The sequence below is a fragment of the Condylura cristata genome, unplaced genomic scaffold (genome assembly GCF_000260355.1).
Source record: "Condylura cristata isolate star-nosed mole 26May11 unplaced genomic scaffold, ConCri1.0 scaffold00029, whole genome shotgun sequence".
In the NCBI taxonomy this organism is placed as follows: Eukaryota; Metazoa; Chordata; class Mammalia; order Eulipotyphla; family Talpidae; genus Condylura; species Condylura cristata.
In genome coordinates, this window is record NW_004567130.1 from 110287 (window position 1) to 171292 (window position 61006).

The 61006-nt window shown below is 41.0% G+C and overlaps 5 protein-coding genes across 8 annotated transcripts in view; 3 read left to right on the forward strand and 2 right to left on the reverse strand.

Moving 5' to 3' along the window:
• The window catches only part of LOC105854198 (endogenous retrovirus group K member 11 Pol protein-like), a 9938-nt gene extending 8607 nt beyond the window's left edge, over positions 1-1331 (forward strand). Inside the window, 1 exon segment of the mRNA XM_012730820.1 lies at positions 1185-1331. Coding sequence (XP_012586274.1) covers positions 1185-1331 — 147 coding nt within the window.
• A 5018-nt stretch (positions 1332-6349) lies between these two features.
• LOC101628030 (zinc finger protein 280B-like) lies at positions 6350-8953 on the forward strand. Its single transcript, XM_012730821.1, is given in 5 exon segments — positions 6350-6643; positions 7257-7389; positions 8041-8204; positions 8206-8564; positions 8566-8953. Coding segments are annotated over 5 exon segments (1338 nt in total).
• Positions 8954-13488: 4535 nt separating this feature from the next.
• On the reverse strand, positions 13489-36203 carry ZCCHC8 (zinc finger, CCHC domain containing 8). 2 transcript variants are annotated; one of them, XM_004690801.2, is made up of 14 exons: positions 35513-36203; positions 34373-34415; positions 31577-31651; positions 29412-29517; positions 28465-28542; positions 25159-25262; positions 24977-25042; positions 24311-24371; positions 23744-23886; positions 23350-23492; positions 20282-20403; positions 19968-20054; positions 19063-19183; positions 13489-15210 (listed from the first exon to the last, which is right to left on the reverse strand). In XM_004690801.2, the coding sequence occupies exons 1-14, from the start codon at positions 35715-35717 to the stop codon at positions 14453-14455; spliced, it is 2112 nt and encodes a 703-aa protein (XP_004690858.1). In that variant the 5' UTR covers positions 35718-36203; the 3' UTR covers positions 13489-14452. The 2 variants fall into 2 exon arrangements, with proteins under 2 accessions (XP_004690858.1, XP_012586647.1); XM_012731193.1 differs by lacking the exons at positions 24311-24371; positions 24977-25042; positions 25159-25262 and having other exon boundaries at positions 13490-15210.
• Positions 36204-39228: 3025 nt separating this feature from the next.
• Positions 39229-56480, reverse strand: RSRC2 (arginine/serine-rich coiled-coil 2). 3 transcript variants are annotated; one of them, XM_004690805.2, is made up of 11 exons: positions 56315-56480; positions 51493-51649; positions 50942-50985; positions 50058-50135; positions 48358-48570; positions 47698-47901; positions 45706-45828; positions 43298-43377; positions 41871-42100; positions 41028-41117; positions 39229-40246 (listed from the first exon to the last, which is right to left on the reverse strand). In XM_004690805.2, the coding sequence occupies exons 4-11, from the start codon at positions 50063-50065 to the stop codon at positions 40067-40069; spliced, it is 1128 nt and encodes a 375-aa protein (XP_004690862.1). In that variant the 5' UTR covers positions 50066-50135; positions 50942-50985; positions 51493-51649; positions 56315-56480; the 3' UTR covers positions 39229-40066. The 3 variants fall into 3 exon arrangements, with proteins under 3 accessions (XP_004690862.1, XP_004690860.1, XP_004690859.1); XM_004690803.2 differs by lacking the exon at positions 50058-50135 and having other exon boundaries at positions 39266-40246; positions 48358-48548; XM_004690802.2 differs by lacking the exon at positions 50058-50135 and having other exon boundaries at positions 39288-40246; positions 41871-42103; positions 48358-48548; positions 56315-56448.
• A 3670-nt stretch (positions 56481-60150) lies between these two features.
• Positions 60151-61006, forward strand: part of KNTC1 (kinetochore associated 1) — a 77392-nt gene continuing 76536 nt past the window's right edge. Inside the window, exon 1 of the mRNA XM_012730918.1 lies at positions 60151-60312. Within this exon, the coding sequence (XP_012586372.1) occupies positions 60184-60312 (129 nt within the window). The 5' untranslated portion in view covers positions 60151-60183. The remainder of the gene's footprint in view (positions 60313-61006) is intronic.

Here is a 61006-nt window from a genome sequence, read left to right on the forward strand (position 1 = left end):
ACAATTCAGTCATATTTCCAAAAGTAACTAGGAGCGCTCCTATAACTAACTGTAAAACGGTTTTTACCGATGGATCAAAAAATGGGATTGGCTCTGTAGTAGTAGATGGAAAAACGTACACCACTGCTGTACAGGCCTCAGCTGCACAGGTCACCGAGCTATCTGCAGTAATTCTGGCTTTCAAGTTGATGGAAAAAAGTTCCTTTAATCTGCTTACTGATAGTTTATACCTTGTCAATTCGGTATCAGTTTTGGAGATTGTACCCTTTACTTCCCCAGATTCTACGGTGGCACCCTATTTTGTTACATTGCAAAATTTGATATTACAGCGTCACCATCCCTTTTTTTTGGACACATTAGAGCTCATACCGCTCTCCCTGGACCATTGACAGAGGGCAACACCTTGGCAGACCTTGCCACCCGTTCTACGCTCATCCTTTCTAATCAAGAACAGGCCCAGGCTTTTCATGATAAATTCCATGTCAATTCGACCACCCTAAGCAGACTCTTTCAAATACCCAAAATCATATCTCGACAAATAGTCAAGGCCTGCCAACATTGTGCACCTCTTATCCCCGTTCCATCACTACGAGTAAACCCCAGAGGATTGTTACCCAACCACGTGTGGCAAATGGATGTCACCCACATCCCAGAATTCGGAAACCTTAAATATGTACATGTTTCAATCGATACCTTTTCTGGAGTCATTATGGCCACTCCACATGCAGGTGAAAAGATTACTCATGTGATTCAACATTGCCTCCACACCTTTGCCTGCTGGGGGCCCCCAAAACTGATCAAAAGTGATAATGGCCCTGCATATATGTCCAAGGGCTTTCAAACCTTTGCCCATGTCTTTGGAATTCAATTGGTTACTGGGATTGCATATAACCCCCAAGATCAGGGTATCATGGAACGAGCTCACCTTACCCTAAAAACTTGTTTACAAAACAAAGGGGGGGTGGGGTATTCTATAGAACCCCTGAGAGAAAATGAATCTTGCCCTCTTCATTTTAAATTTTCTAACATTAGATAACAGCGGCCAGTCAGCAGCTGAGCGTCATTACTCTCCAGCCCCGCTTCCAGAGCACTTTGTATTATGGAAAGAAATCTTGACAGGTGTATGGCGAGGCCCGGACCCCGTTCTACACTGGGTCCAAGGATCGGTTTGTGTTTTCCCGCAGGACCAGACTGGCCTGGTGTGGGTACCCGAACGTCTGATCCGTACTGCTGCAGCACCTGCAGGAACACAGAAATATGACTCCACTCCTCGTTCTCCTGACACTCCTGCCCTGGACGACAACTCTGCCCCTCCTGTGGACGCCGACTGAGGTCACCTTGTGGGCCACCGTCTGGGCCTGGCCGTTTCCCCTTCCGGACACTGTACCAAGTTTGCCACCTTTGAAAATGCGACATTTCCTGTGCCGCCACACTCAACAATTTGACTGCACTCACAGCACAGGCTTTGGACACCCATTCTCAAATTAATGAACATATCCATATGGGGTTGATGCTGCTAAATCAGCATATGGACTTACTCCAGGAACAGATGGACATTGTGGCTCAAGTCATGATGACTGGCTGTATCCTCACCCACCAAGGATTTTGTGTCACTGCGGTTCAATATTCCAATTATACTATTGCAGCCAATATGTCTAAACAAATTTCCGCAATGTTAACGGGTCCATGGTCCTCCCAATTTCAAAACCTCACCAGAGACTTGCGAACTCAGATTTTGCAACTCAATGCTATGCGTGTCACCCCTTTAACTGCCAACCAACTGTCTTTCCTCATGCAATCCTTTCTTGACTTTGGAAAGACTTGGTTTGGGTTCATAGCCTTAGGCATTGTACTCTTCCTGATTAGTGTGCTCTGTATTCGCTGCCTTTACAATTTGCAACAACAAATGTCATGCAATCGTGCGTTGGTCCATCAGGCTTTTGCTGCCATGGAGGCAGGCGGCTCCCCTGGTATAAGGCTCACTATGCTGGACCGGTAGTCAAAGACAGGTAATGTAGAAGGCAGCCACAGATCAACCTAAGACAGACGCCGTAGCATGCTCTACGGTTGTTGATGATGGGTAAGACTGTGGTTAGGCCGCTCAACCTAAGACAGGCACGGTCCCTTGCCATTTATAATTAAACAAAGGGGGAGCTGTCGGGGTTCCTGGGACCCTAGCCCCATGATTCAGCAGCCAAGATGGCGCCTGGCCTTTAGCCAGTGCGGTTAAGCTGGTGAAAAACAAAATACGTCAACACCCGCCTGTATAAGGAAGTTAAATCTTATTGGACATGCTTTTGCATGATCAATGTATGCTCGTTGTGTGTCCTGCCTAAATATGGTTGTTATACACGTGAGCAGTGCTCTAATTGGCCAATGAATGCTATTTAAGCAATGCGCTTCCCCTGAGAGGGAAAGCAAGCAAGAGCGAGAGCAAGAGCAAGCGAGGAGGAGGGCGCGCGTGTGCGAGGGAGAAGAATAAAGGATCCAGAAGAAGATATATCGTGGCGTCTTTCTGCTGGCAGAGAGTGCGTCGCACATTGTCATTTATTTTTAACAGTAGTATTATTTGATCAAAAGAGAGGGTTTTCACTTTTTTTTTTTTAAAGATTTATTTATTTGTACATACAGAACTGGGGTACAGGCCAGAGGCTCAGAGGCAGTGAGAGACTTCACCAGAGACAGAGTGGGGAGCAGAACAGGCAGATCAACGAAGTACACTGCTGAGGGGAGCAGCGGGCAGGTCAGGAGAGGTCTGCCACGCCATGTGGTCTCCTCCGGGGGCAGGCGGGGATCGAACTCATGCGGAAGTGGCTTTAGCTTCTCAGTGCAATGCTTTAACCCGCTGCGCCACCAGGGAGGGCCGGGTTTTCACTTTTTATGTTACTAAGTTGAATTTCAAAATTGTTCATCCTTAAAAAAATAAATATCATCCTTTGGAAGGCATCCTTAAAAAAATAAATATCAACATCAAAAACATAGTAGAAGGTCTGGTAATGAACACACACACACAACACAGGGTTTAAGAAGTGCTAGGAAATAAACAAAAAACCACAGAATGCACATCTATCTCCTGAGGCTGTCTCAGAGTGAGGGCAGGGGCTGTGTAAAAGAACCGCACCTGTTAGGACAGGGTGCTCACCACCACCCTGCCTCTCAGAGTGAGGAGCAAGTTAACAGTGCCACCGCTGCCACTCCGCAGCCTTCGCTGTGGGAAGCGCATTTCATTCCTGTTTCTTCAATTCCTCTTCCTACCTGGGGCCCTAACTGTTTCCACTACTCACTGATATGTCCAAAAGGGACTTAGTTACATTTCTGTTGATTTACAACCCATTCTCTGGAAGATGAAGCTGTGTTCCTGTGACAAAGATGAAATAAAACACCAGTGTAACTCAACATTTCAAGGTTTTACACTTTGGTTGGTTTTGCAAAACTGATGAGTCTACAACAGTTTCCATTTTTGAGAAAGTGACTCTTCCTGTTTGAGAACCCATCTCCCTCCTCCAAAGTGTCCTTCTCAGGTTGCTCAGGAAAGGCCACAGGGAGGAGGCAGTGACCCGTGCAGAGGCGCTCAGGCATTTCTGCCTGACATTTCGTCCAGGCAGCGGGTCACCACGGAGCTGCTGTCTCCTCCTGCACTTTGCTACAGCATGGAGCTGTCGGGCACCCAGAGTGTACGGGCAACCGATAGTGCGGGCACCCTAGAGTGCGGGCACCCGAGAGAGTTCGGGCACACGGTGAGTGCACACTACTCTGGAAGATGCTCTGCACACTCTACTTTGTTTCTTGTCTCACTCCTACCTTAGTTACATCTTTTCGCGCTGCCAGTAACGCCACCCACAGCTCACTTGGCATGATCCCAAGAGTCTGCTGTCGGGTATCTGCCCAAGCCTGGCTCCAGCCCCAGAGGCCACGACCGTGGCCAGGGGCACAGCCCAGGGCTTGTGCCCCGTGGCAAGACTCAGGCCCCCAGCAGGCTGCACCCAAAAAGCCTGTGTTCTCCCAGGACTCCTGCCTCCTCCCTTCTGCCTCGATGCCCCATACCTCAACTGCTGGTCCAGGTCATTCAAGCCACTTATCTGCAGCCTGAACCTTAAACACATCGCCACTGAGGGCAGCTCTGTGGGCCTTCCTAAGGCCCAGTCTTCTCTTGCAGACTGCCATACATATGCTTCGATAAGTTGAGATTGCAGTTGGCAATAGGGTCTGTGAAGACTTTCTTCTCTGGGATGGCGGGCCGCCGGGGTTTCCAGCGGAAAAATTTCCACATTGTGGAACACAGGCCTCCAGGGGCCTCCCCGGAGGCCTGCCTCTAGCATCCAACACTGGTCCTTAGGGATGAGTCCAACCAGCCAAGCGCTGCTAGTGGACACGCCACAGGTCCGGGAGCCGGGTGGTCACAGCAGCTACCAAGCTCCAGGAGGGTTGGGAACCTTTGAGTTGGCAGAATCAACGGTTGCCAAGCAACACCCATACACAGCAATGCGCACATCACAGGGGCAGGTGCCCCATGTTCATGGAGTGTAGGTGCAACGTTGAAACCTATGCTTTCTTTTCTTTTCTTTTCTTTTTTTTTGACAACTATTGGTGCTGGCTTTTATATTCCTGATAAGGGCAACAGACATAACAAACCATAAAACAATAAATGAACACTATTAGAGAAAAAATTAAAATGAAAATCTCTTCTAACCTAATATACTCTCTATAAAATGGAGACAGGGATGAAACAATTCTATTACTGAATAATCACGGTGCCTGTGTACATAAGCACCATACCTGAGATCATATACAAAGACATCACATCCAATCTTAACTCCAGACCCCAAATGCACTACATTTAGCTTTCGGTAAATCATAAACTTGTCCAGGCTTTCAAGCCCATTCTCAGATAACCATATTAATTTTCAAATCACCCTGGGATTTTTGTGCTTTATAATTTTATCTTGAGAGGGTGATAGAGTACACACACAGAATTACCTAGAGAATTGCGTCAGTGATTCTGAGAGAGCTGTGGGTCAGCACACGTTTGTCTATAGAACCTTCTCAGTTGCCGAACAAGGGGTTGCTGGTGGTGGTTTTGTGCATAGAGGCTCTGAGCTGCATCTGACATACCCCGCAAAAAATGACACAGCCCGGAATGTCAGCAGCTCATGTTGACCAACTGGGCTGTGGCCTCCTCCCGGAGGGAGGTGAGGCAGCTGCATGTTGGTAGACTGAGCCCGTTTCCACTGGTTCCAAAGAGCAGCGCCTACGGAAACCATGTTTTTCTGCGCTGCACAGCTCCTGCTTGTCTCCTTCATCTTAGTTTTGAAAGTTGTAAATCAGCACTCCTGACAAACTGGCGATTGGCCACTGACACACTGACCACCTCCTACTGGGTACTTGGCAAACAAAGTAAGGGTGCAGTAAGTGGGGAGAGTGCAGATAACTTTTATTGAGTTTGATATTGGTGTTTCACTTCCAAATTGGTTACGTTTTCAACATTAAACAGCTCTTTGCTCTGTAGTTATACGCCAGCACGCTGATTACTGAGAAGTATGTCCGATGCCAGCCTGACTTATAAATTGGGTTGCACTGACTCAGGGTCCCATGCTGGGTGACTGTGACATTATGTCTGTGAGGAATGGCTGCGTTTTGAACTGTGGTTTTGTTAACATTTTGTTAGTTTTAAGCCAGTGTTTTTTCAAACACTTATCTATTGATGAGTCATAATTGATTTTGTGGATGATAATTTAAGAAAAGTAAAACAAAATATTAAAATAAATGCCCTGTGTAGTAAGGGCAGTTATTTTCATGGTCTTCAGAAAAATTAATATCATTTTTACTTTGAAGTTGTGATCCTAAATTTTTGGGGAAAAGTTTAATTTATAATACTGGCCTACAGAATTTCTGGCAAGGTTCTGACAAGGTCAAATTAACAGGTCACCATCTGCTCTGTAAATACAGGTTCTTCAACAAATTGTGTATTTCAAGCATGCCTGTGCCAGGCATTGGGCTTTGTTCTGGGGATGTGACAGTCAGTAACAGTCGGCCCCTGCTTTTGGAGTTAACATTTTTAGGGTAAATAAAAGAAAATGATGAAGACAAAGTGGACAGTATGGTAGGTGGGGGATAAGGGATGAAAATGAAACAGAAGTGAAGAGAAGCTGGGAATGTGAGGGAGTGGTTGTTTGAAATATTTAAGAGCCTCTCTGAGAAGGAGGCTTGGAAAAGAATAAGACAGTAAGAGGAGCAGAAAATACAAAGGCCCTGAGCGAGACGCATAGTTTCGTGTGTTCAAGAAACAGCACGGAGGTTCACGTGGCCAGAAGCAAGCGCGTGGGGAGAGGAAGGAGAAGGTCCATAGCCCATGGGCCGAGGACGGATCCGCAGCCGGGAAGGGCTTCACCGGGGAGCCACACAGTCCCGCGTGGCTTGGGCTGACCCATACATCCTCAGGCTTGCTTCGGCCAAATACCTTTGCCTGCCATGTGGAGAAGAGACAGGTGGGATGAAGAATAAGCACTACTGGGCTTCAGTTCACTGGGGCAGCCAGGAAGGCTGGATAGGTTCAGCAAATACTGGCGAATGGATGATGGGAGGCCTGGCTTGGGCTGAGGTTACCGCGAGAGTCCATGCCCAACGTAGCCTGGGCACATGCCAAGTACGTGTCATTGAATGACACTCTTTGTTGACTCTGTATAGATTCTCATGCTGCTAATTAAATTTGATACTTTTCCATATTAATACTTACCAATTAGGATGTATGGATCAGGTAAGAAATGTACATTTTTTATAGTTTCTTCTAGTTCTGTGCAATAAGCTGCTGTTAAATAGTGGTGCTTTTAGAAAGAGCTGTTACCTCAAGCTTACAAAGTAAGAACATCTGCCATTAAGATACAGAAGCGCATAAAAGAAAGTCCTGCCAAAGAAGATGCAGCTGGCAGGTGGCTAGCTGCACCTTAGCCTTCACCTAGAGCCTGTTTCTGAGCAGCGTGCAGGCTGCACCTTCAGTGGGACGCATTTGTCTTTTATATATGAGTTTACCTAGTGACTGGGATTTTTTTTTTTTTAATAATAGAGACTTAGTCAGTGTAGGACAAAACTCTGATTCTAGATGATTGTAAGCTGGGTGTTGAGCTGGCATTTACCTCTGGGCGTCTCTGCGTTCTCTGCAGAGGGTGGGGCCTCTCTGCGGCCTGAGCGTTTGGAGAACACTGAATAAGATCATACGTTTTCTGTACTTATTGATGTGCCGTGTGCTTGTGCTTACTTAGGACGCGGCTTGGATAAGGGAAGCACTGGGAGTCGCGGCTGCACCGCTCGAGAAGGAAAGCACTGGAAGATGGAGTGACCGCGTCTGCTACCTGGAGAAGATGCGCCCGAGCCGCAGACTGCCCGGGAAGCCAAGTGAGCCAAGAGTGACGACGCCGAGCTGATCTTCGTGGGGGTAGAACACAGAAATGAAGACGCCGAGCTGATCTTTGTGAGGGTGACTTCACGTTCAAAGCCAGTTGTTTCAAACATTTTAAACAGAGTCACCCCAGGTTCATGTTTGAGGAGAAAAACGTATGGTCACCTCAGAAGAGACGCCACCCCAAACTGCCGCCTGTGGGCCATAGAAGCACAGTCCCAGAAGCAGGCACGGGAGCGCCACCGTCGGGGTCCAGATGGGGTCAGCAGACAGCCCTGTCTTTGTGGAGCCATTGCCAAAACCTGGCCATAAGAACAGCTCGCACGTCTCATGCCTACCAGCTCCACAGATGTTTGCTCTCCTTTGGTTTTTCTCCCACGTTCATTGCTGCCCCCTGGAGCAGCACTCCTGCCGGTGGGGAGAGGGAGAGTCACACGCCTGCCCAAGCAGCCCAAGAGAGGTAGGAGAATGGGGAACACCCCAAGAGAGCCAAGCTCAGTGGTGAAGCCACAGAGGAGCGGTCTTCAGCGCTGTCCCGGTTGGGGTCGGTGCAGACCATGGCAGCCCAGCACAGCGCACCCTCAGCTGGCCTCCGGGCCTCCGATAGCCTGGCTCAGACCGGGGCCCCCGTCAAAGCCTCTCGCCAGAGTTCAGGGGCCACGCAAAGCCCGTGAACCCTGCGAGGGAAGGCGTATCGGTGGAGCCAGACACCCATGGCCTAGCCAGTGCGAACAGCACTGCTGAGCCCAAGAGAGAGAGCCTGGTCGTGCTGCTCAGCGACTTCTACTATGGGCAGCAGGGGGCGGCACGTGCCACCGGAGCAGAAGACTCACACCGTCTTTAAGTGCCTCGGCTGCGCCAAGGTCCTCAAAAACGTGAAGTTCATGAATCACATGAAGCACCACCTGGACCTGGAGAAGCAGAGGAGCGACGGCTGGGAGAGCCACGCTGTCTGCCCGCACTGCCACCGGCCGTTCCCCTTGCCCTCCCAGCAGCAGCGGCACGTGGAGAGCGTGCACACAGCCCCCGGGCCCGCGGCCGTCTGCCGCATCTGCAAGCTGGCCTTCCAAACCGACCGCGCCCTCCTGGAGCACATGCGGACCAGCCACAAGCCCGGCGAGATGCCCTACATGTGCCAGGCCTGGGGCTACTGCTCGTTGGTCTTCGCGACGTAGACATACACTCCGAGCGTGCCACGAGAATACCAAGAACCTGCTCTGCCCTTTCTGCCTCAAAATTTTCAAGACTGCACCTACATGTGCCTACATGTGCCACTACCGCGGGCACTGGGAAAGGAGCGTCCACCACTGCTCCAAGTGCCACCTCCAGTTCCTGACCTTCAAGGAGAAGATGGATTACAAGACTCAGCACCACCAGACAGTCAGGCAGCCCGGGCAGCTGAAGGGGCTTCCCCCCCCCCCTGCCCCCGGACGAGGGTCTGATCCAGGTAGCCCTGGGGCCCAGGGTACGACTGACAAGGAGCCTTCGCCCCGCCCCACCCCCCCACCCCAGCCTAAGGGCAGAAGCTCAAAACACCTGCCCCGATTCCAGGTCCAGTAAGTCTCGAGTGTCTCACACCCAATGAGCAGCACCCCAACACAAAACCGTGCTTTGCGTCAGTCAGCAGCTTTATGTACCATGAGCTCTGGGGCTCACTCAGGAGGCCTCCTTTTAACATCCGTGAGACACAGTATTACCTGGTGCGAATTTTGAGATTCCGTTTTAAGATGTTTTCCCTGGTTTTTGTGTATTCTGTCTGTCTGAGCGCAGAGAAGGGGTTTGTGTGTGTGTGAGGCAGAAAAGTGAGGAGCTGTTCATTGTGTTGGAGTTTTAATGTCTCTCCCCAGCTTGAATGCTCTCCTGTCAGGGTGCAGATAGTGTCTTCGGTATCTGATTTTACCAGCACTTCGCCCAGGCCTGGCAGTGTTGACTGTTCACTTGGAAGGGCTTGGCCTGAGCGGCCCTGTTGGCTGTGGAGCCCCAGAGGTGCCTCTGTGTGCTGGCCTGTGTTGCCCTGGCCCTGAAAGTGCAGGTGTGGGGCAGCTCAAGGGAAGCCAGGGTGCGTGTGGGCACCTGGAAGTGGCCAGGCAGTCCATCGACAGAACCGTGGCCCTCACCTCATTGCAGCTGAGGGGGACACTCACTGTGGCCACAGAGCCATGGTCAAAAACAGCTGCCTTGAAGTGTCTTTCCCCAGCCCAAGAGTATCCGAGCCCAAATGTCTAAGCACCACGCCAGCGTTTGGCCAGAGCCTGTGGACACTAGGGTTGCTGCGTGTGCTGGGCCCAGGCCAGCCTGCTGAGTGAGCCCTATGAAGTTTCCTCCCTCCCCACTGGGGCCCTCAGTCAGGAAAGACTCACTATGTCCCTTTTAACCACACAGGCAGGCAGGTGAGCTTCCCTCAGGGGCGACCCCATGCCCACATTTTGAACTGTGTGAGATTTCTGGCTTTGCCCCCGCAGGGCGGGAGAGGGGTGTCCCCTGTGTGGGCTCACCCCAGTTTTGTTCTCTTGCTGTTAAGCTGGAGTGGGGGCTAATCTGACATCACACAGAAAAGAATAACCCGTGGCTACTGGCAGAAACTCACTGCAGGGGATCCCCTGACTGTTCCTGAGTACTTGCAGCTTAATCTTAAGAGAAAATGTAGACTTTGCGGTTTTATATCTTGCCTTGGTATTAGCGACTGAGTGGCGGTATGTGTGATCTTCCTTTCTAGCACATGAATGTGAAGTTTGGGTACTGACAGACTCCAGTGTGCAATAAATGCCCTGTTTCTGTCACCAAGTATTAGCCTCCGCCCTATGCTGCTTTATCCACTCTGCACCTACGGAGGGGCACACACCGTGTCCAACCACTCCTTCAGGTGGGAGGCAAGCTCGCGGCCGGGGCTGCTCTTGTAGGCATCTGGGACAGTCTCACGGGCAGTTCTAGTCCAGCCCCTCTTCCTCTGGGGCTGCCCAAGTCCCCAGGTTGCCACTCCAGGAATCTGGGGTCTTGGCGAGAAACCTCAGCCAGGAGAAGGTTCTCCTGCGCTGGCCTGTCCCTTACCCTTCCTGCCCATTTCCTTCCTGCTAGGTCTCACTAAGTGGCCTGTTCCACGGGAGCTCAGAAATGACGGTGGTGACAGGCCCAGCACACCTTTTAGGATTGGGGAGGGCTCCGGATGGCACAAATTTTGGGTAATTTTCCGTTTGAGACAATTTCCTACGTGTAGATTCACTTGGTGTTTGATTGGTTTGCGCTTTGGACACATCGCTAGGCCTCTCACTTGCTGGGCCAGGCTCTCGGAGTGGCTTCAGCCTGAGCCACCGTCTTTAGGTAGAGAAAGAGCGTGTGCAGTGTGCGCACTTACTCCACTTGCTCATACTCATGTGGAAGCAGAAGGCGGTGTATAAATAGTTCTGCCAACTCTCGTGTACTTACCTTCTTTAATCTGTTTCTGTTGTAGAATGTGAACTGCTTTGTGTTTCCGGTTCTCAGCTTACCAGCACTTGCGCTTCACTGCTGCTGCATCACCATAGCGGGGCTAGGGAGTGGGCAGGGCCTTCGACCACTCCCCCACGCTGCTGGGTTGCAACCAGCTCCCGTTTCCCATTTCCTGTCAGTGCGAGCTTTTCAGTCTGTTCAGTCTGGCGTTGCTGTTCCTCATCATTTGCCTTCTGACCCAAAGATGCTGCAGCTGCTCCCGGTCGTGGATGCCTTCCCCACCAGGCCCACGAGGCTTGCTACCTCTTTGAATTGAGTTTCTTTGGTTCGTTGATCTTCACCAATGATATTACAGTAACAGCCAAATTCGCCCAAATTCGCACTTTATGCCCCCCCCTTTCTTTCCTAATTTGATTTTCACAAAACGTTGGAAAAATAATCAAGGGCTTTGCTTCTTTCTTAGAACTGAGCTAACTTGAGTCACTCTCTGTGCCTGCAACAAAAAGAAAATAGAGAGCAGAGAGAGACAGAGACAGAGAGAGCGATGCAGTCCGAGTGAGAGAGAGAGAGAAGGGAGAGAGAGAGAGAGAGAAGGGAGAGAGAGAGAGAGAGAGGAGAAAGAGATGCAAGCTAGCAAGCGGAGCAAGGGAGCAATGCAATCCGAACCCTAATTATCTCCCAAATGTCCCAGAATTCCTGCTAGCTCTGCCCTTGGGTCCTCGCAGTTCTTTCCCTGGTACTGCTGGGAGTTGTAGTTTCCAATCACTGGAGTAGGGGGTAGGGTCCAGAAAGCTGGAGTAGGGAGTGGAGTCCATAAGACTCTGCAGAGTACCTTTAGGACATCCTTCCCCCTAACAGGCTCACTAGACTACTTGCCTGCTGTCTATCTTTGGCATTTTCCTCTGAAATTAACTGCTTAACATGGTGATTGTGAAAATGGGGAAATACATGGAAATACCTAAGCATGTGGTCTATAATATATACTAAAGGGGTAACTTTTAGGTATCCAGGGTTCAGATTAAAAATCTTACGAACAACCCCTAGAGTGGCACCCAGGCAACTTCCATGACTTGGGGACAAGCACACCTTTAGTTTCTGTAGAACCACTCTTTAACCACTCTATACCACTAAAATTTCCTTACGTTATAAAGTGGTAATTATCTGTCAGTGTAATAGTAAACAATGTACCTAAAATAACAGTGGAGGTGGAGGAGGGAAGTGAGGCCAAGGACTGTGGCAGGTGGTGCCACTTCCTGAGGGGGTTGCTGTGAAGACAAAAAGACTCAGGGAAAACATTAAAAAGTATCGATATTGAAGAGGGGTTACCTTGGAGAGGGAGTAGCAGTGACTGGAGCACAAAGAAGTAGATGGAGAAGGAAGAAAGTTGTTTTTTATCTGGGTCCCAGGTTTCCAGGTGGGAGTGGCTTCAGCATTTTGGGGGTCAGTGGATTTGAAACCTGGTCCTTCCGGGCTGATTTTGGAGAAGGCCGCTACAGATCTCTTAAGGTGGAGGCCAGAGGAAGAGGCTTAGGCTAATTTTGGAGAAGGCCACTGCAGATTTCTTAAGGTGGAGGCCAGAGGAAGAGGCTTTGCAAGTAGCCAAGCTACTGAAAAGGTTCCTGGTTTTGCTGCAGATACAAACTGGCTTAGCTGAGTGAGGCCTTTTAGGGGGTCATTTTTGTGGTTGTGACTGCTGAACTGAGTGTCCCTTATCTGGTGCTGGGCTGAAGCATCCTGCAGCTTAGCTCTGGAAGAATCTCCTTTTGTGTTTTCTGTTGTCTTCATGAGTTGGAACCTGGCGTGGAGTCTGGCTGCCGTGTGCCTCAGATTGGCATAGGATGACATCTTATAAATGTGGCCTGCTGTTTGGGAGAGGAACATCACATCCTCAGTGGTAGGAAGACACCATAACGGTCTTCGTGCAAGCCTGGACAGTACTGGACATGACTTTGGGTAAACAGCCATTATTACCTCAGAAACTCGTTTTGTTACCATTTGTTAAATCCCTTTGTTGTTTCCTATGCCTGAGCAGTCTTGTGGTTGTGTACCTGTGTGAGGAACCCACAGTATTTGGCAGTGTTTGAATGGTGGGGCCTTGGCCAGTTTAGAGCCCTCCGCCACCCAGTATCATAACTATGTTAAGAAATTACTTTCATTGAGCCTTCTTGGTGGTGAGGGGTTAAGTCTCAGCACTATGAAGCTATAGCCAGTCACTGCAGCCTGAGTTCAATCCTTGTCCAGGGGGCTGACCCACATGGTACAGCAGACCTCTCCTGTCACCCAGCTAGTCCCCTCAGTAGTGTATTTCAGTAGATCTCCTGTTCTGCTCCCCACTTTGTCTCTGAGGAATCCACTCACTACCCCTCCTACCCCACCCCCACACCTCTAGCCTATACTTCAGCTTTTGTATGCACAAATCTTAAAAAAAAATACTTATTACATAAACTCAGAAAGTGAAAGGTATTTAACATTTACTAGCAGGTTCTGTGTGTGCCTTGAAAATAAATTTCCCCCATTCCCTTTAGAACAGTAAATTTTGTTACTCAAGTTTTCAAAATGAAAGCCAAATCTGGAGATTACATTTTGCGCCCTCTGCTGGCCTGAGAGCAGGACAGCACTACCTGAGACAGAATTTAAGATCCGAATGTTTATTTTCATGGACTTCATGACAATAGAGATGTAATTCCACATAAAGACAAAAAAAGAACAGTCTCATCTCGTATAGTTAATGATTAAAATTATTTATGTCTTCTTTTTATTTTTCACTAATACCTTAGGGGTCCAACTCTCAAAAAACTTTTGTACAAAGGTTAGCTGCTCTCCATTATTTCCCAAAATAATTACTCTAATAAAAGATGCTGCTATTTCTATATTTAAGGCTGAAATTCACTGAAAAGACCCAGACTTGCAATTTCTTTTATTAACTTTCGCTACCACTAATTTTTGCAACCACATGATTTACTTCCAACTTAAATGGTTCATATACACTGTCAATCGCCTTTTTATATTCAAAGTCTTAGATTATGTATGTGAAAACTAATTTATTAAACCTTGTACACAAAGATGAACATACCTTTATAGCAAGCTCATATGAAGAATGAAGTTACAAAAAGTAAAAGTGTTATTAAAACTGATGTATGTAAATCACTTACAAAAAAATACCCCAAATGGGGCAAAGCGGCTCATCCCTGATTTTCATTTGGTTACCAGAGTTGAAATATGAATTTAAAATGGTTAGAATTTTTTCTTTTAAAAAGTGATATATTAAACTTATATACAGGGTAATTAGCAAAACGTAGAAAGGGAAAACAATGTACAAAAGACAGATAAAACCATCATTCCTGACACACTCCAAAAATAGTATAAATCTCAAGAAACTATCCGGAAACCAGCACGTATTTATATCCCGCACCCCTCCCTCCACCACCCCAAGTTTTTATCAGTGAGAATAAAACACAGTGAACCAGCAAGCCCAGTTTTCCCGTTCTTCAACATTGGCCTGACTTTAGATCACAATTAAGCCTTGGATGGATTTTTAAACATGGGAGGGGCAATGAGAAGACAATTTGTCTGTCTACTAGTTAACAGAACACAAAGTTACAATTAAATAACTCTTGGTGCTATGTCAAACAGTTATTCAGAAGCTTTTTTGTTTTTTTGCTGGTTTCGAGGGGAGTTCTTTAACAAGTTTCTTATCCTCAGATACATTCCAGTAGATTCTGCCATATTTTCAAATTCAAATGGTGTTATTCCAGTCGCAAACTTGCTCATGTCAGGTACAGGACTGTGAATTTTAGTGGCCATTGAGGGGCTGGTGTCCACATGAAGGTCTTTCTGGTTGCCTCCATTCTGCATATCACAGTTTAGTACAACGTTGCCATTACCAAGACAAGCATCTTTAGCGCCCACTTGAGCAGACGCCTCCTCTTCCTTCTCACAAGGCACTGCAGCCTCAGAATCCGGACTCAAGGACTGTTCCATTTCTGATTTCTTTGCATGAGTGTTCGTGAACTCAGGCTCATCTGGCATCTGCTTTTCATAGGTTTTTCCCTCCGGGACAGGCAAGTCTAGCTCATTTGGACAAGGGGAAGAAGCAACCGAATTCCCAGTCAAGGGTGTGTCCATAGGAAGATCAGAATCACTGTTCACACTCTCTGCCTGCTCCAGGGCTGCCCATATTCGCCTCTGTTGCTCTTCTAGTTCTTCCAGAGTCAGAGCATCTTCGTCCATGGCTGCAGACGCTGTTCTGGTCTGGGGTGAGTCACTGGGAGTCAGTGGCGGGGTGCCCTTGGGCAGCGGAGGATTGAAGATAGGTGGTGGAGTTTCCCGGGGCAGTGGGGGCTGAAACTGAAAAGCTTCCCCACCCAGAGAGCCCTGCTGGTGCTCTACATCTGAAATGAGAAAGTTGTGATATTTTTAAGTTGTTCCAGCACTCAGTTTTACTGACAGATATTTGAATTCAGGTATATTTGGAGATTCAATGGACAAAAATAACTGGCTTGAGGGGAAATTCTGTGGGTGTCAGTTATCAAGACCATCACCTAAAGTCCTCTAATCCACCTGAGAAGACTGTATCAGGGGAGCTGGCAGGACAAAACCTCTCGGGAAACCAGTGTCCACGCTGTCTGTATCATTTTAAAAAGGACAAGAAAATCAGGGCATGCCGATCTATAGTCACTTCTAGGTAGCCTGCTGTAAGCAAAGGTTGGGGTTCCTGGAAGGACACTAGGAAATCAGGCCAGAAATGTAGGCGGCTACATCACTGAGTGGGGGAAGGCTGGAGATGGAGGCAAGGAGACAGGCAGGGGACAGTGGTCTCCTTCCTAAGGCTGTCCCTCATCCAGCTACTTACCTAGGCCTGTATGTCCTATGGACCCACTAGACCTGACGTGTCCAGAACAAAGGAAATTCTCCTAAAACCTGGTATCTCTTCAACTCACTGTTCTCTCCAATACAGTGGAATTTGGTCGAAGTTTCCAAAACCAAAATTCCAGTTCTCCCTTTTCTGCTGCCACACCCCAGGTTCTTGGATCTCTGAGATCCATCCTTTCCTGTAGTGACTCATGGCTGTTACCTTATTTTCAAGCCTACTACTTTGGCAAGGGATATTGCAGCCATCCCTGCCTCTAGACTACTAATCTATCTTTCCAAAATACAAACAAAGCTGGCCCTGCTAACTGTCCCACCTCATTAGAAATTTTTAGTGCCTTCCCGTTAGTGACAGGATGAAGTCCCGCAGGCCGTATAAAGTTCTCTATGCCCAAGAATCTACCTACTTCATCAGGTTACTCCTTACTGCCTGGTTTACATGCTGCCATCATGATTGGCCCAGTGTTGATAAGACCTGCTTCTGCACTCGCATTTCCTGCTGTCTCAAAAGCCTGCTGCTCCTCTCCCTAAAAGACCCTTTGAGAGCGGCACAAAGTCCTTGTCAAGAGTAGGGACTCAGTTTCTCCTTTGTGCCTCCATTAGATTGTAATAAGCTCAGCGGCAGCAAAATATACCCACTCTGTGTGTCACAATGGGCCACTACCTTTATAGGAACGTGGCATTTATAATCTGCAGTTTCTTAGTGACAAAGGGAAGTGAGCAAAGGCAGTAGCTGTCTTACTCAATCTTCTGTCCCCCACGATATAGTGTAGCAGAGGGGTCTAAAGTAGTGTTTGTGGAAAATTCAACAGAACAACATGGAATTTCAAAGGCTATGAAAACCATTATTGTTCAGGCAGTAACATTCAGAAGAGTATAACATACTGGTCACTTAGATTTTACTAAGTTAACACGTAAGAAAAAAGAATGGATAAAAAAAAGTGAAAGACTGAAAAAAATTCACTTGTAAGGGTATCAAGAATGATAATTGACAGAGAAGTCTGAATTAAGGGGCAATTCCAGAGATGCTGTTAGGATTTTTGTTACTGGTTAGAAAGAGAGGGCCAGGAGTAGGGTGGATGGTGTTGAAGATGAACAGCACTGCTCAGCCTCAATAATTACAAGGACACGGTTGCTATTTGCTATTAACTACAGCAAAGTGGCCTAAGAGGAGAAAGAAGAGCAGTGGGGGAGGGAAGGGAAGAGAACACAGCTTAATGATTACATTTTTTGAGTAATGTATGTTACACTTTTAAGAATAAACTATAACCAAACATTACATTAACCCCAGTATCACAATAAATACTATTAACAAATGTTAAAAAAAAAAAAAACAGGAAAAGACATTCACAATTGTATTGTCCCCCAGGTTTGTGAAATTTGCTAGCAGAATTTTCCACAGGAAAAATGACATTAGACCCACTCAGTGTTTGTCTTTCTGGAAACCATCTGTCCAGAGAAGCACCTGAACTGCACTCCTGCCATGCCGAATGGAAGCTGGTGGCAGGTTATGATGACACTAGGGGTGGGAAAGAAATTTACCTGAGTGTGAATAAACCTGCCTATTTCAAGCAGCAGCCCTCTTGGCACTTCAGCTAAGCAATTCTAAAACTTGGCTTTGTGCTGTTCATCTTCAACACCATCCACCCTAGTCCTGGCCCTCTCTTTCTAACCAGTAACAAAAATCCTAACTTTGATTGTTGATGATCATTCAAAGAACTTACACCCTCAAAGATCTAAAACCTGGACAGGGAACACTGAGAAACAACAGAAGGATGGAGTGACGAGGGGCTGGGAGACACAGGAAGGCTGAAGAGCTTTATAGCACCTGACCTTTGTAGAGGCTTCTACAGGCCCATCTCTAAGGTATGCAGCAGGGGCAAGAGTTCCATGCCTAAAAGACCTGAAATGACACATTGGCATTCCATACTACCCATAGTGAGTATGGCCTCAGCCATACTTCCTGAGGAGGAACTGTATCTGGCTCAGAGGCAGTGGTGACAGCCTGAGCCTGCGGTATGGGACTGAATGCATTCATCAGCCATGCCTGTGTACCAAGGCCTCTGCTGGTATTTGCTGAACCAATGGCATTCAGAGGTCGCAGGCTGCTTGCTTAACACCCTTTGGTCCCAACCATTAGCAAAGGGAGCTGGTTTTCTTTATAATCTTCTGCCTCTTGAGATAAAGCCAAACCTGTAATAAAGCCACAATAAGATATGCCCACCTACTTGGTTATGGCCTTTGGTAATTTGGATAAGGCTGCTCCAGAAACACAATTTTGTCTGGAACAACTACTTTTGGGTCTTTAGGAATTGCATGTTTTCAAAATTTTATAGGTATGTGGCAAAGGTTGTAATAATTCTATGCTTCATAAACTCTCTGACCTTGTTAAAAGTGAGGCTACTATTGAAGTAAAACTGCAGGTACCAAAAGTCTAGGCTGTGAACTCTACTCAGGCAGGCATCAAGAATGCCCTTGGCAGAGTAAAAAAAATTACGGAGGATGGTTTGGGGATTCTGAAGTCAAAATAATTTAATTTGGGACTTCAATTTCTCTGGACTGTAAGGAATTTCATTTAAATTCTCCCTGGAAATAGGAAAATGGGAACGTGGTTTACATTCAAATTTATTCAAATTTATTCAATAGAAATTAAGTATATTCATATCTATTGTTGGTATCTTACTATTAAGAGTGTCTATATGCATTTATCTTAATGTTGCCATTTAATCCCACTTCAGAATACCTGTTGTTATGTAGGACCCAATAGCTGGGTAGAATCTACGATGAAAAACAGAATAAGGAGTGAATTCAGAGGGACATTAGAGTTTAAGAAAGTTTGGATCCATTGCAAAACCTTCTGGGGGTAAAATGTAAACTACTCATCAGTAGTCCCAAGAGAAAACCCAAAGGAGCAGTGGTTGGTATCAAGGAAGCAAGGCCTTCACATGGGGGTAGGTTCCCAGGAGGCCAGCTTTTTCCTCTTTCCCAAGTGGGCAGAAGGGGCAATGTACTGAATTAACAAGAGCTGGGAAGAATAGCTAAGAAAGCTCAGCTCAGCTGTACTTCCTCCTCTTGGGACCAGCTTCCGGTAGGACACACATTCCCCCCAATCCTGACGTGCAGATGCAGGGCAGCTGGGGCTGTAGTGGGTTTGCCTTAGTGGGGATTCCAGTTTGCTGGCTTTCTGACCCATACACCAAGCTGTTTTCCAACTCAGCTTTTATCAGTAATGGCAGAAATGCTCTGATCACTAAGTATAAAAGATTTACTATTTAGTTAGTGCTTATAGAGGGGTTCTCATTTCTTGTGGAACTCACCAACCGACAAATAAGTCTCACCTTCTCACATCATCAAAAGCACAGGATGAAACCTACCAGAGTTGAGCTCCATGTCCACGGGCAATGCTGCTGAACTGGTTTCCTTCTTCTGCTTCTTTGGACTCCCAGGACTAGACTGGGATGAAGACCTCTTGCTGCCACTAGACCTCATGCTCGCCTAAGAGGGAAACCAAGCCAAACACTGGTTAGGTAGGGTAGAAAAAGAGTCATTCCATCCCTTCACTGAAGCTAAAACTAGGTAACTGGTGAATTTAGCTGTTTTTTTCCTTTTTAAAAGATTTATTTATTTATGCACACAAGAACTGGGATACAGGCCAGAGGTGTGGTGGGTGAGAGGATCCACCAGAGACGAGTAGAGAGCAGAACAGACAGATTGAAATTCACTGCTGAGAGGTCTGCCATGCCATGTGGGTCACCTCACTGAAGGGGGATCGAACTCGTAAAGTGCTGCAATGGCTACCGAAAGCTTCACAGTGCTGTTTTAACCCCTTGTGCCACCAAAGACCCTGTTTTTTCCTTTGACTCATCAGAAAACAATATGCAAAGCAAAAAAAGGCAATAAAGATGCAAATGAGTCACCGATCCCACAGATAAATGCTATCAATTTTCAAAAACCACAGTCCAGGGCCTTCCCTGGTGGCCCAACAGGTTAAAGCCAAGAATTATGAAGCTAGTTGCAGCCACTTCAGCATGAGTTGATCCCCTTATGAGTTCGATTCCTGGTCAGGGAAGTGACCCACATGGCGCATCACACTTATCTTGCCTCACCTGCTGCTCAACTCAGCAGTGTACTTGGTCAATCTGCCTGTTCTGCTCCCTACTCTGTCTCTGGTAAATCTTCTCACTGCCCCTGCACCTCTGGCCTACACCCTGGGTCTGTATGCATAAATAAATGAATCTTTAAAAAATAAAGTAAAAACATAGCCTGACAATCTATTTACCGCATGGATGTTAGAAGTCAGGTAACTGGCAAACACATCCTTCTGCTGGCATGCCTGCATTGGTATGGAACCAAACATCCTCCATTCCTAATGAGGAAAAGAGAAGGAGAAAATAAACATATATTTGGAAAATGTCATGCTGTGAGGTTTAGTGCAAAGGTACAGAAGTTCTCATATGTGATTTTCCTTTTTGGGAGAACTAATGAAAATAACAGTGCCCTAAAGGAAAACAATACAACTGCCTACAGAATGTTCTGAACGATCTTTAAACATCATAATTATTACATTCCAGAATAATACCACAGTATACTTACATCTGGAATTCCCCTGGGAGTAGAAATGTTGAAACCTGGGTAGTTCACCAATTTTGAGAGGTCATAAGTGACACTCTGATGCTGCTTCACTTCCCCCGCTTCTGCTTCCCCATCTGTATCATCTGTCACAGACCATCAGCAGAGTTAATATTCATGGCAACAGCATTGTTCAGAGAATGGCTTTTAATTATAATTTGTCAGAACCAAGAAAATTTTAAACCAATATCAACATGGTACTTTGATAAAAAATAAGTATTTAAAATCTTGGATACTTTGATTCTTCCATGGGTTGCTTGAAAGTCTCTTTTGTACTGACCTTACTATCTGTTTCATTCTCTGTTCCAATGCTTGCATTTTATTTAATAAAGGAGACGCTATTAAGACCTCTTTACCAATAACAGTAGTCACTCAAGGATACTTGGGGACCACTAATTATTTTTTTGAAAGATTTTATTTATTTTTACCTAGAACAACTATGGTATAAGCCAGAGGTGTCTGGGGTGAAAGGAGTCACAAATACAGAGCAGGAAGTAGAACAGGCAGATGTACTGAATTACACTGCTGAGGTGAGCAGCAGGCGAGACAGGAGCGATCTGCTGCACCATGAGTCAGCTCCCTAGCCAAGGATTTCCCTCGTGCTGCAGATAGCATCATAGTGCTTAAAGGAGGTCTCCAAGTTCAAGAACTTTTTTAAAATTTAGTAGCCAGATTTAAACATGAAATTTTGACATAACAGTATATCCAAAATATCCTTTTGAGACTGCATTCCTTTTTCATAATTAAATTTTTTTAAGTTTTTATTTATTTATGAATATAAGAGCTGGGGTGCTCTTATATATATATTATGAATATATATATACATGAATATATATATATATTTATGAATATAAGGCCAAAGGTGCAGGGGCTGAGAGGGTTCACAAAAGACAGAGTGATTCTCAAGTATCCCTGAACTACTATTGTTATTAGTAGTCTTAATAGCATCTCCTTTATTAAATAAAGGCAGATCTACTGTAATACACTGGTGAGGGTAGTAGGAGAGACAAGAGCAATCTGCTGAACCATGTGGATCAGCTCCCTGGCTGGGACTGAACTCATGCTGCAGTGGCTGGTGATAGCTTGATAGAGCTGAAACTTAAACCTTACACACTAGGGAGGCCCAAGACATAACTATAGGTCTTGACAGTGTCGCTAATTTTTTTTCTTTTAATGATTTAAAAAATATTTGTTTATTTATACATACAAAACTGGGGTGCAGGCCAGAGGTGCAGAGGCAGTGAGAGGATTCACCAGAGGCAAAGTGGCAAGCAGAATAGGCAGATCAATGAAGTACACTGCTGAAGGGAGCAGAAGACGAGGCAGGAGAGGTCTGCTGCACCATGTGGATTATTACCTCTAGGGCTGGGGATCAAACTTGCACTGAAGCAGCTGCAGCTAGCTTGCAGTGCTGCACTCTAACCCATTCACCACCAAGGAGGGCCCTCTTTTAAAGATTTTAACTATTTTTACACAGAAGAACTGGGATGTAGCCAGAGGTATGGGGAATGAGAGGATTCATGAGGTACAGAGCAGGGAATAGAACAGGCAGATTTTCTGAAATACACTGCTAAGGGGAGCAGCTCCAGGAATCCAATTCAGGCCACTATGGTGACAGCGATGAGACAACCCCTAGGGTACCAGGGATACCCTTTTTTTAATATTTTGCTATTATATTAAACATTATAAAAATATCATTGTATAAAAAGACAGACATCCCAATGATTGGGAAAAAATTTCCTCACACAAAACTAGTGATAAAGGATTGATCACAAAGATATACAAAGAACTGATGAAACTCAACAAAAATAAACAATCCCATCAAAAAATGGGCAGAAGAGCTAAAAAGACACTTCTCCAAAGAGGAAATGCAGATGGCCAACAAGCATATGAAAAAATGTTCACATCATTTGTAACAAGGGAGATACAAGTTAAAACCAGTGAGAATGGCACATCTTAAAACAACTAGCAACAACAAATGTTGGAGAGGATGTGGAGAAAAAAAGAGCTCTCCTAAACTGCTGGGGGAATGCAAACTAGTACAACCACTATGGAAAACTGTTTGGAGGTTCCTCAAACTGCTTAACATGGAGCTTCCCTACAACCCAGCAATCCCACTCTTAGGTATCTACCCAAAAGACACAAAAACACTGATTATTGCTGTTTAATTTACAATTGGAAAGACATGGAAACAGCCCAAATGCCCAAAAGTGGATGACTGGATTAAAAGGATGTGGTACATATACACAATGGAATATTAGTCAGCAACCAAAAACAATAAACACATGTGTTTTGCAGCAACATGGATGGAGCTGGAGAAGATCATGCTTAGTGAAATAAGCCAGAAAAAAAAAGGAAAAATACCGGATGGTTTCACTCACAGGAGTAGTGAGTAGCAGGAGTATAACAGACCAGGCGAGAAAATAATTGTGAACAGCTATATACCAGAGACATTTTATGGGGGTGGAGTGGGGAATGGGATCAAAAACAGTGGGGGGAGAGGAATGCACTGGACTATGATTATGGCACGTGGGTGATTTGGTGATGGGAAGCCCACGGGGATTACAACTGAGATGAAAAAATGTGTAAAATGAGTAAAAATAAACCAATATATTATTTAAAAAATATGTATCATTGTATACAAACATTTCCTTGTACACATGCGAATACTTTGCTAGAGCGGATACCTATGAGAGGAACACTACACTACAAGAAGGTCAGTAATCTAATTTCCACAGGTTTCTCTCTTGGTATTTACGTATTCCTATTACCATTACCAAGAAAGGCAAGAGATTATGAGGATTAGTTGGAGAGTTGGTAATTTTGCCCAGGTAGTAAAGCAAATCCAGATATCCATCTAATAATTTTCAATGAAATTTTTTTCCTTCTTTGCAAAAGAGGAAACACCCATCAAACTATTTTAGTTAACTCAGCATACACTAAACAAGCCAATAAATCCTATCACATTCTGATTTTTGAAGAAAAAAAGAAAAAGACAACACTTAAGCTGACTTAAGTGTTACATGCTATACCTCGTCCGTCATAGAGTGCAAGTCCTGAATTCTCCAACTCCGCCTCTTTAAGCCACCCAGGTGGGTATCCCAGCTGGCGCATTCGATATATAAAGGGTGGAAGACTTTTCTCAGTCACCCCCAGAGCATCCTGAAGTTCCTCACTAAATATAAAGAAAAGAAGAAAAAATATTGTTATTTGGATTAAAAGACATCTGCTATTTTAAAAATAATTCTGTCCTATGTTACATAACATGTGGTATGTACCTAACAGATAATTGTTAAGATTTCAATGAATGTTTCTGATTGATAGACATGCTAGAGAATCCTTAAATACTAAAAACTACCCCAATATACACAAAACATTCTAAGTACTGGGGAAACAGAAATGGTATGTTAAAATTGACAGAGGTACCTAATAACTCCAGGTTTGAATCTTCCAAATCTCTCCTCGACCTCTTCAGCATGGTATCGCTGCTGAAAATTCTGATTGTTTGTCTCACCACAGGCATCCATGTACTCTTTCCGTTTTTCACTTATTCGCGCAGCATTACGGGGCTAAATGGTAATGTATTTGAAAAGAATGGTATCAAGCAGTTTAGAAATAGTCCAGAGATTAAGGAAATGCAGGTACTTTGTTTAAGGTCAAACAATTTTACTATAAAGGGTATAAGTATAAAAGTGGCAGATATCATAGAAAAACAATCAAGGAAAAGAAGTCACTAACTTGCTACCTTGACATTACCATAATATAAAATCAAGTTTTTACAACCAACTCTAAAAATTAATTTCTACATAATGTTTCATTCACCTCAAGCACAGACCACTATTACTATTTTTTTACTCTAATGTTAGGTATGAATTTGGAAAGACTTCACATTCAAGGGCTACAGAAGTTTCTTCATGTCACACCAGGCCATAAATATGTCACAATAATGAGAAAACTCTGGTTCAAAGATTTTTTTATATGAGAAAAATTTACCATTGGGCAATCTTTTATCTGATGTTCTTCAGAACCACAATTGAAACAGTGAGGCTTTGGCCTATTTGATCAAAAAACAAAGATTTTCACAATGTAAATAAAATCATAAGAGCAAATCAATAAAATTTTTTATGATACCAAACTGTATTAGACAAAAAGGCACCAAGACCTCAGGTTACTAACATCTGCATAATTAGTACACTTTCATCACCTGTACTTAGTGATGTAAATAAACAGTACTTTTACTCATCTTTTCACCAAGAAACCTTATGTTCCTAATTCATCTGTTACCTCTTGAATTTTGTGAATTCTGGCTCAAAACAGAAGAACTGAGGCAAACAGATGATTTTATTTCCTCTAGTTAATATGGGAAGGGGCAAATGGTCATAAGACAGCAATTAAATAGCCAGCAATAATGACACCTTTCCACCCACCCAGAGACCTTGGGAATGAACCCTTGGGAGTGTATTCCAATACACAGATGACTGATTTGAACATTTAATATATGTCTATATATTGAAATGCCAGATCAAACTGTAATTAACTTTATAGTAACCCAGCAATAAAGACTATTAACTATAAAGACTATTAACTATTCAAGCTAAAAGAGTTTATAATTTTGGTTTTAAATAAAAGAAGAAAATGAAAACAACTGCCCACACAAACCTTTTTGCCTTTACTTGTATTTCTTGCCCTTCTAGAGAAACAATGTGGCTGAAGACTTGCTGGTACCTTTAGTGAATTTTATTAAGGAATAGTTATCATAGTCTGCAAAATATGGTAAATTTTTTAAAAGGTGAACTTATTGGCAAGATGCATAAAAGATCTTCATTCACTATGTAGGATACTTGGGTATTTCCCATCCTTCGGTAAGCTGAGGGTTTTCATTTAGTAGCGGTTGCCCCAATTTATCAAGGCAAAAATTAGTAAAATACAGGACACTTCCTACAACCTGCAGAAAACAAGTCAAAAATATTGCTATTTGAAAATGCAGGAAAAAAGACATTAAATAATGTAAGACTAAGATTAATTGTTCTAAAAATTTTTTTTGGATAGAATCATCAGAAATGATGATCATCAACTCCTTATAAAAGGAGCCAGATATCCATGTGCAAATAAAAGCTACATCTTTAAGCTTCCTTTGTCTCCTAGAGCATTGACTTTTCATTTTATTTTATATATATATAAATATTTTAATCATTCTTCATTTTGTACATTTTTTCGTCCATCCCCCGTTTCTCATTTCTTTGTAGCAAGACTTGCAGAAAATTTATCTATGTTCTCATTTCCTTTCTTCATACTTTTTTCTCTTCAAATTTTGTAACTTTATATAATGAACTGAAAAATGGTACAGTCAAAACCAGGTTCTATGTAAATTCATAATTGTTAACTGACATTTTTGTGCACAAGTCTGTCTTTCTTCTTATTGAGTGACTAAAAGAAAGGACATTATCACTCCTATCTTGTCTAAGACACTATTTTCCCTCGTCAAAGGTTAATACAAACATCCTAACTGGTCTTTCGCTTATGCACAGGTTATGTGGTTACAGACAATTTTCCTGACATTTTACCACTCACATACTTCGAGTAGCCTGCAATGAGTAAGAACCTTCTCCTACAAACCACAATACCATTGTCAAACCTAAGGAAAAACTCCCTAATATCATCTATCTTCAATATATATTCAATTTTCCCCAAATGGTCCTAAAATGCCTTTGTAACTTCTTTTAAAAACCCAAGGCAGAATTTGATGAGGATTCTCATGTTGCATCTAGAGATATCCTTTTGTCTCCTCTAATCTACAGTGTTCGCTCCACTTTTGTTTAAAATGGCATTATGTTCCCTCCAGGACATCTCCTCTAAGCCTTCCAACAGGGTACTAAGCTTCTGATGATAGAGCTGTTCAAAGGGCCTACACACAGCCAAATTCAACAACCAGCTCCCCATCTATATCTTAACCTAACAGCAATCACTGACACTGCTGACTCCTTTCTTCCTTCTAGAAAACCTTCACTTGGGATACTGGACACCCTTCTCGTTTTTCTTCCAACCTTGCTAACCAGTTCATCTCAGTCTTTTTTGCTCAATCCCCTTCTCTAAGGATCATTGCATAGTCCTCCTCTATACTTTCATTCCTAACTGATTCACCCAGAATCAGGGTGTGAGATATAATTTATATGCTGACAATCCCCAAATGTTCAGTTCTGGTTCCTGAACTCCAATCCTGCATATGTGAAGTGCTGCCTTGTCAGCTCACACTGGACACATAATAAACATTTCAAACTCACTCATTTAAAACTACACTGGATTCCTACTCCTTCCGAAATCTGTTTCTCCATCCAGTCTTTCCCATCACAGCAAAGGTAACAAAAATCTTACAGCTCCTTCAGCATTCTCACTACTTTCCATATTCTATATCCAACTGTTTAATACATTTGATCAATTCTACTCTCAAAGTATATCCATGTTCTAACATTTCTCATCACCACCACTTTCACTCTAGTCTAAGTTGCCATTTTCTCTCACCTGATGTCAACACAATAATGTCCTAACTGGGCTTCTGTTTCCACTTGCAAACAGCTACAGACTATTTTCCATATAGAAGCCAGTTATTTTAAAAATTCATGTCACATTTCTGCTTAAACCTTCTTATAGCCTCATCTCATTCAGAGTAAAATCCAAAGTCCTTACTATGGCCTAGTATGCAACATAAAGATTCAGATGATATATACTCTGGAGACAGAAGATCTGGATTCAAACCTGGTTTTGTCACTATTAGCCAAGGGGCAACCAACAAATTACTCAGCTGGTCTGTTTCTGTGACAAAAGTAATCATAGCACCTTCACAAGTAATATTTGTAATGTACTGAGGCTGGGGAGATGGTGAGCAATTTGGGCTTGCCTCTACCTCACAGCTTGACCCTCCCAAACTCCAGCCCAGAGTGAGGCTCAACCCCGCAGGCTGTTCAGGTCTTGGCTCACTAACCACTCACTACCCAAGCAGAGGAGTCCCCAGGTAATGTGGACCTCCCATCTTGCTTCACTGTGCACCCCATTAGAATATAACTCACTGAGAGTGGGAACTTTGCCCCTTATTTCACTGCTGTGTTCCTGGAACCAAAAACATTGCTTGGCCCAAGAAGCATCAGTAAATATTTACTAGTACCTACTCAAGGACTAAAGAAATACACAAAATTCCCAGAAAGATACTATTATAAATCCTAGTACTTAGTATTAAAAAGAAAATGAAAAATTATCAATTAAATTTCAGAAATTTTTCATTCACGTGTCCTGACAGGATTTTGGTCTTTGACTATGGAGTTCACATTTTTTAAGATACACCATTACATTTTTCACATCTCTGACAGACTTTTGCTTTCTGAAATTTTAGCTGAAATGTTCTTTTTCTGTACTTAATTCAATTAGTTCCTAACTCTTCCATTTGACGCTATACAGAATGACTTAAAATGGTGCCTTTTGTAAATAATAGCCATTATCACATTCACAGAGATGTGAAACTCTTGTCAATAATGTCTGTAAGCTCTTCATCATTCCAACACCCCATTCCAACACCCCCAAGCCCTCAAAATTGGACACAACACCCCATAAACACGAAAACTCATCTTTCTTCAACAGAATTCAAGATTATCTTCTTTAAAAAAGTTACAGAATACAAAAATCACACCACCACACTGCATCCAACTGTAATCAGGTACTGAAGTTTTAATGTAGCTTATCACCATTAAGTTTCTTCTATTTTTTTGCCCACCATTTAAATCTGTCAACATTCTGAATTTCATATTTGCCATCTTTTATATTTATTTATTCCTCTCAATTTCACCCTTCTCCAAGTTCTACAACTCTGTTTCCTATATCTTCATCCAAATTCTTAAAAATAAACATAAAAAGACTGGTCGGGACAACAGTTTCCCAAAGTAGGCCTATTGTGTCCCCAAGTCACAATGCATAGTTATTATGAAGCAAAATATAATACAAAAAGGCTGAAGTCTACCCTATTATAGTAAATTTAATAAACGTGCAATCACTCGATGACCTGTGACTACACAGACTGCAGGCTACCATTTCAGTGCCACCCAACTGCCATAGGATAGGAATCATAGCGCAGAATTCAAAACTAACACATCCAAACTTACACTAAAAGCTTCCTTGTTGTTTTTAACAGCACAAGACTCTTCTACTTTATGATCCTCTTCTAACATAACACTGGATGGCTAACACAAAGAAAAACACATGTTAGAAAGGGATAACCAATTATTAGTGACTTTAAATTTCAAGTATTAGGAACCTGAATACACTCCTTTACTTTCTAAAAGACTTATTAAGGTGCATAAAAATTTGAATTCATCACTGTGGTATTAGGATGAGTTTTCAAGCTGGGAATACTTATGAAAGAAATTTTACAAGTGAGAAAACAAAATTATAAAAACAGCATCATTAGCATATGCTATGAATTTGTTAATTAATATTAATTATAGAATGTCCTGGAAAGGCAGACTTAATCTTGAAATCATATAACAAGAAAGATTAAAAGCAATTTTATATTACTGGCTAATACTTGACAGAACTCAAGCTACTACAAAATTTTTTAAGTGTTCCTCAAATTAAAATTAAATAATATTGTTTTTAGCATTAAGCGTATGTTGTTTCTTAAATATTTAGAAATTGAGGTCCTCCCTGGTGGCGCAAGGAGTTAAGTTACAGTACTATGAAACTCTGCAGCCTCTGCAGCACAAGTTGGATCCCCGGCCCGGGAGCTGACCCACATGTCACAGCAGACCCTCCTGTCTAGCCCAATGCTCCCCTCCCCAGTGTATTTTAGTACATCTACCTGTTCTGCTCCCCACTCTGGTGAATCCTCTCACCACGTGCACCTCTCGCTACACCCCAGTTCTTGTATGTATAAATAAATAAGCCTTTTTTTAAAAAGAAGGAAAGAAAATCCTATGGCTGCATTTGACTATGGAGGAGGATTTGAGGTGAACAATCTTAACAATCACTAGGAGTTGATTCAAGAGTAGCCACATGACTTAATAATTGGTAGTAAAAAGCATGACCTATTACTCTTTTAAATTTGAAATACCTGGGGCAAAAGATTAAAGGAAGTCTTTTCCACATCATTTTTCTGCTGGTCCTCAAATCTTCTGACTAAATTTGATACAAATTCCTCTATTTCTTGATGATATTGCCTGTGTAAGAGGATGAAATAGTCAGAATCCATAGTAAAACACTGACTAAATTAAAACTGTAAACACTGTTAAAAGTTATCAGGGGCATTTTGTCATTTTATTTGTTCACACTAACACTCAGGAAACTATTTCTTAGAAAAAATGCACATTTGTTGCCAAGTTAACTAACATTATAATAACCTAACAGTCCTTGGCCTTATAGCAGCTAGTAAACATTTATTCAAAAAAAGGTAGATTTTAATTACAAATTTATGTACTTAAGTACACAATAAGTGTATATTTCTTAAAATTCTGTGTAATTTATAGAGATGTAATCTGGATTGATGTATTTATAGATTTCCCCCAAATTTTCCATTTCTAGGGGCTATTTCAAATAGTCAACAAAGATTTGAAACAATTATCACTGTAAATCTATTGTCACACTGGGTTTTGTTCTACAGCCTAGTATTTGAGTAATACAAAATCCAGAGGAACTAAAAGAGCTACACATTGAAAAGCTTTCTTCCTACTCTGTTTCCTAGACACATATTTCTGCAACACAAAGACAACCAAACATTCAGTTCTTCCATATCCTCCTCCTAGACTCTACTCAAGGTAACACCCATGTTGATATCAAGCTGGAGGAAAAAAACAAACAAAAAAGACCAAAATGCAATGTAAAAAAAAAACCACTGAGGTCCAGCTCTAGAAATACACTGAACACATATTCTTCAAAGCCTTGGTCAAGAGGCGCCAAAAGGAGTCAGTTGGATAAACAACTTCCTCCATACAGACTTCTTTCAGTTCTCTTTAGCTCTGTCATTCTGAGATGTCTGCCAGCAAAATGTCAGGTGAATGCTGCAGAAATAATGCTGTAGTGAGCTAGAGCAGATACCAGTTCTAATCTGGTATCAACAACACTGCTAGAGCCATCACACCTCTGGTACTGACCTTGCTGCCGCTGCATTCACCACCCAGCTTTCCCCACTTCAGAGCCCTGGGCTCTGCTGAGAGAGCACAGGGAATGAGCCTGCCACACATCTAATGCGCCACATGGCTCCATTATCTCCTTCTCCTTGCCCAGCATAAAAGATAGCAATATGGTGAAGTAAGAGTGAACAAACCTCTGAGATATCTCTGACGGAGGAAGAAAAAGGGCAAGGCCTCAGTTTCAGAATACTCGAGCAAGCACTGCAGGAATGCCTTAAGTTACCCTCTATCCAAGCTTCTTGTGGGTGTGCAAAAGTTTAGTTTCAATATTAAAAACAGGGCCTCCCTGGTGGCTCAAGGGGTTGTCTCAGCACTTTGAAGCTATTGCCAGCCATTGCAACATGAGTTGGATCCCTGGCCAGGAAGGTAACCCATGTGGCACAGCAGACCTCTCCTGTCTTGCCAGCTGGTCCCCTCAGCAGTGTATTTCAGTAGATCCTCCTGTTCTGCTCCCCACTCTTGTCTCTAGTGAATCCTCCCACTCCCCCATATCCTAGTTCAGTATGCATAAATAAATAAATCTTTAAAAAGTATTAAAAACTGTAACAGCACATGGGTTTTAAATGTAGCCAACAGGGAAAACTCAGTCACCTGATTTTGGAGGAGAAAGGTCTAACGTTATTTACTGTGCTTTTATTTTTTAAAGATTTATTTATTTATGCATACTGAACTAGGATATGGGGGAGTGGGAGGATTCACTAGAGACAAGAGTGGGGAGCAGAACAGACTGAAGAAGTATACTGCTGAGGGGCACAGCGCAGCAGGCAAGACAGAAGAGATCTGCTGCGCCATGTGGGTCACCTCCCTGGCCAGGGATTGAACTCGTGCTGAAATGGCTGTGCTTTAACCCCTTTGTGCCACCAGGAAAGGCCCTAAGCAGAGAGGATCTTTAAACTATCCACAATCACATATATGTGTAGAGTAGTAATCTGGGAACAAATTTAGGTTTATGAGATTGCGATGTCCTTGCTTTTATCTTAATTCCATAATTTTAAGTAAAAAAAGTAGAAATGAAAACCAAGAGCATTATTTATAGTAGGCATTCCTTCATAAACACATTAACTCATATTTAGGAAAAGGAATTACTTACTTTGAAATAACATTGTTCATAAAAAGAATCTGCAATAAAGGTCCATCTAACTTAGTATTGTCCACCAATATTCCACTAAAACAGAAGTTAAAACAATTTCTTAGAAAATATTAAAGTAAAATTGCATATGAAAACATACAACCTTTATAGTTCTTAAATACCAAGATTCTATATTTTAGAAATAAAATCAAGAACTTGTTTTAAGAAAAATCTTAAGCTTTCACCAATTTAACCTACTTTAATGGTTTTTACAAAAGTATCACTTAAATTTTTTAAAATCTCATGTAAAAATTTCAAAACTAGTTATTCTTTCAGTTTTCAACCAGAAAGTTTCCTTATCTAATAGTTTATTTCTATACAAATTGAGAGACTCTAAGGTATAGCTAAACCAGCAAATTATAGGAATATATATTCCTAAAACAACCATGGTGAGTTTGATTTGGAAATATATGGGGAAATTTACACTTCATAAATAAGTGGTTAAGAGTCTTGGTGGATATAACACATTTCACCATCTCAATTCAAGACTCAAGTGATATCAAATGTGTAGTATTGCTGGATTTGACCTGCAAAAAATAGAACTGAAATGCAGTCTGGAAACCTGCAATGCATCTCGGCTATTAACTGGGGCCAGCGGCATCTGATTCTGCTTCTCATCTGCCTGTACCGCAAGTGAAATCAATCTGTATTTAGAATTACTGGCATCAATAAATAAAACATGAAGAGGTTCAGAATTTGTTTCGGTGTGTATGAATCTCGGTTTTTACACAATGCTTTTTAAAAATCACATCCAGGGCCTCCCTGGTGGCGTAGAGTTTCAGCACTATCACTGCAATAGCCTGAGCTCAATCCCCTGTCAGGGAGCTGACCCACTTGACACAACCAACCTCTCCTGTCTCATCCGCTGCTCCCTTCAGCAGTGTTTTTCAACCTGTTCTGCTCCCAACTCTGTCTCTGGTAAATTCTCTCAGCCCTCCCCCCCAACCCCCACCTCTGACCTACACCTCAACTCTACAAAAAAAGTAAATAAAATCTTCTAAAAATAAAAACCACATCCATTTCCATAGTCTTTGACTGGAATCTAGTTTGAGCAATCAGCTCTAACGGCTTCCACTTGGGGAAACTTCATACAGGCTATACAGGGAATATTATTAAGGAAATCATGCCAGTTACTAGCTGTAATAATGAATATTGTGGTAGTGCATGAAAAATCTTTTTTAAAAAAGCAAGCTGAAATATTTGGGATAAAATGTGTATAAGAGATTAGAAGAAAATATGGCAAAAAATACTATTACATGTAAATGATGAAAATCTGGGTTTTATTTACTGTTCTAACTTCTATGTTTGTGATTTTCTTGGATACAAGAAAGAGAAACTTCTGATCACAATAGTTCCAAGGATAAGGACTAAATCAAGACACTGTGGGCGCAAATTTTATCTAGGTGATTTTATTTCTCTCTTTTCCTTGGTTGTTTGTAGAACACTTCCTTAGCAGCCTGACAATACATGCGGTACTAATTTTAAAAAAACTAATCATTTATTTTTCATGACATTAAGAATAGTTTCTTATAAACCAGCAAAACATAAAATATCCTAATTTTTTGAACTCAGTTAATTATAACACTTTTCCAAATAAATATTTAGCATTTAAATTATCAACTCCTGGAAATTTTAAGATATCTTCAAATACATAAAAATAATTTTTAAAGACTCTCAGCTATGTATATCTGCTATGCCTGTTACAAACGTTAGGTCACAATTTTCTATATCTCTCAGCTACGTTCAATACACTTATAGCTAACCAAAAATAAATTTAGATTCCACTATGCTCACATAGCGGAAGGAAGATCGGGTATGGAAAGGTCATTTAAAGTATATCTAAATTTAAAAAATATATATATATATATATATATATATAAATTCTAAAATTTTAAACTTTTGGTCACAAATATGTCCAGCTGGCACCAGAAACAAAATAGTGCATGTGAAATGCCACAATGACACCCCCAAACTCTGGAAACTTTAAAACATCATTCCACATAATAAATTTGTACTTTGACAAATATTCTAGACTTATTGAGCCACTGAGGTATCGACATTCAACGGTCTATCAAAATGCCTGACTGCAAAGTTGTATGTTTTCTTTTCTTTTTTTTTTTTTTTTTAAGATTTCTTTATGTATACAGAACCAGGGTACAGGCCAGAGGTGCAGTGAGAGGATTCACCAGGGACAGAGTGGGGTGAGACTGACAAAAGTACTCTGCTGAGGGGAGCAGTAGGTGGGTCAGGGGAGAGGTCTGCCACCTCCCAGGTAGGGATCAAACTCGAGCTAAAGCAGCTGTGGCTAATTTCATAGTGCTGCTCTTAACCGGTTGTGCCACCAGGGAGGGCCTTCACTGTATGTTTTCAAAGGCACATGACTTTCTCTTCTAAAATGTTGTACCTCTGAACACATCTTAACTGTAATAAATTTTTCATTAGCATACTATGATTTAATTTTAATACCCCACAGATGTTTACTGAATAGGAGTATCTGCTATTCCTGTTGTAAAGAATATCTGCTATGCCTGTTACAAACATTAGGTCACAATTTTCTATATCGTATCTCAAATCATCCCACCTAATATGAGAATTCAAATTCCATCCTCACAGATTACAAATAGAAGGTCATTCTATTTGGGTACATTGAACAAAAACACAAAGACCTTAAAACACATTTTTTACCAGTAAGTTGTGGTTCAGTGTTAATATCAGTATTTAAAAAATAAAGAACACCAATGGTCCAAGAGCTCATACCTTGGTCGAGTCAGAATGTTCAATTTTCTTTTAAGTTCTTTATGTTATTACTTGTTAAGGAATGTAAGCTGTCATTAAACAGAATCAAAAGGATCATAAAATTCAACTGCTCTCACTTTTTGCTGTCAGACAATATTTTTCGAACGACTCCCTGGGCTCCCATTTTGTTGCAAGACTAGGCATTTAGGTTTAAAATTTTAGAGTTTTCAGACTTTGCAATAATTTGTAAGATACTTTCACGACGTTCAAAATAGACTAATGGACTGAACCAAAAACTGTTACTCAAACAAGGGTGGCCCATCAGAAGTTAGAGCCGTTGGCTTAGGTAAAAATTTCCAAATCAAAAGTATTAAAGACTGTGAACAAGTAAACACAGTAAAACAAACAAACGTCAGACGAACCTAGCCCAGGATCTACGGATGCCCACCGCACCATGCTGCCAAACTGCCTGTATTTTGAAATTTTTCATAATAAAACGTCGAGGAAAAAATAAAAAATTTCGAAACCTAAAACATTTACGGTCCTTTTTCAGAAATCACTTTTTATAAGGCAAACTCCTTGAGCCAAAGGTTATCTGTACTTAAAGGAAGAAAACACGACCCTCAAAGAATCTAACCCACTAACAAATCTTACTAGAAAGGCTGTATCCATGTGACTTAAGTCAAAGGTAAACTTTTGGGGCGCGTTTTCCTCAAGCTAGACGTCGCTTCCTCCACCGAATCTCTTTCCGGGAGGAGGGACTTTCCTTAGAACCCCCATCTGCATCTTTGCAGGCCCCAGACCCCAAATCCTGGGATTACCCAAGCTGCGGCCCCGCTAACGAAAAGATCTGGTCACCCCTGACGCACGCGGGGATCGGGGAACGCTTCCGGAAGGGGAGCAAACGGGGCCAGACCGCCGACTAACCGCAGAAAGGGTTGGAAGACCCTGAAAGCCGTCGCGAATCCGGGGACACAGCGGTCGGAGCGCGGGGTCCCCAAGGCCCCGCGGGCCGCACCGCCACCCGTAGCCTCGAGTGCCCCCCCAGGGCCGAGAGCGACCGACCTCGGAACTCCGGCCCTGGCGGAACGTCAGCCCACGCCTCCCAGGCACGCAGCGACCCCACGCCCGGTAACAGGGCCCGGCGAGCGGGAAGGATATTTTCCGCGCGGAGCTGCTCGACGGTTTCCTCGCACTGCCGAAGCCGCTCCCGTAGCTCGGCGTCATCCGCCACGTTCTCGTCCTCCTCGTCGCCATCGCCGTAGTCGTCCTTGAAACGGGTGTGAACAGGCTTCGGCATTGACTCCTCCGGGTGGTCGAACGCCTCGAACAGCTCTAGGTCGCCAAAATCCACCCCCGCCGCCATTTTGGGCCGCAGGAAGGATTCGGAGAGGCGGAGCCAGGGGCGAAAGTGGGAGGGCGGTGTCGCTCTCTGGGCTCGGGCCGGGCGGGGCCACCCAGTAGGCTTTTCTCCTCACGCAGGTCGCTGAAGAGGCACGAGGGGCGGGCCACTGCCCTGGACTACAACTTCCAGGATGCAAGGCGTCTCAAGTCTTTCTCCCGAGTTTCCTGGGGAGCACGTCATGCTGGGTCATGTGGTTTCTACGCAACCAACTCATTGTTTGCAATGCATACTGGGATTGGTTCTCTTTAAACGGGAAGATAGGCTGCTAGAATAGATGTGTGAGAACGTTGGGCCGTCCTGGTTCTGCATCTAGGGCTGAAACGTCGCTTGGTTCGTCACAGATTCTGGTTGCGTGCTAACAGCAGCCAGAGAGTAAGGATCTCCAGTTTTGCCACAGGCTGCTCTGTCAAACGACTTGGGTTTGCTGGGATTGTGTGACTTTTTAAATGAAAAATCAGATTGTTAAAGCATTTTAAATGTTTCTGGTGACTTTCGGGGATTTCTCTCGTCCAGTTACTCGTTCATTCAGTATTAGTTACCACATTCAGTGTGCCAGCCACTGTTCTAATACAAAAAAGTAAAGAATATCCCTGCCTCTCATGGGAAAAGATGGAGGGTAGGAAGGATAAATAAGCACCCCTGAATCTTCCTATTCATGGGGCAAGGTGGATGTTGATGGGCATTCATTATAAGAAATTTGTGAAAACACAGCAAGTTAGGGACAGGCAATAAACTTGGTATACTTTGGGGATCTACTTAACTATTGACGTTTGAACTGAAATATGAAGTGTTAGAGGGGCAAAGATGGGTTGAGGACTGAATTCAGAGCTCTCCCGGCTCAGGAATCCCTTTTGAAAAGGCAGAGTGAAGCAAGCAGCAGCTGGGACTTATAGCTCAGTGCTCATGGGTCAAATGAGGGTTCCTGTTTCCACCCCCAAGTCGTTATTTTAAGCAGTTCTTGACACACTTTTTCATTTTGTCAGTCCTGGATTGCATAACAAAAAGTATTGGAGATGGCGCGAAAGTAAAGTTTTGAGTCAGTAAACATGACATATTCTTACAGTACTCAAGCCAATAAATGCTTGGGTAGCAGTAGTGTCAGTGGAGCAGAGAGTATTTAGATGCAGAGAATATTAGAAGATAAAATTTAAGCAACAGGGCTAGTTGAAGGATTGATAAAGGAATGATTAAAAAAGGGGTGGGGGTTTGTAAGTAAAAATTTGCCACATTCTAATTTAAGAAACTCGTTGAGTATCATTTAAGATAGAAAATAGATGTGGACAGGGTTTGGGAGTGCAGAGAGCTCCCTTACAGGTAACTGTAAAGAAGTAACTGCCAGGGGTAAGAAATTTCTTAAGCATTTCAGTTATCATTGCAACGCTGAAGGTTAAAAAAAAAAAAAAAAGGATACAGATTTAGCAGTTGGATTTTGGGTAAAGTTAGGAACTAAATAGTTTAACAGTTGCATGTTAAGAGTTTTTTATGGAAAGTGATTTAACTGATTGCATAAGAAAACATGTACATCTTGAAAAACACAAAGTTTAACAAATCAAAACCCACCATCACCCAAGCTGAAAGAAAACTTCACCTTTGAACTTGTATTTTTTGCCAACATTTAAACACAGCTACCAATCCTGCTCTATCTTCTAAATTATCTTCAAAGCTAACTTGTTCTGACACTTTTTCTATCTTGCCTCAAATATTTTAACCTTATGGCCCTGTCTTCATTATCTAGTGGGCTATTTATATTTATGGTCAGTTTGTAAGGCTAATACCCAAAACATTAGTCATGCAGTGCAAGATTTTGAACTGAAATAAATCATAGTAACAGCCTAAGGGGATAACAAAAGATTTAAATGAAAACACTTCTTATCCATGTTAAAATGCAAAATATACAGTGAGTTTTAAAATTAACTATGAAGTATCTCTGCAGTGGCACAAGGAGTTAAGTCTCAGCACTATGAAGCAACCAGCAACTACAGCACAGTTCGATCCCCAGTCAAGGGAGCTGACCCACATGACAAAGTATACCTCTCCTGTTTTGCTCCCTGCTCCCTTCAGCAGTGAATTTCATTCAATCTGCCCATTCTGTTCCCATCTCTGGTGAATTCTCTCACACCTCTACAGTATTTCATTCAACCTGCCCATTCTGCTCCCATCTCTGGTGAATTCTCTCGCACCTTCACACCGCTTGGCCTAACAACCCAGCTCAACTTTGAAAAAAATGCAATTCCAAAGGGATACATGTTAAAGGATATGTCAAAAGGATATACTATGTCACAATCTCATGGTTAAACCTGGCTACTGATTTTCTTTCTAAGATGTTGATGCATACAAGAACCGGATACAAAATTTCTCTGGGCCCTCCCTGGTAGTGCAACAGGTTAAAGTGCAACACTAACCTAAACCACAGCAGCTTCAGCAAGAGTTCAATACCCTGGCCAGGGAGGTAACCCATGTGACATTGCACTTTTCCTGTCTCTCCCATTGCTCCCCACAGCAGTGTACTTTATTGATGCCTGTTCTGCTTCCCACTGTCTCTCTGGGTAAATTCTCTCACTGCCCTCTGCAACTCTGGCCTGTACCCCTGCTCTAAAAAAAAATTATTTCTAGTTACACTAATACTTTAGAAAAGTGTGACATGCATTACCTCATTTGGGTATGGTCAGGTCCTGAAAGTTGAGACATAGGTAAGAAATACCTAATGTGTGCTTTCATATCCATACAAGCCCTTGAAAATAAATGCAACTGGTTTTATAAAATAGGCCTACAGTGTAGATTGTGATCATGAAAAACCAGTCATTTCCCCAGAAAATTTGACTTTGTCACTAAAGCATGGTATCATTTCTCTACAAAATTACCATACTGTCTTGAGAAACACTTGCATTGTCAAATACATTTAAGTCTTCAATGTATTTTTCATTTCTCATAAAGCATGCTAACAAGCAAGTTGATGACTTAATAACCAGTTTAAAAAACAAAGATGTAAGTTTTAGCCCTCTAAGCTGGGTCCCCTCTTGCCCTGCTACACTGTCAAGACATGTTCCAAAGGTTTTTTCAAGCGAGAATTATTACTATGCTGTAATGAAAGAAAAGAACTGCAACTTCTAGGGACCTCCTTGGTCCTATGGGGCCATCTTGCTGACACTAAAGCATGAGCTCTGTCCCCTGCCAGGTTAAGTGGCCCTATATGGTGTGGTAAACCTCTCCTGTTCTACCTGCTTCTCTCCTCAGCAATGTATTTCAGTCAATCCTCTTGTTCTGGTTCCCGTCTCTGGTTAATTTTCTCACCCCAGCACCTCTGGCCTGTATCCCAGTTCTTGTATGCGTAAATATAAAACCTTAAAAAAAAAAAAAAACTTTTATAATCCCATTCCCCCCACCAAATTCATACCCTCTTCTATTTATTGACACAGGTTTTCTCAAGCTTGAACAATATAGTGTTACAATATTTCAATATAATGTTACAGTATTTCACAGGGACAATGACCAAAGGGCATACAAAGAACTTGTTATTTAAGGCACTTTATTAAAATAAAAGTGCTTACATCCCTTTAATGTATTAATCTGTTTCCTGAATAACAAGGAATATTTAACAAATACTGTACACCAATTCTGTCCCTTATAATAGTAGGAAAACAGTATTACTTAATAACTTTGTTTATTCCTCCCATCTCATTTTTACATTTTTGCTCACCATGGTATTATTGTCTTTGTAGCAAAGTTTATTGTTCCTAAAAAAAAAAAATTCTAGGCCAGTGTTTTCTAATAGCAATTGCAAAATGCTACAGAAATAAAACAGATTTAATCAAGAATTCCAGGTAACTTAAATTAACACCAGTTTTGAGAAAACCATTTTTATTATCATCAACCACCCAGCACCTCTGTGCTGGATTATGTACCAAATGGCCAGATCTTCTAAAAGAACATCTACATAACATTTCTTTCATGTTTCAAGAGATGAAAATAACTGTACAAGGTTAAGTACAAAAGTACACAAGACAGCGGACACAAAAAATCCATGTATGATATTTTATCCCACCTGTAGCTTTTATATATTTGAAAAGTAGAATTCATGAACTAAAAAATATTGTCCTTCTATAGTCCTGTCAAGTTTAATGGAAGTGGGTTTAACCTGATTACAACACTAACACCAGTATCACTGATCTGATATTTACAAAAAAAATCGTTTTTCAATAAATTAAAGTCAATGCAACACCCATGCAAGCTAGAATGCTAGCTGTTTGGTGAACAAGGACCTGCCATCAGAATCAGAAGTCTATAAAGTCCCAATCAGCAAGTATTCTTTTTCAAACTGCGTCCATTCCTCGCATTGATGATGTAAACCCTAACCCCATCCCCCTCTGCGTGTGGGTCTGCGATCTTGCCATTTCATACTGGGCATCCAGATTTCTAAATACTTCTTCCTGTTGTTTCAAAGTCTTATAACTTTCTTCATCAACTGAGCTACATCCAGCTTCATCTTCACTCTAAAACATAAAATATAAAATTAAGATGAATTCAGGTAAAATAAAAATTGCTTTTTTCACTTCACTGTACTAGTCCTATCTTTAGAATATAAATTTGACCTCACTTAACTTTGTTTTCTCCATTCATTCGCTTAATCACCCGTGAGTATAAGGAAATATTCTTTCTAGATACGGGGTTAAAGCAGGAAGTTTTCAAGAATCAACTTTATTTTAGTGGGTAACAAAAAGAACTTGTAGAATGCCATGAATAAAAATGAAGTAGAAAACAAGATGGGGAGTATTTACTATTTTAAAAAACATGGGTGAGAAAAGGCTAAAAAAGTGACGTGTAAAGAGACCAGCCATAGGAAAAGTATCAAGCAGGGAGGTGAAGGATAAGTGTAAAGAGGGCTAACCTAACAGCAAATGCAAAGGCTCTGGCATGCTCCAAGAATAATGAACTTTTAGAAGGTCCTATCACACCAAAATATGGAATTAGTAAGCTTAGAATTCTTTTATGCAATTTCCCCCTTTTATTTACTAGACAAGTTTATGAACTCAAACAAGGTATACCTTCTGTTATACCCCGTAGAAGTCAACAGACAAATGTGTTAACTTAAGGCAAACAATTTATACTGTCAAGTAGTTGACAATATATTGATCTAGTTAATTGGGAAATCTATCTTAAGAACATTTAAAAACACCAGAAAGTACCTAAAAAAGATGATATCACTGAAATTACTAAGTTGAAACTGTTAACCTGAAAATATTAAATAATGTTACTACAAAGCACATAGCTCACCTTAATACCCATTAGCTTCCTAAATTTGACATTTTGGTCCTTGTTTCCAAAATTCAATTTTTCCCATATTTCAGCAGACTGGGATTTGTCCTGTTAGGAATAGTAAAATTTTAGAATATATAAAGCTGAATTATCTCTATTAGAATATTAACTCTCTCTATAGGGCCCTCCCTGATTAAACAAAGCACAGCACTGCAAGCGAGCTGCAGCCACTTCAGTGCGAGGTCGGTCCTCCCGTCCAGAGGTGATCCACATGGTACGGCACACCTCTCCTGCCTCGCCTGCTGCTCCCCTCAGCAATGTCTATGGTGAATCCTCTCACCACCCCTGCACCTCTGGCCTGTGCCCCAGTTCTGTATGAATACATAAATAAGTCTGTTAAAAATAAATAAATCTCGGGGCTCTCCCTGGTGGCGCAGCGGGTTAAAGCACAGCACTGAGCATCTAAAGCCACTTCCGCATGAGTTCGATTCCCGCCTGCCCCGGAGGTGACCACATGGCGTGGCAGACCTCTCCTGACCCGCCCGCTGCTCCCCTCAGCAGTGTACTTCGTCCATCTGCCTGTTCTGCTCCCTACTCTGTCTCTGGTGAAGCCTCTCACCGTCCCTGAGCCTCTGGCCTGTACCCCAGTTCTGTATGCACAAATAAATAAATCTTTAATAAATAAATAAATAAAATATTTATAAAAATAAATAAATCTCTCTATGATAAAGCTTAAATAAAAAACTTACTCAGTGGAGTTTATAATTATACAAACTAATCTTTTGTAATCCAAATTTCAAAAAAAGTAACTGCTAATTGGGGATAAACGGCAGAATGTGGCAAATGAAGGAACTTACTTACCCCTTCTTTCTTGCCTTGCCAAAGCATTTTCCTTTTTTTCTCTTGCTCAGCAAATTTCATTGGATTCACAGCTGCCGGGTTATAGTAGCTTGGTACAGCTATTCCGGTCTCTGCCAAAGCTTTAGCTTGCAGGGCTGCCATCTGAGCGGCCATGGCTATCTGAGGCGTTACTTGTGTTCCTGATGCTAACAGAGCAGCAACATTGAGAACAGAACCTCCAGAAGCTGCAGCTGCTGAAAAGATGACCATGATTTTTAAGACTAAACAAACCTGACTTACAGTAATGAATTACTTATACATGAGCTAGTAATATGCAAAAAGGCAGGACCTTTTCACTAAATATAGTGGAATGACAATGAATAAAACAGTAATGTTTCAGCAGTTATTAAATTTATTCATCTATCAACACATTTCTGAAGTATATGATCTCTTACACCACAGCTTCATTTACTTCTCTAAAGATGAAGAGAATTTGTAAATAATATAAAGGCATGTGATTTCAACAGAAGTGAACTATGGTACCTGAGGCTAAACAGAAAATTTATATTTAATTTGTATTTACATGGTTCTTTGTAGCTTATGGAGTTACAGGCACTACACTTGAAATATACAACAAATAGTTGAAACAATGTACAGGTATTATGCACATTTAACACTCTAAGCACCTGATGTTTCCACTTTAGTGGTTGAGTCAGGAATTGAGTCAATCTTCCGTAAACTAAAAATCTATTCTAGTGAATGATTTGTTAGTACAGAGATAAGCTTTAAAAATTCTTAACTTGGGGCCCTCCCTGGTGGCACAAAGGGTTAAAGCACTGCACTGAGAAGCTAAAGCCACCTCCGCATGAGTTCGATCCCCATCTGCCCCAGAGGTAATCCACATGGCACTGCAGACCTCTCCTGACCCGCCCGCTGCTCCCCTCTGCAGTGTACTTCATCAGTCAGCCTGTTCTGCTCCCCACTCTGTCTCTGGTGAATCCTCTCACCGCCCCTGCACCTCTGGCCTGTACCCCAGTTCTGTATGCACAAATAAGTAAATCTTTTAAAAAAAAAATTCTTAACCTATTTAATTACACTACATATAATGTAACAGTAAATTCTTATCATTGTCAATTATCCAAATTGGGATATTTAATTTTTTAAACATTAAGACATAATTCATAAACATATTCTACTTCATCATCTTTAATAAATTTACATGCAAAACCATAATAAAGAGGCATATGCAGTGATGGCTGAAATTCTACATGAAAAATATTGCCAAAATATCTATATCAACAGAAGGATAAAGATTTATGATGGAAAAGTTTATCTAAAAAATAAGACGTACAATTGAGGGGTTGTAGACCACATCTCGTAGGTATTTTTATTACTTTCCTGTGCTCTGCCAATTTTCAAAAAAATGCCATAATCAAGAAACAAATTACCTGCAGCCATTTCTTGTTGTTTTTGTTTTTCAACCATCTCCTTTTCTCGCTGTTCTTGTAATTTCTTTGCCCTCTCCAACCTGTCAAATACAATTCAGACACTTAATATTTAAAAGTAGCAAAATAAAAATCAGTATGTATCTTTGCATTTTTCTACATGTATATATGTATAGACATAAAACATTTAGAATTTTAAATTAAGTTCATGTTTAGTACCCTCCCCAAACTGGTCTCTGTATGAGGGGGGAAAGTAATTATTCTTAAGATGTTATCAATTAAATAATATCCCAACACTGATTATAAGCATTTGTACATTCAATGGCTGGTCAAAGGCTGGAACAGTATTTAAGAGTCCATAGAGAATGATTAAAAAATAAAAATTATCAAATCTTTAGTAACAGCTGGCTACCCAAGAGTAAGGACAACATTAAATATTACAAATAACTTATTAAAAGTTAAATAAACTTTAGGGATTGTTAGGCAGTAAACGGTGTATATACAGTAATACCTAAATACTTTTTGGGTGAAAATGCAGAAAATTTCTGTAAAGGATTTTATTAGTCTTCAAGTTAATGCCAAGTTAAAAAGTAAGCAAGCCCTAACACTGCCCTTCTTTAACATCTAATAAAATGAGAAGAAAACCGTTATACCTGGAAATTACGAGAAACAATTGTATCCCAAAACAAAAACCAAATTCTAGTTCACAATAAATTCACTCATGACTCATTGGCTCAAATATTTTACTAATGTAAATATGCAATGTGCTGTCAGGTCAGTATGTATTTCCTATGTAGCAAATAATAAGCAATATCATCTCCACATTGAATTCCTGAAAAAAGAAGGAAAGAAGGCCCTCTTTCATAAGATTTACTTGATCTACCAATCACCGCACCATTCCTCCTTTAATGGTGTTCTTTTTTGTTTTTGTGCAGGGGCGGTGAGAAGATTCACCAGAGACAGAGTGGGGAGCAGAACAGGCAATTCGACGAAGTACACTGCTGAGGGGAGCAGCGGGCAGGTCAGGAAAGGTCTGCCATGCCACGTGGGTCACCTCCAGGACCAGGAATCAAACTCGCACAGAAGTGGCTGCGGCTAGCTTGCAGTGCTGCGTCCTTACCCGTTGCACCAGAGTGGGCCCTTAATGTTGTTCTAAAGAAGCTTGGATTAGGGAAAGGGTTTTTTGGGCAGACACTATGCAAAATACAGTGGTAGTAAACTGATATTTGCTTTAAAATTGCTGAAATTTAAATAAAATGAGTACAATTTCATTACGTACACAGGCAAGAAACACACACAAAAAGAATTTGTTCTTTGAAATAAAATTTTTTGATATAAGGGTACATTAAAATGTAGGCTAACAGATATGAAAAATATTTCCAAAGTAATTTTAAAGTTCTGCTCACACTTCAATAAACATAAAAAATGTTCTACATACTGTAGTTTCTTATTAACAAAAGACCTCCCCTTTCAAATTTCAAGGTAGCCAAGGAGTAATCTGGTATTCTGAAATTAAGAGCATTTCATATAAACTTGTCATCTGAAAATCATTAAGTAAAACTTTTTAAATCAAGAGATACTAATAATAGCTTCAACTTTAATTTGAAAAATTATAAACACAATAAACATACAAACTGTGTAATACACTTTTAAAGCTTTAAAAAAGTACCTATCGAGAGTTAACAATTAAGATACTGTAGTTAATTACTTCCTAATTCTGTTCATTTTAGTTTCAGAAATAAAATGATTGGCTACTCTTCTACTGGTTGCATTAAAATGGCCAGTGCAGGTTTGGAGTCAACACCATTCACTAAGGTGAATGGAATGAGGAAGGGGTGAGCTCACACCTTTGCTGCTGCTGCTGTTCAGCTGGAGTTTCTGCCAGGCTGGGTTCACAGGGCAGCAGCCCATCAGGTTACATTGTGATAACTGTATTTTTGCAATAAAAAAAATACAAACTCAATTTCATAAAGAAAAATTCAAGAGTATAATTTCAGTATATGGAAAAACCTGCAATCATTTAGATTTACTTTAATTCATGACTCTCTACTTGAGGCAGTTCTTTTCAATAGTTTTGCAGATTTCAGTCCGATCAGTCGTGCTGTGTGAGGTCCCACAATCACCTAACTCAGTAACTTTTATTAGAGAACTAAAAAACAAGATTTTCCTTTGCTACCAGCAGAAAATTTGCAAGATCAAATAAACTGGCCTTTAAGAGATATTATTTGCCACTTCAAAATAAGAAAACAATTAGAATTCTACTTAATGTTTCTGACAGTTATCTTGAGGAAGAACAAAAAGACAAAGCAATTTAAACAGCAAGTTAACATAGTTAAATCAGAGTTAAGATTTTTTTTAAAAGGCACACATTTCCCATAGAAAGGGAACACTGAAACAAAAAATACACACACCTCCTAGCTAAAGCTTCTTGTGCATCCATTGCTGTGTTTCTGCCTCTGAAAGGAGGTGGACTAGGAGTTCGGCTTAAACTTCTGCTAAATCTTCTTGGTTTTTCAATTCTCTTCTTTCTATCTCTGTAATATATAATATTTTACACATCAGTATTGCCAAAGTAACATTGTTGAATAATTACATTTTTTAAAAAGGTTTATTTATTCATACAGAACTGGGGTGCAGGCCAGAGGTGTAGGGGCAGTGAGAGGATTCACCAAAGACAAAGTGGGGAGCAGAACAGGCCAACTGATGAAGTACACTTCTGAGGGGAGCAGTGGGCGGGTCAGGAGAGGTCTGTGGCGCCATGTGGATCACCTCTGGGGAAGGGGATTGAACTCATGCTGAAATGGCTTTAGCTTCTTAGTGCTGTGCTTTAACCCGCTGCACCACCAAGGGAGGACCCAAATAACAATTACATTTACACAGTTCAACAAAACCAAAACAGTACAGGAAATATATTGAGTCCCCTTTTCACGTCTGCCACATCTTCCATAGGTTCCCATAAGTTCTTTGTATATGTGGCCAATTTTTCAGTTAAGTGTTTATTTAATCATCCTTTAAAGGCAGACATTTATGCTGTTTCGGATCTTGTGGTCTTAAACCCAATGGCCCCAGACTTATCTCATACCATTATTTTATACTGGGTAGATCAATATGTAGGATAAATTCCTAGTAGTGGGATCAATACATGAAGTGTTCCTAGTATTTAAACCTACAAATCTGTAACGTTTAAAAATACAAGTATGAATCACGAAAACAAAAGAATTAAAAAAGTGAAAGGTAAAACGACAAGCTTTGGTTTAGAATAAAAGTATCAATGTTCAAACTAGAAATGATGTGAATTGTCTCAAACAGTAATGAAAGAATGGCGATTAATGATGAAATAATCATTTAGGTTATGAATGTAAATTCAACTTTACTACAAATTAAAAGCATTAATTAAGAACTGCTCAAGTGACCCAATAGTTTAAATAAACTAAGCTATTACAATTAAGTCTATGCCCATCTTTATCCACATTTTAGTCGTTAACATGGGTTGGCTTAAATAATCAACTAACAAAATGAATGTTTCCATAACCTTGTTATCAATGTTTGTGAAAACAAAGTTATTAACTATCTTACAGCAGTAGTGAATGGGTTCTCTGAATATTTACAAAGTGTTCTTTACTGTACTACTATTGCAAAAAGTTATAGCTCCTTCCCAGTCGAGAGAGGTTGGAATGAAGCTCATCTGCCTGACTATCTGAGATTGCAAAAAAGAGTACAATAAATGCAATAAATATAAAGACTTTATATTCAGATACATTTGGATCCAGTCCTGGTTTTACCAACTATGGTTTTAAGTTTGTTGGGCAAGCTATTTTACTTCTCTAAACCTAAAGAACCTAGCTTGCTAACACAAAAAAGTTGTGGCAAAATATATACAATGTGGTGGCCAGCAAGCACTATTATGATTATAAAATAAAGTGAGATCAACGTTTAAAACAACCAATTTTACTAAAATATTTTTTTAAAGATTTATTTATGCATACAAGAACTGGGATATAGGCCAGAGGTGTGGACAAAGGATGCACCAGAGCCAGGTCTACTAAAATACACTGCTAAGAAGAGCAGCAGGGGAGATAGGAGAGGTCTGTCTGAGCCATGTGGGTCAGCTCCCTGGCTAGGTATCGAAACTTGTGCTACAGTGGCTGTGGACAGCTTCATAAAGCTGCACTTTAACCCCTTTGGGCCCCAATACAACCAATTTTAATGGTGGTAGTAAAGCCTGCATTTCACAGTGCTATGCAAATATTTAGGTTTATTCTTTACTTGCTCAGGGTGTGCTTAAAGTAGTTTTATCACAATCTACAAGTAAATTTCTGATTCATTAATTCAATACTCTTAGGTTGACAAAGCTAAATAGACCATGTGCAGCCTGTTTGCTTTCATTTAACTTGAACACATACCGACTTCTACTCCGAGTCCTACTTCGGCTTCTACTTCTATGTCTGTGTCTTGACCTTGAACGGGAACGAGATCGAATCCTTCGTTTTCTTTCCCTGCTTCTGGATCGTGATTTCTTCCTCTCTCTGCTTCTGGATCTTGACTTCTTCCGCTCCCTACTCCTAGACCGAGACTTCTTCCTCTCCCTGCTTCTACTACGATGACGTCTGAAATTACAGCACACAAATTTGTAGTTGTCTTTACTGAAGACATTATGAATTTAATGCCTGGACTTAGACATCTGGAATTTAACAGCAAAAATTCTATGTAAGCATTGTATAAGAACTACCTATGTAAACACTTAACATTTTCTTCACTACAAGACATAAATCAAGAGCTTTGTTAATTGAGTATGCTACTCATAATAATCCTTTATCTCCCAATCTATCACTATATGTGCATAGTGAGATATATATATATATAAAAAAATTTGCCTTCACCAGAAAATAAAAATCCAAAAAACTCCAGCTGCTAATGAACACTAGCAGGCAAAGTCATGGTTTAACTAAGTAAAAATTATCAATTTTCTAGGATTTTATGAGCATTTATAGTTAATACTTTATGTAATTTAGGCTTTCTGTCAACCCATTAAAGGCATTCTTATAAACACAAATGCTACTTACCTTTCACGAGACCTAGATCTTGAATGACTTCTGCCTCTTGAAGACTTCCTTTCTTTGCGTTTGTGCCTGTCCTCACCATTTTCAGATGAATTCAGCCGCTCTCTTCCTTTGTCAGAAGAATGTTCTTTGTCATTATGTTCCTCAGACTTGTGTTTCTTAGAGGATTTATCTTTGGACTCATGTCTTCTTGCCTGTTTTAAGAAGAAGTTGGTTCTTTCAGGAAAATAGTGCAACAAAAAGAGTTAGTATGGGTAACAGTAGACAAAAATGTTGTGATGCAACATTAGTAACCTTAGGAGTGTGCAGCAAATAATGATCTATTTCACGTCACCCAAATGTTGCAAATGTCTATTACTAATTTTATTTTTCCTTTATAAATCCCCCCAAGTAGTACCCACCCCCAAATATTTAATACCACAATTCAAACAATGATTTTCAATGTTGAAATACTGAATAACCATGTCAGAAAAAGAGGAAACCCTGCTTTTTTTCCTAAAATAAGAATGTATACAAAATCTTCAAATTCTTTCAACAAACCTTTATAGAGAAACAAACCAGTATAATCAGAAACTGAGAGTATGTAATACTATGTTTAAAACCTTAATAATGAACATAGACAAAGGCACAAATAAATGCACTAGAAAATGCATTTCAAATCAGGTAGCTCCAAATAATATTTTCTGCAACTTCAAACTACTTCAATCCGAGTTGAAGTGTCTTTTTTATAACTAAAGTGCCATGTATTTCTAAAAGATGGCTCCTGACTTTGCTCCCCCCAATGTTTAAACTGTAAGGCCATCAAGTTTTCATCCTACAATCACAGTATTAGGAGGTCCATTACATTTCATATTCCTACCTATGGTAGAAAATGGCAACTGTATCTGTTTTAAATTTTTATGAAATCAAACTAGATATAATTTCTATTATCACTATACAGTACATACTTCCCCCATATTCTGAAAGGATAAAAACCGAGGTTTCCATTTCACAATATATGCAGAGACTCAGCTAAAATTAACTGTATGATCAAGTCTCTATTCTTTCACATACCAAATTTGAAGCATTAAACGTTAGATTTCCCTAAGTTAGTATCTGCCAAATTCATCTTGTGGTAAAAGCTTAAAATCCTGGACATTTCAGAATCACAATTTTAAAGCTGGAAGGAAACGACCTTTAAGTTCAATCCCCTTGTTTATGTATAACTAAACTAGCACCTCAGTCACAGACCTACACAGTAGCAGAGTTGAACCCACATTCCATGTTCTTCTGATGCCCAGGCTTTCTCACCAGGATAAGACATATATCTAATGCTTCCCCAAATGGCTTATTATTTCTTTCCACTCGATTAACTTTTCTTAAAATCAAAAACTTGCCCAACATTTGGGAACATGCATGATGATCTATCTGAAAAGACTCATAATATGGAATTAGTCTGCAGAACAGAGACCTGGAAACACAGCTAGATTTTAGTTTCATTGCCAGTTCTCTACAATATGCACTTATAAAAGAAATGTCCTTGATTTCGCCATGTAGTGGTAAACCGGAAATACTTTTTAAGTGTTTAAACTTTCAAAGGTTTTAAGAGTTTATTTCAAACATAAACATTACTATTTAAAAAAAAAAAAAACCAAGCCATTAAAACCCTTAACTGATTTAAGATATACTTAAGGGAAATAGGAGTTTGAATGACTAATAGTTACCTTATCATGAAGTAGGCTTATTATTTTGCTATCTGAGTCTGCAGCGTCTTCAGTTCAGTCTCTTCGCGCATTAGCACGCTGAGTATGATTTATTATAGAAATGTTATCATGTGAGCTAAACAAAATAGTCATTTTCACAAAAACTCTCCTAAATTAAAATTTTAACAGAGCTTCCATTAGGGGAAGAGGTGAAGTCCCTGCCCACAATAGTTTTAGGAGTCCCTTGCCCAGCCCCCACAAGACTCTTCTCCCTTTTTGGCTGCTACTTCTGCTCTTCCTGGACGGCTCATTCCTTGTCTTCTCAGGTGGGGAAAGCAAGTTAAATTTTCTGCAATACAGTGTTTTTCCCTCAAGTTTTTGGGTTTGTTTTTTTGCCACCACCTTTCCTCACTGACATTTCTATTTCAAAATTCAACAGTACTATTAGGGAAATCAAACTAGTTTTATTAATGAAAAGAAGATTTAAACTATCTTCCATAAAGAAAAAGTAGCCCACCGATATCTAGGGGTATTGTTACTTGAAAGTGATTGCTGTTTAAAAATCCTGAGCGGTTACCAGGAATAAGAAGACCCGGGACCTCAGATTAATGGAAGCTCTGTGTGACAGGCCTAAAAAAACCAATTATACTCTTCATATGAAATCTCTATTGTGAATATTTTTGCAACATAATAATATTAATAGTTTTTGAATGAACTTTTCATATAAATAACTATCTTCTTTGAAAAAAAAGATGAATCCAAATCATGCTTATTTTATAACCCAATTAACCTTTCAAATTCAAGTTTTGGTACTTACCTTTACAGTATCATATTCACACAAACATTTCTACCAGATACTTTATAAAGTATTTTAATGTACCTATTCACTACAAAGTACTAATTACCTCTTTGCTTCTGCTCCGGCTCCTGTGTTTTCTTCCTTCATTATCTGAGAACACATACAAAAATTCACCATAAACAAAGGCACATCTCAAACGCAAACTATGATATTTACATAACAGCCCAAAAGAAAATAAACAGGTCTAATTATATTTGGTAGATTATAGTCATAAGGATATTAGTTTGTAAAATGTTCTAAAAGTGCTCATCTAACTTATATGTAAGGATGGTTAAGTTCAGAAGATACCACCAACTATCTTTCAAATATTATTTTGCAATGTTCAAAAAATTAAATTTAAACATCTTAGTGTTCATAAATTACTGAACAAATTTAATCCTACATTATTTACCTCTAAACAAAGTATAAAATTTCTACATCAGGTCATTTATATTTCTAATTGAAAATTCTCCCAAAATTTACCACTGTCTTTTGTTATCAACTTCTCAAATGGAAAATAATACCAGTATTTTATCAATAAACTGAATGTATGTCTTATATACACTGACCTGCTTTTAACAAATGCTGGTAGCAATTATCATTTCCAACAATTCATACCTGACTTTCGTTTTCTTTCTCTTGACCTTGATCGGGATCTTGAATAATGATGTTTTGAGGTTCTAGGAGAAACAGATACATCTGACTGCTCTTTTTTCTTATCTCTATCTGGGGATGTCTTTTCTGGGGCTAGTCCATCTCGTTCTGTATCACTAGCCTAAAAGTTTAAAGAAAAACAATTATAGTATTTAATTTACGTCTTCAAGTTCTAGTTAGAGTCGAAATAATAATAATAAACCCAATAAATCAGGATGGCTGATCACCAAGTAAATATACTTCTAAACCAGAAAAAGCAGGCCTGAATATTTTAAGATTTATTTATTTATGCATACAGGAACCCGGGCTCAGGCCAGAGGTGCAGGGGGGTGTGGGTGATGGGACCTACCAGAGAAAGAATGGGGAAGAAAACAGGCAAATTGACTGCTGAGGAGGGAAGTGGGTGGGACACCTACACCATGTGGGTCACCTCCTGCCAGGGGATCAAACTTGTGAAGTGTCTTTGAACAGCTTCACAAAGCTGATCTTTTTCACCTGTTGTGCCACCAGGGAAGATCCCAGCCTGAATAAATTGAAATGATTAATCCAATACCAAAGATATGTAAGTAATTACAATTAACATGTAATCAGACTAACTCATCTCTAATTCTTTTTTTTTAAGGTTTATTTATTTATGCATATAGAACTGAGGTACAGGCCTTAGGTGCAGGCACACTGAGAGAATTCACCAGAGACAGAGTGGGGAACAGAACAGGCAGGGGAAGCAGCAGGAACAGGAAAGAATTGCTGTGCCTTGTGGATCAACTCTGGGGCCAACAACAGAACTCACACTTAAATGGCTGCAGCTAGCTTTGCAGTGCTGTGTTCTAACCCACTGCACCACCAGGGAAGGCCCTTAAAACAATTTTTCATATAGCTTTCAAAATACCCCAATAAACATAGAAGGGAAATATAGTTCACTTTAGATCTATGAACTCATCTAACTGATTTCCCCAATATTTTCAAGTTACATTAAAAAGAATTTAAACCTGATCAAGTTCAACACTGTAAAATCTTATTAAACAATGCAAAACATCTTCTTAAACACTGAAGTAAACAGAAAATTAACTTACCTTAAACCCAATCTAATTTCACTAACCCTTTTTAACCCTTGGCATAGTGGTACTGCAAAATATGATTCGCCTCTCCCCAGTTTGCTCTGGGCTATAGGAATATCACGCAGTTTCTGCTTTAAATCAGTGTGTAAGTTATTACAAAGTGAAAATTAAAAAATAATCAAAATAACCAAGTGTACACACACTTTCCCAGAGGCATGATTTATTTAAAAAGATGAGTCCTTCTGTCTTAGCATTAATTTTCTGTTTTGCACTTTATTATTATTTTTTTAAAGATTTTATTTTTGCATAGAACAATTGGAGTGTCGACCAGAGGTGTGGGAGGAGATAGGATTCACCAAAGACAGAGTGGGGAGCAAAGCAGACAAGACAGGGGAGGTTCACTGCATCATATAGGTCCCAAGTCAGGGACTGAACTCTGGCACTCTAGCTGGCTGTTAAGCCACCAGAGAGGCCTTGCTTTGTGCATTAGAAAAAGCAATTTCACATGCTTCAATCAAATATATTTTTAAAAAGATTTATTTATGTATTCACAACCGTGGTACAGGCCAGAGATGCAGGAGGTGAAAGGATTCACCAGACTAGGGAGCAGAAAAGAGAGATAGGTGTACTTAAGTACATTTCTGAGGGGAGCAACGGGCAGGTAGTAGAGTCTGCCAATGCCATGTGGGTCACCTCCCTGGCTGGGGATCAAACTCGTGCTTCAGTGGCTGCAATAACTTCATAGTGCTGTGCTTTAACCCACTGTGCCACCATTGTGCCCTCAATCAAATATCTGCTTTCCATGGGCCCAATATTTTCCAGGAACAAAATGATAAATTTTTATGTTTTTATGGATCTGAGCTGTGTGATCTAAATTACAATAGCATGAAAAGAAAAATGATTTGTAATAGAAAAAAACTCCAAGTAAACCAAACAATTTCTGTCATTATAAAGGAAAGGGAAAGATTTACAAATGCATGAAGGTGTGTGATGGTAACCTATGTGACCAGGAAATCACTTGATTCTTTAGGCAAACTATGACCTTTGATCTAAGAAAGTTTTTTAATTTATAAAGGGGCTATTAAATCAGGCAAGCAAAGGCTGTTTGTATTGTAGTACAGAGTCTAAAATATTTACACTACTTTATTAACTTCTGACATAGAATATTAGAAGAAAGTGGCACTGGATAAAGAGGGAATCATCACACATATTCAGCAAGAGGACTATATTACATGATTGGGAATTTCTTTCTCCCATAGAAGAACAGTCCAGAAAACAAATACATTTACAAAAGTAAATGGAGAAATACTATAACAAATGATGTGAGATAATAATTTCAACAATTATTTAAATAGGGCCCAATATTTTCCAGGAACAAAATGATAAATTAAAGAGGCAAACTTTATAGTTTAGTTGGGAATGAAATGTATCTATTAAGCCTGTAGCATGATACAACTAATTACTGAAGAGGCCCATCTCAAACATACATGGCTCGTCCAGTTTTCTTTATATTGGGTGATTTCTGCAATTACAATATTTTCAGTGCCCAAAGGTATTTATTCCTTAGAATTGTGCAGCAACAGATTAAGAGGCAGCTAGCTGCAGCCACTTTAGTGAAAGTTAGATCCCTGACCCAGAGGTGATCCACATGGCACAGCAGACTTCTCCTATCTAGCTTGCTGCTCCCCTAAGAAGTTCACTTCCTCAAATTGCCTATTTTGCTCCCCACTGTCTCTGGTGAATCTTCTCAGAGCCCCTGCACCTCTGGCCCGCACCCCAGTTCTGTAAATAAAGAATCGAGTTCAATTTCCTCACTTTACAAATGAGATCCAGGAACATAACTAAACCCACCTAGGACAATAGGTCAGGTCTCCGAGATTGCTCTGCTATGTCTAATACTAATAATTGAGCCTACATATCACTCGACTAAGGGTCTGATCTTCACAAATAACATTACTTTTCTTGACTCAGAAGGACTACTTCAGACTGATCTGAACACGAGCAACTGCAAAAACTGAAAGCACTGCGATTTCTCTTAGCCAATGCCATTTTCCGCCAAATTTCTGCTATACAACATTCCTGAATCGCTGACAAGATAGTCACTTTCACAGAAATCATGACTAGAATTGAAAACAACTTTCCATGGAAAAGCGAGAATTTAGCTAACTTTAATCAACACTAGTTGTTTAAACATTAGTCAAATATTTGTCTGTTAATGGTTTATTTAATGTCAGAGTAGCCTGAAATAAAAGGAAGCCTCTGGCTTAAGGAAGGCAAGCCTGATCCAGGATAGTCATTTCATCTGAAAAACCAAGCTACCACGAAGCATCTATGAATAATAGGTAGTTAATCCAAGCAAAATTTCCCATAAGGATAATTTTTAGTGTATAATGATAAGGTATCAAAAAATTTCAAGAGAATATGGAACTTTCTCAACTTTCATTTTAGTAGGGATGTACATATAGAGCTTAAATAACAAAGCAAAACTATGCTCGTTTCTTAAAATTTGCAACTTTTTAAAAACCCTAACACTCAAAACATATTATACAAACCTTTTTCCAGAACAAAGAAGGTACAATGGATTTAATACTAGGTCACTTCTGTAGGGGACTGTCTTTTCATTGAAGTAGGTACTGCAGAAACAAATGTTTGTTTCAGCCCAAATACAGTACCCTCCCATGTATATTTATTAAGAGATCAAAACAATACTAAAAAGGAAAACGTTGAAGGGATGAGTTGCACAAAAACCGAATAGCTGCTAACTGCTTGAAAACCACTTCTAAATTCAATGGGGGGGGGGGGGGTAATCAATTCCTGATACCACATTAGGAAGAGTAAGCTACAAAAATTTCACTAGTTCTATTTATTTTCCAAAACATCTGAATTTTTAGTCAGTGGAGGAAATGCAAAATGCTTATTTTTCTTTCAAAAAGATTTAAGTAAAAATGAAGCAACCACACAATAATTGGATCCATCAGGATGGGCAGCCTTATTGTTTGAAAGAGAATTTAGGAACTAATTTTTGTTAAAAAATTAGTCGGGGCGGGGGTACATCGTCAATGATAGGATTCGCTGTTGTTTTCAAACTCTTCAAGATGATTACATCACGACTCGCTTAGCAACCAAGCATCCATCAAGAATCCGAAATTCCAAAACCTCCTAAGTCAGTTTTTACTCCCCTCAGCAACACCACCTCCAGGCGCCTCACCGAGAAATAAAACAAGGGCGGGGTACCGGTCGAAATTCTGCACTAAAATCATCTCCTGGCGTGTTACAGAAAAAAAAAATGCTTTGAAGACCTGCCATCTTCTCTCATTATATCCTTCACAAACAACGCCTTTTAGAAACAACACCATTCAGAGAAGACCCCGATCCCTTTTCCCTCCTCCCCCACCCCTTCTCCACCGCGAACATAAATCCACAAAACAGAGAAGTTTAATATAAATCGCTAACAGATTAAGTTAGCTAAACAGTTCAGCTGGAAGAAAGGAAATTAGTCTAAGAGCGGAGAAAACTTCTAGAAATAAAGACTCCCGACATCTCCCCACCCACACCGACACCGCCTCAGTCCCCCTCCCTACAGCAGGCAGCCATGATGGCGGGCGCAGAAAAAGGCCGCGACGCCATTTTGTCCACACAAACGCGCCGACAACAGCCTTGAGGGCCGTTCACCCTCTTTCGAGAGAGTAGAAAAACATCCCCGATTTAGACACACACTCGATACCTACCGCCATAGTCCAGAGTTCTGGCCGCTAAGGCGGCGCCTCCACTCGCCGTTTTTCAACAGTACCGGCCGCCCCGAAGCTTCACCACAGACTAAAACACTCGCACAACAGACCCGGATGGCACAAAGGGGATAAGGCCCGGCGCGTCGCACAGCTTGCTGGGAGGAAAGAGGGTGGTAATTAAGGGTTTCTATAGTAACGCAATTAGAGACGATGATTGGTTGCTTTTCCGAAGAGGCGTGTAACGCCAGGGAAGAGGGCGTGGTCAGGAAGACACTTTAGAACTGGTAGTCTAGAGAATCAAATGGGTGAAATTTAGGGCGGAGCGAAGTCCTAGTTGCTTCTAAAGCCATCTTGGCCTCCTCCGGCCACCGTTAAAGAGGTTGGGCTTGGTGCTTTTCCCGCCAATTTAAATTGGCGTGGAATGTTATGATCAGAAGTGGCGGTTTGGCGAGTGTAGAAGGAGGGTGCCATCCTTGTTCCTCTTTCTTCATTTGCAGGTGAGGAGGGGGAGCTGCGCTGCTCTAAGAAACTGGGGTTGAGTTCTGATCGTAGCGGCAGCGGCGGCCTCTGCCGGTTGGGTGTTTTTTCCTGGACGCTGGTGGGAAAGAGGCTGGAGTCGACCGGCTGATCGGGTGTGGGGTCGCGAGCGTTGATGGGCGGAAGTCTGACACTTCCTCCTCTCGCCTATCGGCCAGAGTGGTTTCATCCTGTCCCTCGCCTGCTTGGTATTCTTCCTTGCACTGAGAACAGAATCCGTTCTTGGAAGTCGAGGCTTCCTTTAGCCCCATCTACCTCTGCAGCAAGAATCCACTCTTGCGGAGACCTGGTAGCCGCCCTAAGCTACTTCCAACCTTTGCCTATGTCTTTTTTACGAACTGATTTTTTCGGGTCCTCCTGAGTTTTGCAATAAGTGTTTTCTTCGGGTCTCTGGTCAGGTATCTATTCTTTCCAAACAGTTCTTAAGCGACCCCTAACTCTCGGTCCACTTGAGCACTACTTGTAGTGTTTTGTGCATTTGCTCTTTTTTTCGCAGGGGGCAGTGTTAATAACATCACTTAACTCGCTTCTAGTGACCTACCAAGGTCCTTCACTGTAAAAGGAGTTGTGTAGATTAAATGAATAAAGTATTGAAAATTGCTAGACAGACAAAAAACAACACTCTATATGGGCTGACATATTTTTGGCATTACTGCAAGACTATAAACTTCGCAATGGCAAAGACCTCTGTCTCTTTCACAGCTCCTGGAATAATAGTGCCGGTCACATAGTAGGCATTCAGTAAACATTTGTTGAAAGAGTTGGGCGTGGCAGCCCTGGAAGGCTGATATTTCCCTCTTTTTACAAATGAGACACAGACACATTAAAGTATTCACTTGATCCTGTCCCTCCTGTCTTACTGTCCTAATTCCCTCCCACAAACAAGCCACTAAAACTATTTTCTTTAGTCAAGAAATGCTTTGTTTCTGCACTTTTACTTACACTTTAAAAAAAAAAAAAAAACCTTTCCCACTACATTTTAAAGTGCCTATTGATGAAGGTTGGGGTATTGAGGGGAGGCACCCACTCCCATGAGGTTCTCTTTACAGAAATCAGTGTAGGTTAGTTAGAAATGAAGCTTTTTGTAGGTATAGAACACATACAAGAGTGTGGGCAAATTTCAAGGGCTGTATATATATATATGTATATATATATGTATTTTTTTTTTATTTTAGTTGAGGGGGCAAAGGGTTTACAGATAAGATCTGGCCAATTTAAGAACCACTGAACCCTAGCCTCCTGTTAGTAAGATAAGAGATACCAATTTACAACTAGTGGCACCTGTTGTGAGAACACTAATAGGATTTGAATTGACTTGATTTTGGTTGGGATGGACACAGCTGTTTTTTAGAAATGCTACATTTCTAAAGTGGAAGTGGGGTTGCAGCCATTGTGCCAAATTCCTGCTGTACCTCACATGACCCCAATTTCCTATCCCAAATATTATCACCTATAATAATAATTATTTAACATTTAACAATGAATGTTTGCCATGAACTAAGCATTTCTCCATGAACTTTTAGAACTTAAAACTGCCCTTTTTTTCAATAGTGCAACTAAATTCCTTTTTTGTGGATTAGAGAATTGAGAGACATGTGGATTAGAGAATTGAGAGGCACAAAGATTGTTATTTGCTCAAAGATAACAGACTAGTTAGTAAATGTGAAAGCTCCAAGTGGAAAAGCAGTCCTTCCCTGTACCTTCAAAAACAATTGTTAACTATTTGGTTAGTGTTTCTTCCCAGGATTGCTTTTCCTTTTAGTATTCTACTGCTATCCAAACAGCAAACCCAAAATGAGTTATATAAATCTTTACTGAGAAGATTGTTACATCTCCCAAGGTTATAATGGTACAGTGGACCATTCCAGTGGACTTTTCAAGTTTTTTTCTACTCCCCTGATCAATTTCATTTACTGTAACAACTACACTATGGGAGCATAATTGGACTTTATTTCATCTGGAACCTTACCAGATGACTTCAGAGCCTTTGCTATTAATTGCTATCATGATTAAAGGTTTATTTCAAATGAAATCTTGTTATAAATTTAAGCTAGAAACACAATACAAAGTGCTCCGGGATACATTAAGATCACAACTGTTTGTATTCTTAACCCAATGTGTCCAGAGTTTCTTGTGACTACAGAAATAACACAAACAAGTCTTTAATGATACATGTTGTGGGGAGAACATGAAGGTAAGGTCTTAGGTGTGGAGGTGGAGAGAGAGAGAGAGTGTGAAAGAATTCTCTAGAGACAACAGAAAGGGCTGGTTTAATTGAAACACACTGCGAAGAGAAGAGACTGGAGAAGTCTGCATGCCAACGAGGATTTGGGACTCCCTTTTAGAACATAACCTGTTAGGGTGGTTTTTCATGACTGGGGATGTTGTGTCTTGGCAACACCACACTTGAGAAAGAAATGGGAGTCATAGAGCAGGCTACATGATGCAGGATGCTGCTGAGAGCAAGAGCCTGGCCTTTTTATTGATAGAATAATTGCACAGCATCGGTTGTAAAGGGAGGGAGAGAAGAAAAGGGTAAGTAACTAGAAAATGTGTTTACCTGTAGGATCTGGGATTGTGAGTCTCCCCTCCTGGTACTTCTCATCTGCTTGATGACTCAGTATTATAATTGAGATCCAGCTCTGGTTCTCCTGTTCCCCTGTTATCAACAAGAGGGTCCATTGATGAGCTTCAGGGGTTCCTAGTCATTCCACCTGATAAATATATAAGATGGGAGCAAATTTATGCCTCAGTCATCAGCCCCCTGGGTATTCCCAGTCATACCTCAAGATTTATATACCCTTTCAGGGTTATCAAGCTTTCTGTTCTTGATTGTGAGGTTTAGCTCCTATGACTGACTTCTAAAGGGCAGCTCTGACCTTGTATAGGAATGCAGAACTTCAGGCAGCAGAATGATGGCCCAATAGGCTATTTAGGATTAGCAGACCCACATGGGGGGAGGGTCTCTGGCAGTTGCCATGGGATAATCAGGTTTTGGTGGGCCTTCTACTCTGAAGGTATACTGCTGGGTTCTGTTTGCTGAGCATTCTGGGTGGCCTGCATTGGTCTTGTGGCCTGATAGCCAGGTTCCCACGGAAATTATATAGTTTACCATTCTTATCTATTTTGTGTTTCCCAGCATTGTCTGAGCAAACTGCAAAGACACTAAGTTTTGACTTTATTAATCATACTTCCACAGTAAATAACTATTTTGCATAAGTCATTTCATTTCTCAAGGAGCTAGACTGTGCAGCAATATAATTTGGTCTGTACCTTTGCCTTTGTCACAGGGAAGGCAGTGGTTCCTGACTCAGGAAGACAAACTTAGGAACATGTGGAACAATATTGAGCTGCTAACAAGTGATGATACAGGAAGTGGGTACCTTGGTGTTGGTTCAAGAAAAGAACATGGAACTGCTTTATATCAAGTAGATTTGCTAGGGAAGATCTCTTCTGAAAAGGTAATGATTATGAAGTTTTCATTCACAAAATGTGTACTGAGTGCTTAGGAGGCCAGGTAGCAGGATGACCCATGTTTTGTGAATGAATATAGCACTTTGTAGGAAAGTCAAGGTCCACTCTCAGATTACTTGAAATTTCCATTTGACATTTCCAAAAGAGGATTTTTCACAGCTTCTCTTGACATTTTGAACACACAGAATGTATATAAAATGCTACAAAGAACATCTATCACTGGTTCATGACAGCCCCTCGGATTCTTTCCCGATCAGTCTCCTCCCATAATCCACCCCCAAGTTAAGTATTCTCCTGGAGCTGAGTTTTATCCTTTCCATGCATATCTTTCTATATTTTAATTTTTTTTAGGTTTGTTTTTGTTTTTGTTTTTTAGTATTTTTTGTATAAGCTCTTTTCTTTTTTAAGATTTATTTATTGGTACATGCAGAACTGGGTACAGGCCAGAGGGGCAGTGAGAGGATTCACCAGAGACAGTGGGGAGCAGAACAGGCAGATCAACGAAAGTACATTGCTGAGGCGAGCAGCGGGTGGGTCAGGAGAGGTCTGCCAGAGAGAGGTCTGCTGCGCCATGTGAGTCACCTCCGGGACAGGGATCAAACTCATGCTGAAATGGCTTTAGCTCCTTAGTGCTGTGCTTAAACCAGCTGCGCCACCAGAGAGGGCCCAGTTTCTCTTCTT

Bases quoted from the DNA above. Each gene is read 5' to 3' on its own strand.
- ZCCHC8 (XM_004690801.2), bottom strand. From the start codon at position 35,717: ATGGCGGCGGGGGTGGATTTTGGCGACCTAGAGCTGTTCGAGGCGTTC. The intron at 29,518-31,576 runs GTAAGTAATTCC...CCTCTTACACAG, and splicing joins ATGAACAATGTTATTTCAAA to GCAATATCATCAAGAAATAG. The intron at 19,184-19,967 runs GTAAATAGATTG...TTTCCCTCTTAG, and splicing joins TGACTTCTAACATCCATGCG to GCGAGCATGAGGTCTAGTGG.
- RSRC2 (XM_004690802.2), bottom strand. The intron at 50,986-51,492 runs GTATGAATTGTT...ATGTGTTCTCAG, and splicing joins AGAAAGAAAACGAAAGTCAG to ATAATGAAGGAAGAAAACAC. The intron at 40,247-41,027 runs GTGAGCTATGTG...TTTATGTTTTAG, and splicing joins GGAAGCTAATGGGTATTAAG to AGTGAAGATGAAGCTGGATG.